Source organism: Carcharodon carcharias, chromosome 16 (genome assembly GCF_017639515.1).
Source record: "Carcharodon carcharias isolate sCarCar2 chromosome 16, sCarCar2.pri, whole genome shotgun sequence".
NCBI lineage: Eukaryota > Metazoa > Chordata > Chondrichthyes > Lamniformes > Lamnidae > Carcharodon > Carcharodon carcharias.
Window position 1 is genome coordinate 100,813,955 of NC_054482.1, and position 71,899 is coordinate 100,885,853.

The window sequence follows — 71,899 nt, forward strand, 5'->3', positions numbered from 1 at the left end:
TTACTTGAAAATGAGGAACATCCAGAGTCACAGACAAAAAAAGTGTGAGATTCAACAGGACTGCACTTTCAAAGAGCTGGCACAAGCATGACAAACTGAATCACCTCCCTCCATGCTGCAAGAGTCTTTGATTGTTCTATCCCTACAAATGTAAATTTAATGGACGGTCTCATATGAATTAAATCAATTTTTTAATGTGTTGAAATGCTTACCCTAAGCAGTAATCATTCCGGGTCATGATCAGTCTGAATAAACCACAGAAGTGGAATAATGGGGTGAATTTCACTCTGGCCATCCAGGATAAAGGGGCCTATGACTCCTCTCAATCCCTGAGTTGCATATTGCTTTCAGATTCCATGAGGTGGTAAAACTTGTATTTTTTATCCTGCTCTCCTCCTCCACAGTGTCAAGAAAAAGAGAAGTCATGGCACATTGAGTCAAATTATCAAATCTAATCTGCCAGGCACTGACAAGAAGAAAGTGAAAAGTACTGGTAGAGTGGCACAGTGCATTACTGTAAAATACACCACAAGAGTGTTAGGCTTCGACTATAGAATTGGAATTATTCATACATCGACCATGCAGCCAGTGGTCTGTGGCGGGGAAGGAAGCTGGCAACTATGGATGAATCACATTAACTTTTAACACCCGACTCAAAATGCAGCAGAGGCAGAGACTTAGATGCGTGGCTACCTGCTAGCTTGCCTGCAGAATGATACCTGCCGGATCCACAGAGTATAGACAAAGAACTTGGTGAACATTCAAAAAAAGTTACAAATTAAAATAATTATTATAGGACCACAGCACAGCACATTCTGTGGGCATCTCCAATTCCACATAAATCTTGTCATAAAGATGTGCTGGGAAAAGCCTATGTTTTCTTTTGTGCAATGTCCTTTTTAGACCTAAGTGGGCTGGGAAGTATTCTAAAAGAAAGTTAATTTGTTCCCTGATTATGATGTTGTTAGGTTTCAAGAAGTGCCCTTGTGACCTGAGATTGCCATGGGGATAAACAGCTAAGAAGCAAATGATAACTAGAAAGCTAACTGAAGTGGGGTTGGGTCAGCCTGTGATTCCTGTTTGGCAGTCTTTGAACTGACCCTGGTACTGAATTAGGTCTCTGAGAATAGAGCAGGGACTATGCTACTGTGTGTGTAGAATTGGAAAGAGCAGAGAGCTGAAGACAGGAAAGGCAACTGATTGTAGATTACACAAGACCCATTGCTGTTGATTAAGTGTTGCCAGAGCCCATCTGACCTTTTTAAAGGGATTGGAGAAGGATTCTGTGCCAACAGGACTGTTGTGACCTGAGTGAGAGAGGGTTTGTAAATGTGTGCCTTGTTGCTGATAACCATGTCTAGGGACTTTGGATGGAATATGACTGTTGATGAATGTGACTTAAGGGCCGAAACAATTGAGCAGTGAGAAAACAGAAAGCAAGTTGGAAAGATAAGTTGCACATTTTTGAGGGAAGTAATGTGAGCGCTTATAACCACTTGTGGTGTATCTTTGTTGTATCGACTATTTAAAGTAAAATTTTGATTTGAAATATCCTTCACTAATTAATGTTTGAATTATGTTGATCTTAGTTGGCTTGATACATAAAAGTTTTAAGAATTGAAATCTTGACCAACAGTTTTCTGTGCATTGACATAGTGGGGATTCCAGTCGTTTTAAAAAGTTACGATTGTAAACAGTCTGCAGTTAATTTCTGAAAGATAGTAGAGGCTCCTGAAAAGAAACTGATATTGTATTTGCCCAGCATTTGATGCAGAAACCTAAATGGAAATATTAAAGTACTAAAATATGATATTGTAAGCCCATATAAACAAATTGAAGCTTGCTGTAAGGTGTGAGAAATAAAGAGTTGAAATAGTTCTGTAAGTATCAAGGCTTTATTAAGACACCAACATAGGAAGAAACCATGAATACACTTAGGATAAGATTCCTTTTTTTTTTGTTTGAGCCAAGCAGTTTAGCAGAAGCCTTGCTACTTTTACATCTAAAGTTCATCTGCCTTCTGCAAAAACTAGAAATGCAGCAAAACCTGAAACACCAGTTGCACAATCATGACTGCAGTGAAGATCAGCAGCCTAGCCCTGTTGCTTAGAGAATTTAATATTGGCAAGCCAGCTCGCGCAGAAGCGTTACAGCCAGTATTTAGAATTCAGTTTAGACATATGTAAGGCCACAAAGGTTCAGCGAACCCCTTAAGATTTTGTGATGTAGTGCAAAGTGATACGTTTGCAAATGAAACTACTTATGGTGTGGAATATTTTCTAATGTTTCCCACCCACCTCCATCCAGCACTCTTCCCTCAAACTATGAAATTTAATATGCTACCAACCATCCTCAAACCCGCACCTGACCTTGATACCAAGTACTCATGGATACTTATGTCACTTTCAGAGTTACTATTGAACCTAAATGGTAAGTGAGCATGAACATTTTGTATCTTCGCTATTTAAGGTGTGAACATTTATTGCAATAGACTCTTCCAACCGCTGTGGTAACTGACCACAGGAGCGTCACACAAATTCCCTTCTGACAATGTCTCTCATTTGCCACTTAATTTAGTTCAAGTCCCGTTATCGCCACAATCAATAAAAGATGATCTAAACTCTTCAAATAACGTTATTGCATTTCACATTAACTTGGGAGTCTAAACTGAATGTAAAAATTTGAGCTCAGGTTTTCTGGCTGGCTCAATACAGACTCCATCCCATCAAACACAAAGCCAGAACTATAACACAGATTTGGAGGAAAAGATCACAAGTTAACTTTGGGTCAGTAGCTAGTTTTCAGCAGATGTCTGGCTCACAATTCCTAGTTTTCAGAGTCTGAACCAGAGGCAGAGGCAACACTGGATCCATTACTATTCCCAATATAATTCATGACATATCATGTGTCCTTGAGCATACGTATATTCACTCACTTTTCCTTAAACTGTGAAAAATGTTGCTGAATTTCTACTGGCACTATAAAATCCAACTCTTCAACGCTTTACGGCTAGGGCATGCAAGTAAAGAAAAAAATGGCCACGTGTAATCCTTGCTCTGCACTACACCCTGAGGCTGGCCAAATATTTTTCCAGAGGGCTCATATCCCACATTTTGGGGTCCCAAGCTAAGAACCACCCTGTAAATGTTGGAAGTTCCTTTCCTTGCTTCATAATGGTAATAGAAGTCCCGGGGTCTCTTCCAGATGGGTCAGATTCCAAGTATTTTTTTGCTAGAAGATAGAAAATAAATATATTAGTTTGAAAAGTTTGTACAAGAGGTGACACAAACTCAGTTTTCTCACATTCAGTTTTACATCTGTTCTGAGTGATTTTCTAGTCAAGGATTAAGACGTTTTTTAAATGTTCAGATTGGATTGAAATTTGATGACTGTCAGAAATGCTGTAAAATTATACTAGGGGAAGAATATTTCTTCATCTCCAATTTTTTTTGATTAAACTTCCTTTATGTTTCAATTTTTTTGCCCAGTCAGCAAGAGGTAACTGGTTCTGGTCATCAAACAAACGGCTGGTTTGGCAAGCATTCCAAAAAGAGCCATTATATTTAATACAGCAACAGATTGACCTTATGATCGAGCCATTTCCTGGACAGATGAGCTTCTTTTCAAAGGCTTTAACTAACACATCATTAGCAGCTTTATGTCGGAGACTCTTTCACATATGGACTATTCTATGACAAAAAAATACCTTTTTAGTCTTGCCTGAGGTTTGTTTACTTCATGCTAATATTGTTCATTCCGGTCCAAGTAAAATAACTTATCAACGTTATCCATTCCTCTCAGAATTTTAAGGCCTGAATCTGATTCTCAGTAATCTCCTTTTCTCCATAGTGGACAGAAGTTAAGTTTCATGAGCTTCTCCCTAATTCAAGTTCCAAGTCCTGGGATGTTCCCTGCCATTTTTCCCTTAATCAAATCTATTAACACTCTCCACTTGCTTGGATGATTGCAGCTCCAATAACACTCAAGAAGCTCGACACCAGACTCATACTCATGGTGTGGAATATTCAGATTCATGGGAACTATATGGAAGTTCCCCTCCAAGCCATTCACCATCTTGACTTGGAAATATATCAGCGCCTCTTCACTGTCACTGGGTGAAAATCCTGGAACTCCCTACCTAACAGCACTGTGGGTGTACCTACACCACATGGGCTGCAGTGGTTCAAGAAGGCAGCTCACCACCACCTTCTCAACAGCAATTAGGGATGGGCAATTAAGGCTGGCCTAGCCAACAATGCCCACATTCCATGAATGAATAAAAAAAAAACACCCAGGACAAAGCAACCTATTTGATTGGCACCCCATCCACCACCTTCAACATTCCCTCCCTCCACCACTGGCACACAGTGGTAGCAGATGCACTGCAGTAATTCACCAAGTTTCCTTTGATAGCACGTTCCACATCCACAACCTCTACCATGTAGAAGGACAAGAGCAGCATACTTATAGGAATACCATCACCTACAAGTTACGCTCCAAGTCACACATCAACCTCACTTGGAACTATATTCACTGTCACTGGGTCAAAATCCTGGAGATCCCTCCCTAACAGCACTGTGGGTGTATCTACACCACACAGACTGCAGCGGTTCAATAAGGCAGCTCACCACCACCTTTTCGAGATCATTTAGGAATGGGCAATAAATGCTGGCCTTGTCATTGATGCCTACATTCTATGAATGAATAATAAATAAGTTTACTTGAAGATGGGATGCCTGAAGCTACACAAAATACTCGAAGTGTAACTTCACCAGTAAGTCAAGATTGTTTAAATATCCACCCCAGTGCAGGATTAGTCCCGAAGATCATATTGACTGAATACCTTCAGTGAATGGTCAATAATTAATCCAATCTCTTTAATACCTTATAATTATAGGCGGTACAGTTAGTCAGCTGACCAATATGCATTTGGGTTTATTGTACAAGTGGATTCCTGATGTCAGGTAGAGAGAAGTACAACTGATGCAAAACTTTCCTTTATCCAGCCATCCCAGAAATGGAAAGGAAATCAACCAAGAAGGCATATTGGTGGATCTAATACACACTACATAACAACAGATGTGTGAATGGGTGAGGCCTGGGAACAGCTCACTACCTATCCTAATGACCAGAACAATGACTGTTATCAGAACCTTTACAAGGGAAGAGAATAATTCTCCAAATAGGAAGGGAGGAACCAAGCAGTTTAACACAATTGCAACAATTATACAAATGGATGAAGGCTTCAGGGCAATAAACCAGCGGGTGAGAGAGCGAGCAAGAGTTTGGAGGATGCTTCGGGGATATAAACCGGCGGGAGAGAATGAGCGAGAGCTCGGAGGAGACTTTGGGAATATAAACCAGCAGGAGCAACAGTTTGGGGCTATACAGAATACTGGGAGAGATAGTGAGCACTAGAATAGTAAATTAATAGGTGGGGTCAAAGTAAGGGAGAAAGTAACAAAGTCTAAATCAGGGTTTCTGTGCATGTTTGTAAACGCATGGAGAGTGGTAAATAAGATTGGTGAGTCACAGGCACAGATTGCTATGTGGAAATACAACGCTGTGGTTATAACAGAGACCTGGCTCAAAGAAGGGTAGGACTGAGTGTTAAATGTCCCTGGATACAAAGTGGTCAGGAAAGATAGGAAAGGAAGTGAAAGGAAAGGGGTGGCAGTATTGATTAAGGAGAGCATTGCAGTGCTGGAGAAAGAGGATGTCTCAGAGATGTCAAGGACAGAATCTATTTAGCTAGAGTCAAAGAACAAAAAATGTGCAATTACATTGCTCAGTTTACTCTATAGGCCACCAGTAGGAAGGATGTAGAGGAACGATCTTGCAAGGAAATTACAGAGAGATGGAACAATTATAGAGTAGTTATAATGGGGAACTTTATCTGAATATAGACAGGGATAGTAGTGGTGTAAAGCTCAGAGAGCAACAAGAGTTGTTAGATTGTGTTCAGGAAAAGTTTCTACAGCAGTTTGTTTCCAGTCCAATGAGAAAGGAGACAGTACTGCTAGGCCTGGTTCTTGGGAATGAGTGGATCAAGTGTCAGTAGGAGAACATTTAGTGGGCAGTGATCATTGCATCATAAGGTTTAAGCTGACTATGGAAAGGAACAAGAACAATTCAGAGTAAGAATAATTAACTGGGGGAAAGCCAACTTCAATGGGGTAAGGACCCTAAGCTGAATAAATTAGGGTCACAGGTTGGCAGGAAAAACTAGCTGAACAATGGGCTTCCTGCAAAGCAGAGATAGCTCGGGCACAGTTGAAGTACATTCCTTCGAAAGGGAAAGATAGGGCAAACCAAGCAAGTGCTCCTGGATGACAAAACGGATAGAAATTAAGATAATAATGAAAAACTGTGCTCATGACAGGTGTCAAATATAAAATACAATTGAGGACCAGGCTGAATATGGAAGGTTCAGAGGGGAGGTGAAAAAGCAAATAAGACATGTAAAGAGAGAGAATGAAAAGAGACTGGCAACTAACATAAAAGGGAATCCTAATATATTCTATAGGCACATAAATAGTAAAAGGGTGGTAAAGGAGTAGTAGGGTTGATTAGGGACTAGAAAGGGGATTTATACATGGAAGCAGAGGGCATAGCTGAGGTATTAAATGAATAGTTTGCATCCGTCTTTACCAAGGAAGAAGATGCTACACAGGCCATGTTGAAAGAGGAGACACCAGAAGGATTTAAAATTGATAAGAACAAGGTATTGGATAGGCAGGCTATCTGTGCTTAAAGTGATAAGGCACGATGATGAATGAGATACATCCAAGGATATTGAGGGAAGTGAGAGTGGAAATTGCAGAGGCACTGGCCATAATTTTTCAGTCTTCTTTAGACTCAGGGGTGATGTCAGATGACTGGAGACTTGCAAACATTACACCCTTGTTCAAAAAAGGGTGTAAAGAGAAGCCTAGCAATTACAGACCAGTCAGTCTAACTTTGGTGGTGGGAAACTTCTAGAAACAATAATTTGGGACAGCATTAATAGTCACATGGACAAATGGAGATTAATTAAAGAAAGCCTTCATGGATTTCTTAAGGGAAAATTGTGTTTAACTAACTTGCTGGAGTTTTTTGAAGAGCTAACAGAGAGGGTTGATAAGGGCAATGCTGTTGATGTGGTGTACCATGAACTTTCAAAAGGCATTTGATACTGTGCTGCACAACAGACTTGTGAGCAAAGTTATAGCTCATGGAATAAAGGAACAGTGGCAACATGGATATGAAATTGGCCGAATGACAGGAAACAGAGGGTAGTGGTTAGTGAATGTTTTTAGGGCTGGAGGAAGGTTTGTGGTGGAGTTCCCCAGGAGCCAGTGTTGATTTTCCTGATATATATTATTGACTTAGACCTTGGTGTGCAGCACACATTTTCAAAGTTTCTGGATGATTCAAAATTTGGAAGTGTTGTGAATTGTGAAGAAGACAATGTAGAACTTCAAAAGGACAAGCTGGTGGATTGAGCGGACAGGTAGCAGAAGATGTTCAATGTTGAGAAAAGTGAAGTGACACATTTTGGTACAAAGAGCATTCTATGCTTCTGTGGAGAAGCGATATAAAGGGTCCAATTCTAAAGGGGGTGCAAGAGCAGATGGACCTGGGTGCATATCTGCATAAGTCATTAAAGGTGGCAGGTAAGTTTGAGTGCACAGTTAATAAAGCATGCAGTATCCTAGACTTTATTAATAGGAGCATAGAGTACAAGAACAAGGAGTTTATGTTGAACTTGTATAAAACACCAATTCAGCTTCAGCTGGAGTATTGAGTCCAGTTCTGGGCACCACACTTTAGGAAGGATGTGAAGCCACTGGCAAGAGTGCAGAAAAGATTCATGAGAATGGTTCCAGTGATGAGGAATGTCAGTTATGAAGACAGATTGGAGAAGTTACGACTGTATTCCTTGGAGAAAAGAGGCTGAGAGGAGATTTGATAGAGATATTCAAAATCATGAGGGGTCTGGACAGTGTAGATAGGGAGAGCCTGTTCCACTCATGAAAGGATGGAGAATGAGAGGGCAAACATTTAAAGTAATTGACCAAAGAAGCAAAAGTGATATGAAAAAAAACTTTTTCATGCAGCGAGTGGTTGGGGTCTAGAGTCCACAATCTGAGAGTGTGGTGGAGGCAGGTTCAATCGAAGCATTCAAAAGGGAATTAAGACTGTTATCTGAAAACAAGAACGTGCAGGGTTACAGCAAGAAGGCAAGGGAATGACACTTAGTGAGTTGCTCATTCGGAGAGCCAGTGCAGACACGATGGGCTAAATGGGCTCCTTCTGCACTGTAACAATTCTGTGATTCTGGATAATTTTATAGAAAATTCTTGCACAGTATATGTTACTGATTCTTGCTCCTCCTACAAATGAATGCCTGTTCTAGTTGCTCACCGCATTTCAGTGACTCCGACTTCTCCACTTCATTTGCAGAACTGCCAAGCCAAAGGAAAATCTACAAAATCGCAAAGGAAAATAATGTCAATTCTTGACCTTATACTTTGTTACTTGTATAGCCAGTTTCGGCACATTTCTCATCTCCCACCACCCCAAGTTTCCCCTCCTGAAGCCATTAGAGCCTAAATTAATTAGTACCCCAAACCGGGAGTGATTCAGGCTGCCAGCCAGAATGTAGAGGGCCAAGGGCCACCCTGAATTTAACCTTGGGCCTAGCCATCACAATTCATGCCAGCTGTGGGGCCTTGAAACAACTCACCTGACGGGCTCGATTAACATTAGCTAGCACCGAGGACTGAGTGGGGGAGGGGTCCAAGAGTGAGTTGCTTTGTGAAGTCAGGAGGAGCACAGCCAAACTAGATCTGATCCTGTCCAAACACCAAAGATCATGCAGCTATTTTTTCAGCTATTGTCACTTGTTAACAACCGGGGGCAGGAAGGCAGGAAACCTGTTTGAGGTATCAGCAATGTGGCTGGCGTCAGACAAAGATCAGGATCCAAAGCTGGGACCTTCAAGTCTGCTTTTGGTGCTGCACCAATGCCACGAGGAAGGCTCCCTGTTATATACACAGCAAGGTAAGTGAGCCACAACTTACCTGATCCCAGGTATCTAACAGCATCACATCATCAACTGCCAAATCTGCTTGTGTGAAGTCGCCTGGAACTTCCTCAATCTATGCGGAAAGATAAACATTAATTTCATTCAACAATCAAAGCAGCGACACTTTAAAAATGAAATCAATCTCTATGCGAAACAATTTGAATTTTCCAGGATTCAACGTGCATCAACTCACAACAAATGTTCCAGTTTTGTTTGAACAACCAAACAAACGAATCGGGTGGGTAGCAACTTCCTCCTTCAGGCCTTTGGAACTCTGGTATTGCTTCTTACCACCAAGATCCTTCCAGAAGCTCTCTGTATTTGGGAGGAAGCAAGAGACTGAGTTGCAGCGGGTGGGGTAGGATTTCTGCAGCGATTTCCCACTAATATCCCACTTGGCAGAAATCCTGGTGGAAGGGCAGCAGCAGCTGTTCGTGCTGTTTCTTCGAGAACCTCCGCCAAAGACACGACAGGAGGTTGGAAGGCCCACTACAGAAATTGCACAAGAGGGCCTCTGATGCCCCACAATTATTTACAGGATATTCGTATTATCGTAAAATAGGGTGTGGCTTGATCGTTCAGAGGTGACGAATTACATTTCCGATTTTAATGGTGGCTATGGTTGCTAAGTTGGACACAACTACAAAACGGAAACAGGCCATTTGGCCAATCCAGTCCTTACTGGCGTTTGTTCTCACACAAACGGGCTGTAATCCTAATCCTGGCTTATTCCTGTATTGTTACTCCTCAAGATAATCTAGCTGGAGTATTTTCAGTACATTCCGGTAAAATATCTTTTTTTTATTCATTCACAGGATGTGAGCTTCACTGGCTGGGCCAGCATTTATTGCCCATCCCTAGTTGCCCTTGAGAAGGCAGTGGTGAGCTGCCTTCTTGAGCCGTTGCAGTCCAAGTACCTACACCACGTGGACTACAGCGGTTCAAGATGGCAGCTCACCACCACCTTCTCAAGGGCAACTAGGGATGGGCAATAAATGCTGGCCAAGCCAGCAAAGCCCACATCTTGTGTATGGATAAAAAAGATATTTTACCGGAATTTACAGCATAAAAAATTGGAAAAACAAATATACAGGATGATGGGGAATAAGCAAGGGAGTGGGATTAATTTGCTAGCTTTATCAAAGAGCCAGCATGGGCACGATGAGCCAAATGGCCTCCTTCTGTGCTGTATGATTCTATTATTCTACAAAACAGCCTTTCAGCCTGACAGCTTTACACTAGTGTTTCTGTTCCACACGAGCTATCTGCCACCCTACTCCAGCTAGCCCTATTAACATATCATTCTATTCCTTTCTCTCTCATGTGTTCATCGACTTTCCCCTTAAAGACATCAATGCTATTCTTCTCGGCTATTCCCCATGGTAATGATTTCCACATTCTGACCACTCTCTGATAAAAGAGGTTGCTCCTGGGTTCTTTATTGGATTTAAAAGAAGTAGTGAAAACTTTACCTGGTTCACTTCCTTCTTGGATTTCTGTTGCACTTCCTCCAATAACACTAACCACGTACTTTGCAGTCTTTAATTCACCAGCACTCGCACCTACGCCTTTCCAAATGTAGCTCTGTTGTGGTGTTTTCAGTACAAATGTGTCATTGCTGTTTAGTGACCCTGCTTCAACATTAACCTGGAAAGTGCAAAAACATACCATGAGTAACCACTGACCATGAAGTGCCTTAGAAAACTGGGAAGTTGTAATGATTCATTCATTTTTAATTTGAATATATCGGAGTTCTTTAAAAAAAAAAGGAATTGGTGCCTTGCAAGTGATAGGGGTGGAAACTGTGGTCCCAGTGAAGTAATTCCAGAAGTGCAACAATGGTTGGGAGTGGGGGTGGGGATGGGGGTGAGGATGGGATGGGGGGTGGGGTGGGGGGGGTGCAGAGTTAAGCCAGTCCATTTTGGTGTCACCAGAGCCCAAGCCCCAGCGACAGGACCATCTGAATACTGTCTTGAGCCAACAACAGCATCACCCCAGGGGCCCTGCAGGATTTCAGAGTGAGACCAGGCCACCACGTTGAAGGGGAGGCCAAAGCAGCTTCTCACCAAAGCTCTGAACCTGCCTGAAATCTTGCTCCCTCACTGAGCTGCCCATTTCCAGATGCCAACCAATCTCTCTTGTCATTTGGAAATGGCATCGTGGTCACCAACTTACAACCACAGCAAACAGCAAGCACTGCTGCTGGCGTCCTTACACTGGGACAGGTCGGCTGGATTTCAAGGGAAGCTCAACATTTCTGTTCCCAAAAAAAATTTCAGAAGGGGAAATGGGCAGTAGAAATACCAATCACCAGTCCCTTCACTCCTCTCATTAGGTTTTGTCAGACCAGCCAGAGACAGAGGCACAGGACAGGCCTTTCTTATACATCTCCAATTTCTACCTTTCTCCCCATCACTACCACACACCCCCCCAAAAACACTTTCACTTCTGAGCTTTTGTCTTTGTTGAGATTGTATTGTTTGTGTGAATCAAAGTGGAATGAGACAGGGCCCTCCAGGGAACAGCAGAATGAGACAGTGCCCTCCAGGGAACAGCAGAATGAGGCAGTGTCCTCCAGGGAACAGCGGAATGAGACAGGGCCATCCAGGGAACAGCAGAATGAGACAGTGCCCTCCAGGGAACAGCAGAATGAGGCAGTGTCCTCCAGGGAACAGCGGAATGAGACAGTGTCCTCCAGGGAACAGCGGAGTGAGACAGTATCCTCCAGGGAACAGCGGAATGAGACAGTGTCCTCCAGGGAACAGCGGAATGAGACAGTGTCCTCCAGGGAACAGCGGAATGAGACAGTGTCCTCCAGGGAACAGCGGAATGAGACAGTGTCCTCCAGGGAACAGCGGAAAGAGGCAGTGTCCTCCAGGGAACAGCGGAATGAGACAGGGCCCTCCAGAGAACAGCAGAATGAGACAGGGCCCTCCAGAGAACAGCAGAATGAGACAGTGTCCTCCAGGGAACAGCGGAATGAGACAGTGGCCTCCAGGGAACAGCGGAATGAGGCAGTGTCCTCCAGGGAACAGCGGAATGAGACAGGGCCCTCCAGGGAACAGCGGAATGAGACAGTGTCCTCCAGGGAACAGCAGAATGAGACAGTGTCCTCCAGGGAACAGCGGAATGAGACAGTGACTTCCAGAGAACAGCAGAATGAGACAGGGCCCTCCAGAGAACAGCAGAATGAGACAGTGTCCTCCAGGGAACAGCGGAATGAGACAGTGCCCTCCAGGGAACAACGGAATGAGGCAGTGCCCTCCAGGGAACAGCGGAATAAGGCAGTGTCCTCCAGGGAACAGCGGAATGATGCAGTGTCCTCCAGGGAACAGCGGAATGAGAAGTGCCCTCCAGAGAACAGCGGAATGAGACAGTGCCTTCCAGGGAACAGCGGAATGAGGCAGTGTCCTCCAGGGAACAGCGGAATGAGACAGTGACCTCCAGAGAACAGCAGAATGAGACAGTGTCCTCCAGGGAACAGCAGAATGAGGCAGTGTCCTCCAGGGAACAGCGGAATGAGACAGTGTCCTCCAGGGAACAGCGGAATGAGACAGTGTCCTCCAGGGAACAGCGGAATGAGAAGTGCCCTCCAGAGAACAGCGGAATGAGACAGTGCCTTCCAGGGAACAGCGGAATGAGGCAGTGTCCTCCAGGGAACAGCGGAATGAGACAGTGACCTCCAGAGAACAGCAGAATGAGACAGTGTCCTCCAGGGAACAGCAGAATGAGGCAGTGTCCTCCAGGGAACAGCGGAATGAGACAGTGTCCTCCAGGGAACAGCGGAATGAGACAGTGTCCTCCAGGGAACAGCGGAACGAGACAGTGCCCTCCAGGGAACAGCGGAATGAGGCAGTGTCCTCCAGGGAACAGCAGAATGAGACAGGGCCCTCCAGGGAACAGCGGAATGAGACAGTGTCCTCCAGGGAACAGCAGAATGAGACAGTGTCCTCCAGGGAACAGCGGAATGAGAAGTGCCCTCCAGAGAACAGCAGAATGAGACAGGGCCCTCCAGAGAACAGCAGAATGAGACAGTGTCCTCCAAGGAACAGCGGAATGAGACAGTGCCCTCTAGGGAACAGCGGAATGAGGCAGTGCCCTCCAGGGAACAGCGGAATGAGGCAGTGTCCTCCAGGGAACAGCAGAATGAGACAGTGTCCTCCAGGGAACAGCGGAATTATGCAGTGTCCTCCAGGGAACAGCGGAATGAGACAGTGTCCTCCAGAGAACAGCGGAATGAGACAGTGCCTTCCAGGGAACAGCGGAATGAGGCAGTGTCCTCCAGGGAACAGCGGAATGAGACAGTGACCTCCAGAGAACAGCGGAATGAGACAGTATCCTCCAGGGAACAGCGGAACGAGGCAGTGTCCTCCAGGGAACAGCAGAATGATGCAGTGTCCTCCAGGGAACAGCGGAATGAGAAGTGCCCTCCAGAGAACAGCGGAATGAGACAGTACCTTCCAGGGAACAGCGGAATGAGGCAGTGTCCTCCAGGGAACAGCGGAATGAGACAGTGACTTCCAGAGAACAGCAGAATGAGACAGTGTCCTCCAGGGAACAGCAGAATGAGGCAGTGTCCTCCAGGGAACAGCGGAATGAGACAGTGTCCTCCAGGGAACAGCGGAATGAGACAGTGTCCTCCAGGGAACAGCGGAATGAGACAGTGCCCTCCAGGGAACAGCGGAATGAGGCAGTGTCCTCCAGGGAACAGTGGAATGAGACAGTGTCCTCCAGAGAACAGCGGAATGAGACAGTGCCTTCCAGGGAACAGCGGAATGAGGCAGTGTCCTCCAGGGAACAGCGGAATGAGACAGTGACCTCCAGAGAACAGCGGAATGAGACAGTATCCTCCAGGGAACAGCGGAATGAGGCAGTGTCCTCCAGGGAACAGCAGAATGATGCAGTGTCCTCCAGGGAACAGCGGAATGAGAAGTGCCCTCCAGAGAACAGCGGAATGAGACAGTACCTTCCAGGGAACAGCGGAATGAGGCAGTGTCCTCCAGGGAACAGCGGAATGAGACAGTGACTTCCAGAGAACAGCAGAATGAGACAGTGTCCTCCAGGGAACAGCAGAATGAGGCAGTGTCCTCCAGGGAGCAGCGGAATGAGACAGTGTCCTCCAGGGAACAGCGGAATGAGACAGTGTCCTCCAGGGAACAGCGGAATGAGACAGTGCCCTCCAGGGAACAGCGGAATGAGGCAGTGTCCTCCAGGGAACAGTGGAATGAGACAGGGCCCTCCAGGGAACAGCGGAATGAGACAGTGTCCTCCAGGGAACAGCAGAATGAGACAGTGTCCTCCAGGGAACAGCGGAATGAGACAGGGCCCTCCAGAGAAGAGCAGAATGAGACAGGGCCCTCCAGAGAACAGGAGAATGTGACAGTGTCCTCCAGGGAACAGCGGAATGAGACAGTGCCCTCCAGGGAACAGCGGAATGAGGCAGTGTCCTCCAGGGAACAGCGGAATGAGGCAGTGTCCTCCAGGGAACAGCAGAATGAGACAGTGTCCTCCAGGGAACAGCGGAATGAGAAGTGCCCTCCAGAGAACAGCGGAATGAGACAGTGCCTTCCAGGGAACAGCGGAATGAGGCAGTGTCCTCCAGGGAACAGCGGAATGAGACAGTGACCTCCAGAGAACAGCAGAATGAGACAGTGTCCTCCAGGGAACAGCAGAATGAGGCAGTGTCCTCCAGGGAACAGCGGAATGAGACAGTGTCCTCCAGGGAACAGCGGAATGAGACAGTGTCCTCCAGGGAACAGCGGAACGAGACAGTGCCCTCCAGGGAACAGCGGAATGAGGCAGTGTCCTCCAGGGAACAGCAGAATGAGACAGGGCCCTCCAGGGAACAGCGGAATGAGACAGTGTCCTCCAGGGAACAGCAGAATGAGACAGTGTCCTCCAGGGAACAGCGGAAAGAGACAGTGTCCTCCAGAGAACAGCGGAATGAGACAGTGCCTTCCAGGGAACAGCGGAATGAGGCAGTGTCCTCCAGGGAACAGCGGAATGAGACAGTGCCCTCCAGGGAACAGCGGAATGAGGCAGTGTCCTCCAGGGAACAGTGGAATGAGACAGTGTCCTCCAGAGAACAGCGGAATGAGACAGTGCCTTCCAGGGAACAGCGGAATGAGGCAGTGTCCTCCAGGGAACAGCGGAATGAGACAGTGACCTCCAGAGAACAGCGGAATGAGACAGTATCCTCCAGGGAACAGCGGAATGAGGCAGTGTCCTCCAGGGAACAGCAGAATGATGCAGTGTCCTCCAGGGAACAGCGGAATGAGAAGTGCCCTCCAGAGAACAGCGGAATGAGACAGTACCTTCCAGGGAACAGCGGAATGAGGCAGTGTCCTCCAGGGAACAGCGGAATGAGACAGTGACTTCCAGAGAACAGCAGAATGAGACAGTGTCCTCCAGGGAACAGCAGAATGAGGCAGTGTCCTCCAGGGAACAGCGGAATGAGACAGTGTCCTCCAGGGAACAGCGGAATGAGACAGTGTCCTCCAGGGAACAGCGGAATGAGACAGTGCCCTCCAAGGAACAGCGGAATGAGGCAGTGTCCTCCAGGGAACAGTGGAATGAGACAGGGCCCTCCAGGGAACAGCGGAATGAGACAGTGTCCTCCAGGGAACAGCGGAATGAGACAGGGCCCTCCAGAGAAGAGCAGAATGAGACAGGGCCCTCCAGAGAACAGGAGAATGTGACAGTGTCCTCCAGGGAACAGCGGAATGAGACAGTGCCCTCCAGGGAACAGCGGAATGAGGCAGTGTCCTCCAGGGAACCGCGGAATGAGGCAGTGTCCTCCAGGGAACAGCAGAATGAGACAGTGTCCTCCAGGGAACAGCGGAATGATGCAGAGTCCTCCAGGGAACAGCGGAATGAGAAGTGCCCTCCAGAGAACAGCGGAATGAGACAGTGCCTTCCAGGGAACAGCGGAATGAGGCAGTGTCCTCCAGGGAACAGTGGAATGAGACAGTGACCTCCAGAGAACAGCGGAACGAGACAGTGTCCTCCAGGGAACAGCAGAATGAGGCAGTGTCCTCCAGGGAACAGCGGAATGAGACAGTGCCCTCCAGGGAACCGCGGAATGAGACAGTGTCCTCCAGGGAACAGTGGAATGAGACAGTGTCCTCCAGGGAACAGCGGATTGAGACAGTGTCCTCCAGGGAACAGCGGAATGAGGCAGTGTCCTCCAGGGAACAGCGGAATGAGACAGTGTCCTCCAGGGAACAGCAGAATGAGACAGTGTCCTCCAGAGAACAGCAGAATGAGACAGTGTCCTCCAGGGAACAGCGGAATGAGACAGTCTCCTCCAGAGAACAGCGGAATGAGAAAGTGCCCTCCATGGAACAGTGGAATGAGACAGTGCCCTCCAGGGAACAGCGGAATGAGACAGTGCCCTCCAGGGAACAGCGGAATGAGGCAGTGCCCTCCAGGGAACAGCGGAATGAGGCAGTGTCCTCCAGGGAACAGCGGAATGATGCAGTGTCCTCCAGGGAACAGCGGAATGAGAAGTGCCCTCCAGAGAACAGCGGAATGAGACAGTGCCTTCCAGGGAACAGGAGAATGAGGCAGTGTCCTCCAGGGAACAGCGGAATGAGACAGTGACCTCCAGAGAACAGCAGAATGAGACAGTGTCCTCCAGGGAACAGCAGAATGAGGCAGTGTCCTCCAGGGAACAGCGGAATGAGACAGTGCCCTCCAGGGAACAGCGGAATGAGGCAGTGTCCTCCAGAGAACAGCAGAATGAGACAGTGTCCTCCAGGGAACAGCGGAATGAGACAGGGCCCTCCAGAGAACAGCAGAATGAGACACGGCCCTTCAGAGAACAGCAGAATGAGACAGTGTCCTCCAGGGAACAGCGGAATGAGACAGTGCCCTCCAGGGAACAGCGGAATGAGGCAGTGCCCTCCAGGGAACAGCGGAACGAGGCAGTGTCCTCCAGGGAACAGCAGAATGAGACAGTGTCCTCCAGGGAACAGCGGAATGATGCAGTATCCTCCAGGGATCAGCGGAATGAGAAGTGCCCTCCAGAGAACAGCGGAATGAGACAGTGCCTTCCAGGGAACAGCGGAATGAGGCAGTGACCTCCAAGGAACAGCGGAATGAGACAGTGACCTCCAGAGAACAGCAGAATGAGACAGTGTCCTCCAGGGAACAGCAGAATGAGGCAGTGTCCTCCAGGGAACAGCGGAATGAGACAGTGTCCTCCAGGGAACAGTGGAATGAGACAGTGTCCTCCAGGGAACAGCGGATTGAGACAGTGTCCTCCAGGGAACAGCGGAATGAGGCAGTGTCCTCCAGGGAACAGCGGAATGAGACAGTGTCCTCCAGGGAACAGCAGAATGAGACAGTGTCCTCCAGAGAAGAGCAGAATGAGACAGTGTCCTCCAGGGAACAGCGGAATGAGACAGTGTCCTCCAGAGAACAGCGGAATGCGAAAGTGCCCTCCATGGAACAGTGGAATGAGACAGTGTCCTCCAGGGAACAGCGGAATGAGACAGTGTCCTCCAGGGAACAGCGGAATGAGACAGTGTCCTCCAGGGAACAGCGGAATGAGACAGTGTCCTCCAGGGAACAGCAGAATGAGACAGTGTCCTCCAGAGAACAGCAGAATGAGACGGTGTCCTCCAGGGAACAGCAGAATGAGACAGTGTCCTCTAGGGAACAGCGGAATGAGACAGTGTCCTCCAGGGAACAGCGGAATGAGACAGTGTCCCCCAGGGAACAGCGGAATGAGACAGCGCCCTCCAGAGAACAGCAGAATGAGACAGGGCCCTCCAGAGAACAGCAGAATGAGGCAGTGTCCTCCAGGGAACAGCGGAATGAGACAGTGCCCTCCAGGGAACAGCGGAATGAGGCAGTGCCCTCCAGGGAACAGCGGAATGAGACAGTGTCCTCCAGGGAACAGCGGAATGAGGCAGTGTCCTCCAGGGAACAGCGGAATGAGAAGTGCCCTCCAGAGAACAGCGGAATGAGACAGTGCCTTCCAGGGAACAGCGGAATGAGGCAGTGACCTCCAGGGAACAGCGGAATGAGACAGTGACCTCCATAGAACAGCGGAATGAGACAGTGTCCTCCAGGGAACAGCAGAATGAGACAGTGTCCTCCAGGGAACAGTGGAATGAGACAGTGTCCTCCAGGGAACAGCGGATTGAGACAGTGTCCTCCAGGGAACAGCGGAATGAGGCAGTGTCCTCCAGGGAACAGCGGAATGAGACAGTGTCCTCCAGGGAACAGCAAAATGAGACAGTGTCCTCCAGAGAACAGCAGAATGAGACAGTGTCCTCCAGGGAACAGCGGAATGAGACAGTGTCCTCCAGAGAACAGCGGAATGAGAAAGTGCCCTCCATGGAACAGTGGAATGAGACAGTGTCCTCCAGGGAACAGCGGAATGAGACAGTGTCCTCCAGGGAACAGCAGAATGAGACAGTGTCCTCCAGGGAACAGCGGAATGAGACAGTGTCCTCCAGGGAACAGCGGAATGAGACAGTGTCCTCCAGGGAACAGCAGAATGAGACAGTGTCCTCCAGAGAACAGCAGAATGAGACGGTGTCCTCCAGGGAACAGCAGAATGAGACAGTGTCCTCTAGGGAACAGCGGAATGAGACAGTGTCCTCCAGGGAACAGCGGAATGAGACAGTGTCCCCCAGGGAACAGCGGAATGAGACAGCGCCCTCCAGAGAACAGCTGAATGAGACAGGGCCCTCCAGAGAACAGCAGAATGAGGCAGTGTCCTCCAGGGAACAGCGGAATGAGACAGTGTCCTCCAGGGAACAGCGGAATGAGACAGTGTCCTCCAGGGAACAGCAGAATGAGGCAGTGTCCTCCAGGGAACAGCGGAATGAGAAGTGCCGTCCAGAGAACAGCGGAATGAGACAGTGCCTTCCAGGGAACAGCGGAATGAGGCAGTGTCCTCCAGGGAACAGCGGAATGAGAAACTGTCCTCTAGGGAACAGCAGAATGAGACAGTGTCCTCCAGGGAACAGCGGAATGATGCAGTGTCCTCCAGGGAACAGCGGAATGAGAAGTGCCCTCCAGAGAACAGCGGAATGAGGCAGTGCCTTCCAGGGAACAGCGGAATGAGGCAGTGTCCTCCAGGGAACAGCGGAATGAGACAGTGACCTCCAGAGAACAGCGGAATGAGACAGTGTCCTCCAGGGAACAGCAGAATGAGGCAGTGTCCTCCAGGGAACAGCGGAATGAGACAGTGTCCTCCAGGGAACAGTGGAATGAGACAGTGTCCTCCAGGGAACAGCGGATTGAGACAGTGTCCTCCAGGGAACAGCGGAATGAGGCAGTGTCCTCCAGGGAACAGCGGAATGAGACAGTGTCCTCCAGGGAACAGCAGAATGAGACAGTGTCCTCCAGAGAACAGCAGAATGAGACAGTGTCCTCCAGGGAACAGTGGAATGAGACAGTGTCCTCCAGAGAACAGCGGAATGAGAAAGTGCCCTCCATGGAACAGTGGAATGAGACAGTGTCCTCCAGGGAACAGCGGAATGAGACAGTGTCCTCCAGGGAACAGCGGAATGAGACAGTGTCCTCCAGGGAACAGCGGAATGAGACAGTGTCCTCCAGGGAACAGCAGAATGAGGCAGTGTCCTCCAGGGAACAGCGGAATGAGACAGTGCCCTCCAGGGAACAGCGGAATGAGGCAGTGTCCTCCAGAGAACAGCAGAATGAGACAGTGTCCTCCAGGGAACAGCGGAATGAGACAGGGCCCTCCAGCGAACAGCAGAATGAGACACGGCCCTCCAGAGAACAGCAGAATGAGACAGTGTCCTCCAGGGAACAGCGGAATGAGACAGTGCCCTCCAGGGAACAGCGGAATGAGGCAGTGCCCTCCAGGGAACAGCGGAACGAGGCAGTGTCCTCCAGGGAACAGCAGAATGAGACAGTGTCCTCCAGGGAACAGCGGAATGATGCAGTATCCTCCAGGGATCAGCGGAATGAGAAGTGCCCTCCAGAGAACAGCGGAATGAGACAGTGCCTTCCAGGGAACAGCGGAATGAGGCAGTGACCTCCAGGGAACAGCGGAATGAGACAGTGACTTCCAGAGAACAGCAGAATGAGACAGTGTCCTCCAGGGAACAGCAGAATGAGGCAGTGTCCTCCAGAGAACAGCAGAATGAGACAGTGTCCTCCAGGGAACAGCAGAATGAGACAGTGTCCTCTAGGGAACAGCGGAATGAGACAGTGTCCTCCAGGGAACAGCGGAATGAGACAGTGTCCCCCAGGGAACAGCGGAATGAGACAGGGCCCTCCAGAGAACAGCAGAATGAGACAGGGCCCTCCAGAGAACAGCAGAATGAGGCAGTGTCCTCCAGGGAACAGCGGAATGAGACAGTGCCCTCCAGGGAACAGCGGAATGAGGCAGTGCCCTCCAGGGAACAGCGGAATGAGGCAGTGTCCTCCAGGGAACAGCAGAATGAGACAGTGTCCTCCAGGGAACAGCAGAATGAGGCAGTGTCCTCCAGGGAACAGCAGAATGAGAAGTGCCCTCCAGAGAACAGCGGAATGAGACAGTGCCTTCCAGGGAACAGCGGAATGAGGCAGTGTCCTCCAGGGAACAGCAGAATGAGACAGTGTCCTCCAGGGAACAGCAGAATGAGGCAGTGTCCTCCAGGGAACAGCAGAATGAGGCAGTGTCCTCCAGGGAACAGCGGAATGAGAAGTGCCGTCCAGAGAACAGCGGAATGAGACAGTGCCTTCCAGGGAACAGCGGAATGAGGCAGTGTCCTCCAGGGAACAGCGGAATGAGAAACTGTCCTCTAGGGAACAGCAGAATGAGACAGTGTCCTCCAGGGAACAGCGGACTGATGCAGTGTCCTCCAGGGAACAGCGGAATGAGAAGTGCCCTCCAGAGAACAGCGGAATGAGGCAGTGCCTTCCAGGGAACAGCGGAATGAGGCAGTGTCCTCCAGGGAACAGCGGAATGAGACAGTGACCTCCAGAGAACAGCGGAATGAGACAGTGTCCTCCAGGGAACAGCAGAATGAGGCAGTGTCCTCCAGGGAACAGCGGAATGAGACAGTGTCCTCCAGGGAACAGTGGAATGAGACAGTGTCCTCCAGGGAACAGCGGATTGAGACAGTGTCCTCCAGGGAACAGCGGAATGAGGCAGTGTCCTCCAGGGAACAGCGGAATGAGACAGTGTCCTCCAGGGAACAGCAGAATGAGACAGTGTCCTCCAGAGAACAGCAGAATGAGACAGTGTCCTCCAGGGAACAGTGGAATGAGACAGTGTCCTCCAGAGAACAGCGGAATGAGAAAGTGCCCTCCATGGAACAGTGGAATGAGACAGTGTCCCCCAGGGAACAGCGGAATGAGACAGTGTCCTCCAGGGAACAGCGGAATGAGACAGTGTCCTCCAGGGAACAGCGGAATGAGACAGTGTCCTCCAGGGAACAGCAGAATGAGGCAGTGTCCTCCAGGGAACAGCGGAATGAGACAGTGCCCTCCAGGGAACAGCGGAATGAGGCAGTGTCCTCCAGAGAACAGCAGAATGAGACAGTGTCCTCCAGGGAACAGCGGAATGAGACAGGGCCCTCCAGAGAACAGCAGAATGAGACACGGCCCTTCAGAGAACAGCAGAATGAGACAGTGTCCTCCAGGGAACAGCGGAATGAGACAGTGCCCTCCAGGGAACAGCGGAATGAGGCAGTGCCCTCCAGGGAACAGCGGAACGAGGCAGTGTCCTCCAGGGAACAGCAGAATGAGACAGTGTCCTCCAGGGAACAGCGGAATGATGCAGTATCCTCCAGAGATCAGCGGAATGAGAAGTGCCCTCCAGAGAACAGCGGAATGAGACAGTGCCTTCCAGGGAACAGCGGAATGAGGCAGTGACCTCCAGGGAACAGCGGAATGAGACAGTGACTTCCAGAGAACAGCAGAATGAGACAGTGTCCTCCAGGGAACAGCAGAATGAGGCAGTGTCCTCCAGGGAACAGCGGAATGAGACAGTGTCCTCCAGGGAACAGTGGAATGAGACAGTGTCCTCCAGGGAACAGCGGATTGAGACAGTGTCCTCCAGGGAACAGCGGAATGAGGCAGTGTCCTCCAGGGAACAGCGGAATGAGACAGTGTCCTCCAGGGAACAGCAGAATGAGACAGTGTCCTCCAGAGAAGAGCAGAATGAGACAGTGTCCTCCAGGGAACAGCGGAATGAGACAGTGTCCTCCAGAGAAGAGCGGAATGCGAAAGTGCCCTCCATGGAACAGTGGAATGAGACAGTGTCCTCCAGGGAACAGCGGAATGAGACAGTGTCCTCCAGGGAACAGCGGAATGAGACAGTGTCCTCCAGGGAACAGCGGAATGAGACAGTGTCCTCCAGGGAACAGCAGAATGAGACAGTGTCCTCCAGAGAACAGCAGAATGAGACGGTGTCCTCCAGGGAACAGCAGAATGAGACAGTGTCCTCTAGGGAACAGCGGAATGAGACAGTGTCCTCCAGGGAACAGCGGAATGAGACAGTGTCACCCAGGGAACAGCGGAATGAGACAGCGCCCTCCAGAGAACAGCAGAATGAGACAGGGCCCTCCAGAGAACAGCAGAATGAGGCAGTGTCCTCCAGGGAACAGCGGAATGAGACAGTGCCCTCCAGGGAACAGCGGAATGAGGCAGTGCCCTCCAGGGAACAGCGGAATGAGACAGTGTCCTCCAGGGAACAGCGGAATGAGGCAGTGTCCTCCAGGGAACAGCGGAATGAGAAGTGCCCTCCAGAGAACAGCGGAATGAGACAGTGCCTTCCAGGGAACAGCGGAATGAGGCAGTGACCTCCAGGGAACAGCGGAATGAGACAGTGACCTCCATAGAACAGCGGAATGAGACAGTGTCCTCCAGGGAACAGCAGAATGAGGCAGTGTCCTCCAGGGAACAGCGGAATGAGACAGTGTCCTCCAGGGAACAGTGGAATGAGACAGTGTCCTCCAGGGAACAGCGGATTGAGACAGTGTCCTCCAGGGAACAGCGGAATGAGGCAGTGTCCTCCAGGGAACAGCGGAATGAGACAGTGTCCTCCAGGGAACAGCAAAATGAGACAGTGTCCTCCAGAGAACAGCAGAATGAGACAGTGTCCTCCAGGGAACAGCGGAATGAGACAGTGTCCTCCAGAGAACAGCGGAATGAGAAAGTGCCCTCCATGGAACAGTGGAATGAGACAGTGTCCTCCAGGGAACAGCGAAATGAGACAGTGTCCTCCAGGGAACAGCGGAATGAGACAGTGTCCTCCAGGGAACAGCGGAATGAGACAGTGTCCTCCAGGGAACAGCAGAATGAGACAGTGTCCTCCAGAGAACAGCAGAATGAGACGGTGTCCTCCAGGGAACAGCAGAATGAGACAGTGTCCTCTAGGGAACAGCGGAATGAGACAGTGTCCTCCAGGGAACAGCGGAATGAGACAGTGTCCCCCAGGGAACAGCGGAATGAGACAGCGCCCTCCAGAGAACAGCAGAATGAGACAGGGCCCTCCAGAGAACAGCAGAATGAGGCAGTGTCCTCCAGGGAACAGCGGAATGAGACAGTGCCCTCCAGGGAACAGCGGAATGAGGCAGTGCCCTCCAGGGAACAGCGGAATGAGGCAGTGTCCTCCAGGGAACAGCAGAATGAGACAGTGTCCTCCAGGGAACAGCGGAATGAGGCAGTGTCCTCCAGGGAACAGCGGAATGAGAAGTGCCCTCCAGAGAACAGCGGAATGAGACAGTGCCTTCCAGGGAACAGCGGAATGAGGCAGTGTCCTCCAGGGAACAGCGGAATGAGACAGTGTCCTCCAGGGAACAGCAGAATGAGGCAGTGTCCTCCAGGGAACAGCGGAATGAGACAGTGTCCTCCAGGGAACAGCGGAATGAGACAGTGTCCTCCAGGGAACAGCAGAATGAGGCAGTGTCCTCCAGGGAACAGCGGAATGAGAAGTGCCGTCCAGAGAACAGCGGAATGAGACAGTGCCTTCCAGGGAACAGCGGAATGAGGCAGTGTCCTCCAGGGAACAGCGGAATGAGAAACTGTCCTCTAGGGAACAGCAGAATGAGACAGTGTCCTCCAGGGAACAGCGGAATGATGCAGTGTCCTCCAGGGAACAGCGGAATGAGAAGTGCCCTCCAGAGAACAGCGGAATGAGGCAGTGCCTTCCAGGGAACAGCGGAATGAGGCAGTGTCCTCCAGGGAACAGCGGAATGAGACAGTGACCTCCAGAGAACAGCGGAATGAGACAGTGTCCTCCAGGGAACAGCAGAATGAGGCAGTGTCCTCCAGGGAACAGCGGAATGAGACAGTGTCCTCCAGGGAACAGTGGAATGAGACAGTGTCCTCCAGGGAACAGCGGATTGAGACAGTGTCCTCCAGGGAACAGCGGAATGAGGCAGTGTCCTCCAGGGAACAGCGGAATGAGACAGTGTCCTCCAGGGAACAGCAGAATGAGACAGTGTCCTCCAGAGAACAGCAGAATGAGACAGTGTCCTCCAGGGAACAGTGGAATGAGACAGTGTCCTCCAGAGAACAGCGGAATGAGAAAGTGCCCTCCATGGAACAGTGGAATGAGACAGTGTCCTCCAGGGAACAGCGGAATGAGACAGTGTCCTCCAGGGAACAGCGGAATGAGACAGTGTCCTCCAGGGAACAGCGGAATGAGACAGTGTCCTCCAGGGAACAGCAGAATGAGACAGTGTCCTCCAGAGAACAGCAGAATGAGACAGTGTCCTCCAGGGAACAGCAGAATGAGACAGTGTCCTCTAGGGAACAGCGGAATGAGACAGTGTCCTCCAGGGAACAGCGGAATGAGACAGTGTCCCCCAGGGAACAGCGGAATGAGACAGGGCCCTCCAGAGAACAGCAGAATGAGACAGGGCCCTCGAGAGAACAGCAGAATGAGGCAGTGTCCTCCAGGGAACAGCGGAATGAGACAGTGCCCTCCAGGGAACAGCGGAATGAGGCAGTGCCCTCCAGGGAACAGCGGAATGAGGCAGTGTCCTCCAGGGAACAGCAGAATGAGACAGTGTCCTCCAGGGAACAGCAGAATGAGGCAGTGTCCTCCAGGGAACAGCAGAATGAGAAGTGCCCTCCAGAGAACCGCGGAATGAGACAGTGCCTTCCAGGGAACAGCGGAATGAGGCAGTGTCCTCCAGGGAACAGCGGAATGAGACAGTGTCCTCCAGGGAACAGCAGAATGAGGCAGTGTCCTCCAGGGAACAGCGGAATGAGACAGTGTCCTCCAGGGAACAGCTGAATGAGACAGTGTCCTCCAGGGAACAGCAGAATGAGGCAGTGTCCTCCAGGGAACAGCGGAATGAGAAGTGCCGTCCAGAGAACAGCGGAATGAGACAGTGCCTTCCAGGGAACAGCGGAATGATGCAGTGTCCTCCAGGAAACAGCGGAATGAGAAACTGTCCTCTAGGGAACAGCAGAATGAGACAGTGTCCTCCAGGGAACAGCGGAATGAGACAGTGTCCTCCAGAGAACAGCAGAATGAGACAGTGTCCTCCAGGGAACAGCGGAATGAGACAGTGTCCTCCGGGAACAGCGGAATGAGGCAGTGTCCTCCAGGGAACAGCGGAATGAGGCAGTGTCCTCCAGGGAACAGTGGAATGAGACAGTGCCCTCCAGGGAACAGCAGAATGAGGCAGTGTCCTCCAGGGTACAGCAGAATGAGGCAGTGTCCTCCAGGGAACAGCAGAATGAGACAGTGTCCTCCAGGGAACAGCAGAATGAGGCAGTGTCCTCCAGGGAACAGTGGAATGAGACAGTGTCCTCCAGGGAACAGCAGAATGAGACAGTGTCCTCCAGGGAACAGTGGAATGAGACAGTGTCCTCCAGGGAACAGCGGAATGAGACAGTGTCCTCGAGGGAACAGCAGAATGAGACAGTGTCCTCCAGAGAACAGCAGAATGAGACAGTGTCCTCCAGGGAACAGCGGAATGAGACAGTGCCCTCCAGGGAACAGTGGAATGAGACAGGGCCCTCCAGGGAACAGCAGAATGAGGCAGTGTCCTCCAGGGAACAGTGGAATGAGACCGTGTCCTCCAGAGAACAGCGGAATGAGACAGTGCCCTCCAGGGAACAGCAGAATGAGGCAGTGTCCTCCAGGGAACAGCAGAATGAGGCAGTGTCCACCAGGGAACAGCAGAATGAGACAGTGTCCTCCAGGGAACAGCAGAATGAGGCAGTGTCCTCCAGGGAACAGTGGAATGAGACAGTGTCCTCCAGAGAACAGTGGAATGAGACAGTGTCCTCCAGGGAACAGCGGAATGAGACAGTGTCCTCCAGGGAACAGCGGAATGAGGCAGTGCCCTCCAGCGAACAGCGGAATGAGGCAGTGTCCTCCAGGGAACAGCAGAATGATGCAGTGTCCTCCAGGGAACAGCGGAATGAGAAGTGCCCTCCAGAGAACAGCGGAATGAGACAGTGCCTTCCAGGGAACAGCGGAATGAGGCAGTGTCCTCCAGGGAACAGCGGAATGAGACAGTGACCTCCAGAGAACAGCAGAATGAGACAGTGTCCTCCAGGGAACAGCAGAATGAGGCAGTGTCCTCCAGGGAACAGCGGAATGAGACAGTGTCCTCCAGGGAACAGCGGAATGAGACAGTGTCCTCCAGGGAACAGCGGAACGAGACAATGCCCTCCAGGGAACAGCGGAATGAGGCAGTGTCCTCCAGGGAACAGCGGAATGAGACAGGGCCCTCCAGGGAACAGCGGAATGAGACAGTGTCCTCCAGGGAACAGCAGAATGAGACAGTGTCCTCCAGGGAACAGCGGAATGAGACAGGGCCCTCCAGAGAACAGCAGAATGAGACAGGGCCCTCCAGAGAACAGCAGAATGAGACAGTGTCCTCCAGGGAACAGCGGAATGAGACAGTGCCCTCCAGGGAACAGCGGAATGAGGCAGTGCCTTCCAGGGAACAGCGGAATGAGGCAGTGTCCTCCAGGGAACAGCGGAATGAGACAGTGACCTCCAGAGAACAGCGGAATGAGACAGTGTCCTCCAGGGAACAGCGGAATGAGACAGTGTCCTCCAGGGAACAGCAGAATGAGACAGTGTCCTCCAGAGAACAGCAGAATGAGACAGTGTCCTCCAGGGAACAGCGGATTGAGACAGTGTCCTCCAGAGAACAGCGGAATGAGAAAGTGCCCTCCATGGAACAGTGGAATGAGACAGTGTCCTCCAGGGAACAGCGGAATGAGACAGTGTCCTCCAGGGAACAGCGGAATGAGACAGTGTCCTCCAGGGAACAGCGGAATGAGACAGTGTCCTCCAGGGAACAGCAGAATGAGACAGTGTCCTCCAGAGAACAGCAGAATGAGACAGTGTCCTCCAGGGAACAGCAGAATGAGACAGTGTCCTCTAGGGAACAGCGGAATGAGACAGTGTCCTCCAGGGAACAGCGGAATGAGACAGTGTCCCCCAGGGAACAGCGGAATGAGACAGGGCCCTCCAGAGAACAGCAGAATGAGACAGGGCCCTCCAGAGAACAGCAGAATGAGGCAGTGTCCTCCAGGGAACAGCGGAATGAGACAGTGCCCTCCAGGGAACAGCGGAATGAGGCAGTGCCCTCCAGGGAACAGCGGAATGAGGCAGTGTCCTCCAGGGAACAGCAGAATGAGACAGTGTCCTCCAGGGAACAGCAGAATGAGGCAGTGTCCTCCAGGGAACAGCAGAATGAGAAGTGCCCTCCAGAGAACAGCGGAATGAGACAGTGCCTTCCAGGGAACAGCGGAATGAGGCAGTGTCCTCCAGGGAACAGCAGAATGAGACAGTGTCCTCCAGGGAACAGCAGAATGAGGCAGTGTCCTCCAGGGAACAGCAGAATGAGGCAGTGTCCTCCAGGGAACAGCGGAATGAGAAGTGCCGTCCAGAGAACAGCGGAATGAGACAGTGCCTTCCAGGGAACAGCGGAATGAGGCAGTGTCCTCCAGGGAACAGCGGAATGAGAAACTGTCCTCTAGGGAACAGCAGAATGAGACAGTGTCCTCCAGGGAACAGCGGAATGAGACAGTGTCCTCCAGAGAACAGCAGAATGAGACAGTGTCCTCCAGGGAACAGCGGAATGAGACAGTGTCCTCCGGGAACAGCGGAATGAGGCAGTGTCCTCCAGGGAACAGCAGAATGAGGCAGTGTCCTCCAGGGAACAGTGGAATGAGACAGTGCCCTCCAGGGAACAGCAGAATGAGGCAGTGTCCTCCAGGGAACAGCAGAATGAGGCAGTGTCCTCCAGGGAACAGCAGAATGAGACAGTGTCCTCCAGGGAACAGCAGAATGAGGCAGTGTCCTCCAGGGAACAGTGGAATGAGACAGTGTCCTCCAGGGAACAGCAGAATGAGACAGTGTCCTCCAGGGAACAGTGGAATGAGACAGTGTCCTCCAGGGAACAGCGGAATGAGACAGTGTCCTCGAGGGAACAGCAGAATGAGACATTGTCCTCCAGAGAACAGCAGAATGAGACAGTGTCCTCCAGGGAACAGCGGAATGAGACAGTGCCCTCCAGGGAACAGTGGAATGAGACAGGGCCCTCCAGGGAACAGCAGAATGAGGCAGTGTCCTCCAGGGAACAGTGGAATGAGACCGTGTCCTCCAGAGAACAGCGGAATGAGACAGTGCCCTCCAGGGAACAGCAGAATGAGGCAGTGTCCTCCAGGGAACAGCAGAATGAGGCAGTGTCCTCCAGGGAACAGCAGAATGAGACAGTGTCCTCCAGGGAACAGCAGAATGAGGCAGTGTCCTCCAGGGAACAGTGGAATGAGACAGTGTCCTCCAGAGAACAGTGGAATGAGACAGTGTCCTCCAGGGAACAGCGGAATGAGACAGTGTCCTCCAGGGAACAGCGGAATGAGACAGTGTCCTCCAGAGAACAGCGGAATGAGAAAGTGCACTCCATGCAACAGCAGAATGAGACAGTGTCCTCCAGAGAACTTCACCCCCTGACCAAGGACCATCAGTGCAAAATGGAAACCAAATCACATCAACACTATAGCCATACTGTAAATTCAGGGAAATACAATGCCTTTTCAATTAAATAATAACATAGACAAGGACAAAGAAGTTATGCTAAACCTTCATAAAACACTGGTGAGGCCTCAGGGGGAATTCTGTGTCCAATTTTGGACACTACACTATAGGACAGATATCAAGGCCTTAAAGAGGGTGCAAAGGAGATTTACTAAAGCGGTACCAAGAATGGGGGATTTCATTTTCATGAAACAACTAGAGAAACTGTGCTTGTTCTCCTTAGAACAGAGATGGTTAAGATTTGATAAAGGTTTTCAAAACCATAAAGGATTCTGATAGACTAAATAAGGAGAAACTGTTCCAAGTAGCAGAAGGGTGGTTAACCAAAGGACACAGGTTTAAGATAACTGGAAAAAGAACCTGAGGAGTCATGAGGAGAATTTTTTTAATGCAGCAAGTCCAATCGCGAAATCACATCTAATGTTGGACACTGTTTTGAGTTTTGCAAGCATGGGCTGTTTGGGTACGGTCTGTACCTTGCCCGTTGTGAACAGTGGTTGGGACACATTGTTTGATACGATCCGCCAGTCTTTGGGACGTACAGCCTATGTACCTAGCTTCGCACTGACACTGAAATTCATATTACTCATTTGTGCGATAGGAAGAACATATTTTTGGCTTCACGGCAGCATCCTGTTTGTGGCGAAAACCACTTGTGCTGCTGCACTGTAGTAGCATGAAACAGCTAGCTTCACCTGTTACTTACTCTAATTTTTGAGATGCCTTACCCTTCCAGGGTAATCTGAGATAGAGTGGGCGCTTTTCAAGACTGAAAGTGACATTCATGAGTTTACCGCTGTTTACAACAGGCAGGGTACAGATCATAGCCAACCAGGTTGTCCTTGCAAAATTCAAATTCAATAAATGTGACTCCAGACCCACAGCAAAGTGGCTGACTCTTAATGCCTTCTGAACCAGGGCACTTAGGGATGGGGCAATAAATGCTGGCCTAGCCAGCAAAGCCCATGTACCGTAAATGGAAAAAAAAATCTCTTTAATCAAAGTAAACATTAATCAAGCATTTCCTTTGGTGGAATAAATATGGAGTTAAAATTTTGGCAAATTATTGGAACTTGAATGGCATCACTTTAGTTTGTCTCACCTCAACGGCTCTCGTCGATCCTGTTGAGCTTTTCCTAACATGGAAAAGTCGAACTGGTGCAGCAGCACTCTGGCCACCCTTCCTGGAGGTCCCTCCAAGATGTACAATGAGTGGCTTATCTTTGAACAGGCTCAGCAGGTGAGGAGGCTCCTGACCCTGTGTCACCCGCACCTAGAGAGCAAACAACAATAAAGTGAAAAGAAATTTTTCATTCAGAGCCGCAGTGATCAGAAAGGTAAAGGAGTGAAGAGAAGTTGAGGTTGGTGGGGAAGTAATGATGCTGGGCTTGGGTCATAAAAGCTTAATGATTACCAGGTGAAAGAAAGGCCAATGGAAGCCCGGGGTTTTGTGGCCCTGAGAGAGAGGAATTAACAGAAGGAAGTTGGGCAATGAGCCTTTGGCCAAGATTTTCCAGCCCCAATGCGGCAGGTTCCCCCATGGCGGACGGGGCTAGCCATTCAAATGCCTGTTGACTTTGGCGAGGCTGGAAGGCCCCGCCAGCAGGAAGGGTTCAGGAAATTCCAGCCTTAGACTGGGAATGTTGTCGGAGCAGATCCCACTCCGCTTCATCGGAAGTGCAGTGGAGCAGAAGCAGCTGAGGAAATTCCTGTCTTCATTTCACTGCAGTGGGAACACATGGAAGGGGGAGTGTACATGATGTTGGCTTTGGAGCTTAGAAGGAACGAGAGATGACATTCGGGGAACAGCGACCCGTAGCAGTATTAGATGAGTAAGAAAGAGGAGCAAATGATGACATTCCTTACTCCATTCTCCCTGTTGTACTCACTTGCACTTTCCTCCCAGATGGACAGGTCAAGACACAGTCCACAAAGAAATATGGACGAACGCCCCAAAATGCTTATTTTCAAACATCTTGGGCTGAGTTTTACCATGGGCTTTGGAACTCCAATGTTTGACTAAATGATGGCCGGCAATGAGACCAGCTCAGCATTATTCCCTGAGGCAGTCACCTAATTGGCAGGATCTGGATGCTGGCAGGCCAATCACAGAGCTGGCAGCTTTGGCGGCTTCATCGAGTGAAGCAGATGCTGCTAAGGCAGATTGAAGAGCAAAAGGGTGCCTCCACTGGAGCAATTTTAACTTAATGTCCCGGATGGTCCAGGGGAAGGCCCTCCAAATGTGGCATTGGGAATGCAGGGGAATGCCTTTACCTCCCTGCAGCCCAGGTCCTGGTGCAGGGCGGCTGCCTCTACGAAGTGGGCAGGCTCCGCCCAAGTGGGGATAGTTGGGGGTGGCGGGGGCGGGAAAATTCTGCACCTAATATCACTTTAAGCTGGTCATTATAAAGAGGCCCATCAATCATTCCACATAGTTAGAAGTCAATTGTAACTCTTTTGAGTACAAACACGTTTCCATCTGTTCCTATTCAGATGAAGTTACATTGTTTCATAGTTTGCCATTGGGAGATTTGAACTCTTGATCTTGGGGTTACAAGCCCAGTACCATAACCACTTGGCTATTTAGGCCAAGCTAACTAATGGGCTGTGCCGGGATCCTGGTGGTTAATTGCTAGTTGAAGGGCAGGAATGAACAGCTGAGGAAAGGGATTGTTGAGAATGACAAATATTAAACTGTTTGATGAAAGATGTCAAAGTCACTTAGAAAAATGAAGTGGAGAGATGCCAAGATATAATGATGCAATGTTGACAGGCATATTTGATGTGTCATTTTATTTATAACAATTCCACTGCTTGTGACAAAATTATACTGTAAGGGAAATGCTTCCAGCAAATACGCACAGAAACCAAAGCTTGCCCACCAGTGGAGGGTGAAATCAGATAATGTATGCTACATGTGTCTGATTAAAATGAAAATAAACAGAGCTCAGCATACAAGTCGCAGTGTGATGAAGAGCTCACTCTATCCCAGGAAGTATCTTCAGCTCCCTCAGCTTGGGTGGAGGCTGCCAGCTTCATGGAGGGGGTGAGGTGGGTGGGGGAGGGGGGTTGGGGTGAGGAGGGTTGGAGTTGGGTGGGGGGGGAGGTGGGGGTGGTGAGCGGGTACAGGTTGACCATTTCAGAATCAGCTATTGCAGTCTGGTGATTGAGTGGCTATGCTGCTGCCAAGGAGAGAAGTACAGCACTCCGCAATATCTGTAATAATTCAGAACTGGTAAAGCAGCCACATGACTCCGTGCCTGTAGGTGACCCTGTGAAGCAGACATCATGTGATTCATTGAGGTTAATTCTATCTCCCAGGAGACTCGGGCCTCTCTTGCAGAAACCCCTCTAGTGACAGTTAACATGTACCTGGACAGGCAAACCTTTCATCTGATCATCAAGTTCAATTGTGAGTGCAGCTGATGCTCCCAACTCATCTTTTGTTGTTTTGTTGCCTTGCCTTAAAAGGTAAACAAAAATAAAAAGTCCTTACTTTCTTTTCAGTCCATCATTTTAGCTTTCTTAGTCCATCCAATTTTTACATTTCATGCACAGGTGAAGAGACTTACCAAGTATAAATAAGGTGCTTCTCCCCATCCCTCGATTTGTAAGAGTACAAAATAATGTAACAGTCTCCGCCATAGAACTGACCATACGCTGAAGGGTCAATGGGCTGTTTCTTGAAATCTTCAATCCGCCAAATCTGTAGAGGAACATTGAATACATTTTCATGCACATTACTGACCCCAGGTCCCTGTGCTTCAGCAGGATGAAATCCTACAGTGATAGTTGTGGACTTGTTACCTGGACTTTGCCTGATCCATCATCCACCATGTTGTGTTGTGCAGCCATGGCGTTTGAGTTGTGAAGCTTTGTGACATCAAAGGGAACAGATTTGATTTTGGCAATGCTGCCAATAGTATACACTTTTCCAAGCCCTTCACTTTGGTCTTTAACCTTCCAGTCCGAAAAGAATTGGGTGAACAGTGGCGTCTCACCATTTTCTGGAAGCATCTCTACCTACAAAATAAAGCAAGAATCAGGTTTCTGTCCTTCACCCCACTCCCATGCCATCCAAGTCTCCATCCACCAGCACAAAAATGTGATAACTGAGAAAAAGAGTTCAGTAAATGTGTAACTGCTATTAAGACATGTAAAATACAACTGTAAATTGGTCTCCTCATAATCTACAGAATTGTACATGATATCTTTTGGCCCCTGCCATAATGGGGAGAGGAATGCTTGGACAGTATCATTGGCATTTTCTTATTAAACAAGAACTGAGCCACGGTCTGGGTTGTACTTGTGGCATTTGGATATATGCCCTGTGCCATTATGTTCGAGGCTCCCACAGACATGGCATCAGGCCTTGTTATAATCGAGTCAGTCAGCCAAGACTAGTGAAAAGTCAGGCTTCTGCTAGCATCACGATGGCATTGGCTGCCTCAGGGAAAACTAGGGGCAACAGAACAATCATGGGGCCCCTTATTTGCATGTAGGAATGATCTAACGGTCTGCTTCAATTTGGGGTAAAGGTCACCTCCCGTTTGTCCTAACGCAAAATAGTCAGCGTTGCACTTTGGAAGACTTTAGTAACCTGCCCAGCACCTGAAAAACAATTTCAAACCCTTTTTTTTGCAGGCCTGCCCGTGCAGTCACTGAACATTAAAGATCTGAATCAGCAATAATGGAGGAAACTATCAAAGGTTACTGTAATAAAAAACAAAAACAGAAACCGAAATACCTGGAAAAACTCAGCAGGTCTCACAGCATCGGTGGAGAAGAGCACAGTTGACGTTTCGAGTCCTCATGACCCTCAACAGAAGGGTCAACAGAAGCCGTGCCTTCGAAACATCAACTGTGCTCTTCTCTGCCGATGCTGCCAGACCTGCTGAGTTTTTCCAGGTATTTCGGTTTCTGTTTTTGTTTTGGATTTCCAGCATCCGCAGTTTTTTGTTTTTATCTAAACGTTTATGTAGCCATTTGATATCATGCATTCTGCCCAAACTAGTCTTATCTCACAGAAATGCATATTCCAATAGATAAGCACAGAAATACAATTACAGCTATCAGGAAATCTACAGCACAGGCTGCATTGCACTGTCCTATGAACGAGGAAGTGTGTTCTTCACAGAGTTCAAAGAAGAGGAAATGGAAAACTAGATAGAGACATGCACTTCCTCAATAAACTGAACAAAAAAGAACTCAGGCCGCACGATTTGCTATAGACAATATCTTTCTCACAAAATTACTTGATTTTGGAACTAAACAGTGTGATCACGATATGGATAAGGATATGATACCATGCAAAGTGGACATCAAAACTCCTCTTAAACCTGAATATTGCACGCGGTATTTCATCTTAATTAGAAGCCAAGGAACGAGCACAGGCCTCCTGTTATCTATCTACTCTGAATCATCTAAAGGTTTCAGAGGTGATTTTAGAACCCTTCAAGGCCTTGCCCCTCCATCTCTCTCTGTAACCTCCAGCCCCACAACCCCACAAGGTATCTGCACTCATCTAATTCCAACCATTTGAGCATCCCCGATTTTAATCACTCAACAAGTAGTAGCCGTGCCTTCAGCTGCCTTGGCCCCAAGCTCTGGAATTCCTTCCCTACATCTCTCCTTCTCTTGACCTCATTTTCCTCCTTTAAGGGGCTTCTTAAAACCTACCCCTTTGACCAAGCTTTTGGTTCTTCTGTCGTAATATCGCCCTATGTGGTCCTATTTGTTTTATAATGTCCCTATGAAGTGCCTTGGGATGTTTTATTACTTTAAAGGAATAATGTAAATAGAAGTTGTTGCTGTTGAGTTTTCTCAGTTATCCTGATCAGCGACTATACCTTCAGTGGAAATCTCAGCAAAATGGCATTCACATTATCTTCCCGGGAAGTCTGCCGCACTTCTCTGAATTATGGTCAAGTGAAGAAACCCCTGGGGAAGTTCACCCTATAGCATTTCCTGCTGATACGTCCTATTAGACTCATACATTTTATATTTAAAAAGGTATGGTAAGCTACTCTTAAAATGGACGCCGTGCATTCCATTAAAATTTGAAGTAGTTGTTAATGGCCAGTCGTCTGCCTTGTAATCTAATCAAGAACTACTCAAGGTTAGGCTGCTCATTTTATGCTTAAAATGAGAACTTGCAGGACGTCAACTGTAGGTCTGTAAATTGTAAATGGTTACTTGATACGCACTGGGTTACAATTCAAGTGACGCCCAGGCACCCTCTGGTTTCCCCGTCCAAATGACTGTAGTGAGCTTAGACACTGAATGTTAGGAAGTTGTTAATTACCTGAGTATTTTTGGAATATCCTTTTGAGTTTATGAAGAATTCGCATGTATCAAATCCAACCTTCCGCTCAGTCTTGCTGGACTCCTTCCCTGAAGAAAGAAGAGTGGTTTATATCTGCACCTTGGGGTTTTTGTTCCTAACGTAGAAGCTCACGTACTAGTACTGGCCTCTTATCACCCATACGCTTCCAATTATCTAAATGGAGAAGTCGAATTTTCCCAGTGTTCCCGGATCTCCTATTGTAACTTGAGTGGAACTATCAGCAGGGACACCAGAGAGGCTTTGCAGCACACATCAGGAATTGGACATGGAACATTGGGCTCCAAAGGAACCTTCCATCAGTTTGGCTAAGACACATCATTGGTGCATTTTCAATTTTTATATTTCATAGAAAATGCAGAATGTAGTCCAAACCTGTGTTCCAATACATGTTAAAAACAAGCTGAGCTGAATACACCATTTCCACCTCTCAATGGTTACAGCCAGAGACCAGGAGATACCCTGTGGAAATTAATGGAGTTCATATTCCCCATAAGGTGCCATTATGCACCTTATAATTAGACTTGTGTCAAATCCTTTCTACAACAGATTGCAGTCACCTTACTGAAAATACCAAATGGTCATCCATAGATAATCTGCCTGTCAAGTAGACATGGAAATCAGATTTTAAAATCATTCAAGGTAAGGGCTACTTTATGTTTACAATGGGAATTTCCAAGGTGCCAACGGCACCTCTACAAATCATAAGCTGAGTATTGTAAAATGGTCTTGCAACTACTGCAGTTAGCCTCTGTAACATTGCATTACTGTCATGTGATAAACAGATGCGCTGTGACGCCAGAAAGCTGAAGGTAGCAGGAATTACATCATTCCACTGTGTGCTGAGATGTTAACAGGGTCACAGGGGCATTTACAGCACAGGAGGAGGTCGCTCGGACAATCGAGTCGATGCTGACTTTCTGCTGGGCAATCCAGTCAGTCCCTTTCCCCAAACTCTCCAAGGTGTCTGTGCTTATCTAATTCCAACCACTTGAGCACCCCCAATTTTAATCCCTCTCCATAGTCCTGCAAGTCTATGTCCTTCTAGTGTCCATGCAATTTCCTTTTGACATAATTGATCATCTCTTCTTTCACCAGCCTCGTGGGCAGCGAGTTCCAGGTCATTACCGCTCAAAAATGACCAACAAGGCTTTTGAATCACTGGAAACAAGTGCCAGCTAATATAATCAAAGCAAAAAGTGGTTGGTTTCTTTAGGAGATTTAACACCATCTTGTTGTAAACAAAGTCCCTAAAATTCTCAATACTCAGAGATGGCAGCAAAGAGGCAGGGTTTGTGCATGCTGGAATACAAGGAGTCTGATCCCGATAGAAACCACAGGTCATTTCCATGACTCTGTCAGAATAAGGGCACAAGTCCTACCACTAGAAAGTCAATTCTGCCTTTGGGAAAGAGGCGTGGAAAATGTAGGGCAGTGGTGGAGAAATGGCACATAAGAGTCATTTAAAGGGCTGCATGCAGTTATGGGTGGAGAGCACGTCATGAATACATCATTCAGGCTGACCCCGCGTAAAGCTTTGAAATTAACATTGCTAGAAAGTGACAAGTGTTGTGTTTGCCACATGATTGGTCTACTGGTTTCTCTGAGCCTGTCAGTCAAGGGTTATGGGGGACAGGCAGGAAAGCGGAGTAAAGGCCACAATCAGATCAGCCATGATCTAATTGAATGGCGGAGCAGGCTTGAATGGCCAACTCCTACTCCTATTTCTTATGATCTGCACAGAGAATCTGTCCTTTAGTGTAAATGCACAAGTACATGCACAGGAGAAAACGAAGATGCCTGATGGATCAGAGACAAAGTGATTGTGGAGGGTGCACAATGAAAACAAAACAAAAATAACAGATGCCAAATGCTAGTCATTCTCAGGGGGAAAGAAACCTGATCAATGTAGGGGAGACTTTCCTCTGGACTTGATTTGCCAATAGTTGCAGAATATGGAAGTTATATGTCATAACTATAATGTCATAAACTACAATACGGATCATTGCTGTTGGTTATACTTAGTTGTACAAGTACAGAAGACTACATGGTGACAATGAATTGGTACTGAGACCCTGTCCATGAATATCAGAAAATCACAGATGTGTTGTCCACAATTTCCTATCAAGCTCTGAGTGGCAACAACCTACACCACAAAACTGCCTCCAATCCTCAAGAGATTCCCTGCAATATTAACTTCCACTTGTACTTCAAAGGAAAACAAAAGGCTTTGTATCTTATCACATTCATCGAAGCAAACAAAAAACTTTTCTCATTCACTGTATCTGTAGAAGGACTTCATCACAAAGAGCTTTCACCTTTCTGAGTGCATTACATATAAACAAGTTATGTGAGGATAAAGGCTGCTTTTTGTGAGGTCTACAACATTAAAAAGGAGATTAAAAGTTTTCTCTGCAACAGTCTCAAGAGTCACACTGAACGGCTGTTTAAACCATTGAAATACCCATGCACAAGACTTGGAGAGTGGTATAATATAATGCATGCAGTTACTAAAGCCTTGGTGAAGCAGATATTGGCATCCTGAAGAAAAAGATCATATGCTTGGACTAATCCAAGGAGCACCAAGTGGCAGAATTATTGTGTCTGCTGCTTCTTATCCAACCTCGCCCAATTAATGAATCTTACTTATCATCAAACTGGAGAAGAGGCAGCAGAAACCAAATGAACAAGACAAGCCTGACCAAGAGTCCATATGGTTCTTCTTCAGAGTCATATGGACTTGAAACATTAACTCTGTCTTTCTCTCCACAGCTGCTGTCAGACCTGCTGAGTTTTTGTTTTTGTTTCAGATTTCCAGCATCTGCAGTATTTTGCCTTTATCTGACCAAGAATATGTCTATCCCAGGAACTGGGGAATTAGCAACAGTGTTGAGACAGAATTGTACATTGGACAGGCAAAGTGCTTCATCAGTGAGCATCTATTTGAACATACGGGGCATTAGACCCAAAACTACTCCTGTCTTTAGAGAGATAAACGTGGGCACATTCCTGTACAGAACACTGATGAACAACACACCTTGGTCAATGCCAATTGCGATATCCTGACTGTAGTCCCAGGTGAAATCAGGTATTATGAGGCTGAATATTTTTATCTGAGAAAGTTGAAATATTTATGATTACCACAAGGGTATTTAAAGAGAATTCGTATTAAGTGAGGTGTCGTTAAGTTGCAATTTGTTTTCATTATTTTAGACACGTTGAGTTTGTTTTAACCATAGATGTTGATAAGTGATCGGTTTCTGAATGGGAGCTTCAGCTTCATGGAAGGAAGTGACCACCGATGTTGGAAACATTGGTTGTTATTGTAAACATTGTCACCAATCATTTCCCCCAGGAGTTCTTCCGAAGATCAAAGATTAGGGGTACTCTAGAAGATTGGGAAAATATAAGAAACCAGCAAAGGATGACTTTAAAAAAAAAAGAGGGAGTAATTGGAGTATGACAGGAAATTAGCAAGAAATATAACGACAGACAGTAAAAGCTTCTACAAGTATATAAAAAGGATGATTGTAGCTAAAGTGAGCATTGGTTCCATGGAGGGTGAGACTGAGGAATTAACAATGGAAATTAACAAGGAAATGACAGAGACTTTGAATTAGTATTCTGTATCTGTCTTCACAAAGAAAATGCAGAAAGCATCCCAGGAATAACAGGAAATCAAGAAGCAAAAGGGAAGGAGGAACTCAAAACATTCATGATCATTAGACAAAAAGTACTAGGAAAACTAATGGGATTAAAGGTTGACAAGTCCCCTGGACCCGACGGCCTACATCCTAGGGTCTTAAAGGTAGTGGCAGCTGAAATAGTGGATGCATTAGTTGTAATCTACTAAGATCCCCTAGATTCTGGAAAGGTCCCAATGGATTGGAAAACTACAAATGTAAACCTCTATTCAAGAAGGGAGGGAGGCAGAAAGTAGAAAACTATAGTCCAGTTAGTCTAACATCTGTCATTGGGAAAATGCTAGAATCCATTATTAATGGGGCACAGACAGGACATATAGGAAATCATAATACAATACAATTCGAAAAGGTGCCACATGAAAGGTTGCTGCACAAGATAAGAGCACATGGTGTTCTGGGTGACATAGTAGCATGGACAGAGGATTTGCTAACCAACAGCGAACAGAGAGTCAGGATAAATGGGTCATTTTCTGGTTGGCAAACTGTAACTAGTGGAGAGCTGCAAGAATCAGTGCTTGAGCCTCAACTATTTACAATCTATATTAATAACTTTGATGCATGGACAGACTATATTGTAGTTAAATTTGCTGATGATACAAAGGTAGGTAGGAAAGCAAGTTGTGAGGAGGAGTCTGCAAAGGGATATAGGTAGGTTAAGTGAGTGGACAAAAAAATGGTAGATGGAGTATAATGTAGAAAAATATCAGGCCGTCCACTTTAGTAGGGAGAACAGAAAAGCAGGAGATTATTTGAATGGAGAGAGACTGTAGAATGCTGCAGTACAGTGCGACCTGGGTGTTCTTGTACATGAATCACAAGAAATTAGCACACAGGTACAGAAAGTGATTAGGAAGGCAAATGGAATGTTGACCTTTATTGCAAGGGAGATTGTGCATAATAGTAGGGAAATCTTGCTATAATTGTACAGGGCATTAGTGAGACACCACCTGGAGTACTGTGTACAGTTTTGGTTTCCTTATTTAAGGAGGGATATACTTGCCTTGGAAACAGTTCAGGGAAGGTTCACTAAGCAGATTCCTGGGATGAAGGGGTTGCCTTATGAGGAAAGGTTGAGCAGGTTGGCTCTATATTCATTGGAGTTTAGGAGAATGAGAGGTGATCTTATTGAAACATATAAGATTCTGAGGGCACTCGACAGGATAGATGCTGGGAGGATGTTTCCCATTGTGAGGCAATCTAGAACTAGAGGGCACAGTTTAAAAAAAGGGGTCTCTCATTTAAGATGGAAATAAGGATGCATTTCTTCTCTGAGGGTCATTAGTCTTTCGAATTCTACAGACAGCAGTGGAGGCCGGGTCATTGAATATATTCAAGGCTGAGTTAGACAGATGATTTTTGATTAATAAGGGAGTTGAGGGTCATGGGGAACAGGCAGGAGAGTGAAGTAAAGGCCAGAATCAGATGAGCCACGATCAAATTGAATGGCTGAGTAGGTTCGACGGGCCAAATGGCCTACTCCTGCTCCTAACGATGTTATGGTCAGTGAGAAATTCTGGAAATTGCCGCGTCCTCCAACCTGCTGATCAATTTACAGCAGGAAATCGGGGAACCAACGTGGAATTCCTACCTCTGTGTACAGACGGCAGTGCAGCCCTTGAAGCACAAGCAGCTGAAACAAGACTGAGAAGGTGGTGCTTTTGGAAAAGAAGGCACAACCTGTCTGTCAGGTTGGGAAAGTCTGGGAAAAGTTACAGCCTCCTCCAGGGAGCACGTGAAACACGTGTTACTGATGCTCTTGGTTTGAATGTTGTGGGCCTGGAGTTCCCCAATCCAGTGGGAATCCTGCCTGTTCAGTGGCTGTGCAGGTTTTATACACACAGGCCACAATAGGTATCCTGCAGTCAGGCACACTTGCATTTATGTGGGAGGATCCTCGCAGTATTTCCATGTATACCTGGGTCACAATTCTTCAGGGGTGCTGGGAGGGAAGGACTGTTGCAAAGTGGCATGGTTAACAATGCCAGCAGCAGAAAAATAAATGTCACCACTTTTCCCCCTTCCCCAAAAGTTTCCCATCTTGTCTAGTGCGAGCAAAACGCTCGGAGGTTCAATGCACTGGCTCAGCGGCTCCCTGAGCCTCCACCAATTTACCAACGCTGGCTTCCAGAAGCACGATGGTGTGTATGACAACCAGTGTTGCTGATACGTTAATGATGGGAAACGTATCAGACGTTGCATTCCTGCCATCTGCACAAGCCTGCCCCTGGGCATCCTGATCATTCCACTTCACTTTCGATGGAACATCCCATAAACAGTGGCAGAAACATGGGAGCCAGCTGAACAGATTCTCGCTACACTTCCCATTCCAGACACCCTGAAACTGCTCCAAAACGGTCATATTTATTTTGGGCGTTCTGACCCCTAAAAATTGTTAAAACAAAACTACAATCATTCGAGGGTCCATTTGCAAATGCCAAAGATCTTACGCTGGGAATCATTAAACCACAGTAATTTTTAATAAAGTGTAATCATTATAATCATACAAATAAATTGACTTTTTCTAAATAAAAAAAATTGAGCAGTAAATATAGTAACATTCACAATGTATTAAGAGGCACAAGTATCTAGACTTCTTACCTTTCCACAGAAATATATGGCCATTTGGTCCATTGTCAAGAATATAACATTCCTTGGTTGAAAGTGTAGCCATCTGAAATGGGCTTGCAGCGGCCACCTCTGTTAAAGACAACTGTCCACTGGCATCAGAAATCTGAAAGAAATGACAGTGCTTTTGGTATCCAGTGTATTCTGTTTTTGTGTAATATTTTATGAAAGCATTTCTGTTGATCGAGAAAACTGCAGCACTAAGAGTTGGGGATGAAACCATACAATTATCAAAGATTCCCTTTTAAAAGCAAACGGTTAGTTACCATGTAGAGTTTGGCTTTTTGCTTGCTGGCTTTATCTGCTGCAGAATCTTCAACAGTCGCATCGGGAATGGCTGTTTTGGATCCCAGTAACTATCAATTTTGTAAAAGAAAGAGGAAAATTCAATTCTGCGCAATCCCTCCAGCCTTTTAGAAACTTTGCAATAAACTTCCACATGTTCTCCATATACTCACTTCAATAACTCCTGCAGGCTCATCTCCTTCATCCACCACCTCTACCTTGGCACGGCCCACTCTCTCTCCATCACGGATACCGTTAGCAAGCTGAGAGCATTTCAGCCTCTCGTAAAGGTTGCTCTTTGATCCATTCCACTGATATATCATCTGCAATTGCAAAGTTTAACTGTGACTTCATATTCTGTAAGACCATATTTGAGTCTAAACATTACGCTAATCAAGTGCTTGCCAGTTTAATTATAACACAGCATCTGTGAATACCATTAATGGTTGCAAACTGTCTTTTGATCAATAGCTGAAACTTTACAATGAACCGTAACCCAGAGTTGCTTCCCCAACCGCCGCTCACGGTCAGTTCCTTTCCCGTCTCCTCATTCTCTGTCCATTTCTTTTCTCACTTTCCCCCATTCTCACTACTTTAGACCAAATAGTTCATGGTGCACAATGTTGTCTACACTGCTGGAGCTGGGAGATGGAGGGATAGGGAGCGGATGTTGTCTATGGTGGTTCCTGCCTTCAGTTGTGCACACCAGGATGAAGAATGGGTTATGGGGGAAGCATAAATAATCTGGAGTTTTGCTCGATTATTAAAGATCAAAAAGATATTCATCCAGAACTTTCCTTCCTTAAAAACACAGTGAAATAGAGTCAATGATAGGGTAGATTGTATATGGTCTGTGGAGAAAAAAATCTTGTTGAGCTCAATGGACATTCTTATTCTATACTTTCTCCTTAACAGTCAGAAATAAATGTGCTATAAGTTAATTGACCATTAGAACAGTTTGTAATATTTTCTATTCCCTTTTTAAAAACATGGTGGACAGCAGGAAATTCTAGTAAGGACGTTACCAGTTCAATGTCTTCAGCTTCGGTTTTTCACATTTATGACTAACAGAAGATCCTCATAGAGCCCAAGGCTTGTATGTACCTAGATGATTACAGTATAGAAGGAGGCCATTTGACCCATTATGCCCATTCCAGCTTTCTGTAAGAGCAACTCAGCTAGTCCATCCCCTCTGCCTTTTCCTCATAGCCATGTATACTTCTCATTTTCATACACTTACCCAGTTTCTCTTCAAAAATTTCCATTGAATTTACCTCCCCCACATTGTCCAGCAGTGCATTCTTGATCCTAGCCCCTTGTTGTGTAAAACGGCTTTTCCTCTGGTCTGAATTTGTTCTTTTGCCAATCACTTTAAATCAGTGTCCTCTGATTTTCCTCTCTTCCCTCTAAGGGAACAGTTTCTCCCTATCTACCCGGCCTAGACCCTCATGATTTTGAACACCTCTATCAACCTTGTCTTCTCTAAGGGGAACAACCCTAGCTTGTCCAATCTATCTACGTGGCTGAAGTCTTCTCAACCAGGAACCATTCTCGTAAATCTTTTTTGTACTCTCTACAATGCTTTCGCACCTTTTCTAAAGTGTGCTTCCCAGAATTGGACACAATACTCCAATTGAGACCAGTATTCACCTTCCTTTTTTTGAGTTCTATGCCTCTATTTATGAAACCCAGGATCCCGTAAATCTTTTTAGGCACTTTCTCAACCTGCCCTGTCACACTCAATGATTTGTATACCCCTGCTTCTGCACACCCCCCTACTTTAGAAATATTTTATTTGCCTCTCCTCGTTCTTCCTAACACTTCACAGTTCTCTGTGAAGTCTCCACCCATTTCATCAACTTGTCCATGTCTCCTTAAAGTCTATCACTATCCTCCTCACTGTTCACAAAACTTCTGAGTTTTGTGTCATCTGCAAATTTTGAAATTGTCCCCTGCACATTCAAGTCTAGGTCATTAATATTGCTCAAGAAAAGTAGTGCTCCTAGTACAGACCTCTGGAGAACCCCACTGTACACTTTCCTCCAGCACAAAAATTAATCATTCTTGACTTTTGTTTCTCATCACTCAGCCAATTTCATATCCATGCCGACACTGTCCCTTTCATTCCACAGGCTTTAACTTTTCTGGCGAGCCTATTATGCGGCACTATATCAAGCATCTTTTTGGAAGTCCCTGTAAAGCAGATCAACTGCATTAGCCTCATCAACCCTCTCTCCTGCCTCATCAAAAACTCAAAACACAATTTATCTTTTAGCAAATCTGTGCTGGCTTTCCTTAATTAATCCATGCTTATCCAAGTGACTATTTTGTCCTGGATTATCATTTCTAAAAGCGTTCCCCCCCCCCAACCCGAGGTTAAACTGACTGGCCCATAGTTGCTAAATTTGTCCTCATACCCTTTTTTTGAGCAAGGGTGTAACATTTGCAATTCTCCAGTTCTCTGGCACTACCCCTGTATCTAAGGAGGATTGGAAGAATTTGGCCAATGCGTCTGCAATTTCCATCCTTAATTGCCACAATATCCTTGGATGCATCCCTTTTTGTCCTGGTGACTAATCAACTTAAAGTACGGGCAGCCTTTCTAGTATCTCATCTTTATCAATTTTTAGCCCATCCTGTATATTGACTATCTCTTCTCTACTATGACTTCAGAGACATCTTCCTCCTTGGTAAATACAGATGTAAAGAACTAATTTACTATCTCAGCCATGCTCCCTGCTTCCACGATTAGATCCCCTTTTTCGTCTGTAATTGGCTCACCCCTCCTCTTACCACTTAATTATTATTTATGTGCCTATAGAAGGCTTTTGGATTGATTTTTAATTTCCCTTCCAGGCTTTTCCCATAGTCCCTCTCATTTCCTTTTTCACTTCCCCTTTGAACTTTCTATAGTCAACCTGGTTCTCAACCTGATATTATCAACCTGGTATTATCTGTCATTTGTACCCTTTTCTGCTTCACCTCACTCTCTATCTCTTTCATCACCCAGGGAGCTCTAGCTTTGGTTGTCCTATTTTTCCCAATAGTTGGAATGTATCTCAACTATACCCGAACCATCTCCTCTTTAAAGACAGCCCATTGTTCTGTCATAGTTCTGCCTGTCAATCTTTGTTTCTGATTTACCTGAGCTAAATCTGTTCACACCCTTTAAAATTGGCGTTCCTCCAATTCAGTATTTTTACTCTGGGTTGCTTCTTGTCCTTTTTCATAGCTAATCTAAACCTTTATGATACTATGATCGCTGTTCCCAAATGTTCCCCTATCAACACATGACCCACTGTGATCACAATCACATCCAGCAATGCCTCATTAGGCCAGAAACAAACTGATCAAGAAAATTCTCCTGAACTCTTCCTCCTCTCTGCCTTTTATGCTATTACTATCCCAGACAATGCCTGCCTCTTTCAGTCCCTCTCATTGGTTCTGAATATCCAGACAGGAGACAGCACTGATGTTGGGTTATAGGGCTGCTCACTCAACAAGATAGAGCGATGAATTATATTAGCAAGAAGGTTTTCCTACACCCACAGCACTAGATTCTCAGAGCAAAGGACCCTGGTATTATCACAGAATCAGAACACAGCAGGAGGCCATTCAACCCATCATTTCTGTGCTGGCTCATTCTTAGAACGTAATGTGAAGTCCTCCAATGTTCCTCGGATGCTTTGCATGAAAGAAAAACAAATTTGACCACCTTCCCCAGTTTATGCTTGGTTTGCTGAACTCAGCCAAGACTCCACAATGAACGTCAATACTCTTGTGCTGGGAGGAGGAATCAGCATGAGTTTCCAATCATGATCATTACGCCTGCCCCTGCGGGGAGGACAGAGTCATGTACAACAGTGATTGCCTCCCCATTGTCGATTATTCTGCCAAAATCTCCCTGCTGCATTGCCAATTTTAATCACTCTATCATTGGCAACTGTGCCTTCAGCTGGCAAGGACCTAAACTCTAGAATTACTTCACTGAACCCTGCCAGCTCTCTACTTCTCTCCTCCTTTAAGATGCAGTTCAAAAGCTATGTCTTTGATCAAACCTGAGGCTGCCTATTTTCACTTTTGTAATATGGGCCAGATTCTGATCCTGTCTCGGCTCACCTTGTCTTAGCTCAGCTCATCTGCTGCTGAAATCCTCAGCCATGCCTTCGATACCTCTAGACTGACTATTCCAACCCACTCCTGGCTGGCTGCCCACATTCTACCGCTGTAAACTTAAGATCATCCAAAACTCTGCAGCCTGTGTCTTAGCTCACAGCAAGTCCCATCACCCTATCACCTCTGTGCTCACTGACCTACATTGGCTCTTGGTCTAGCAACATCTCAGTTATAAAATTCTCCTGCTTGTTTCCAAATCCCTCCATGGTCACAACACTCCCTATCATCCTACAACCCTACAACTCTCTGAGATTTGAACTCTCCTCAAATTCTGGCCTCTTGAGTAATCCTGATTTTAGTCGCTCCACCACTGGTGGCCGTGTTTTCAGCTGCTAACACCCTAAGCTCTGGAATTCCCACGCTAAACCTCTCCCTCACTCTTTCCTCCTTTAAGACGCACCTTAAAATCTACGCCTTTGACCGTGTTTTTGGTGTCTGTTCCACCATATCTTGGCTTGGTGCCAAACGTTATATGATACCGCTCATGTGAAGTATCTTGGAATATATTATGTTAAAGATGCTATATAAATACAAGTTGTTGTTGTTGTTCTGGGCTCACTTGTAGAGAAGCCACTTGAGCAAGCTACCAAAGACTAACAGGCACTTGTAGAAGTGTCCAACTTAAGTCAGGATCCTCGACAGAGGAAAACTTCAGGTAAAAGGAAGAAAGAACTCAAGAAAATCAGGGGGCACGTTGACTCATGTTGGCACTACTCAGTGATGTCAATGAGTTGGATCGTCCCTCTCCTCGTAACCAGGGGTGATAGCATGATAACCATAGGTAAGATGGTAAGAGGAGTACTGAACAGAATAAGGATCAAAGCGCAACTGAACTTGCTGCCATTTCTGTGAAATGTTAACATGTTGCACTCACAGCTCCTGCATCAATGAGGAAGCAATCTCCATTGTTAAAGCTGGACCACGTAAAAGGCACTTCACTGGCTCTCACATTCCGTCTGCCTTTAACATGCAGCAGCCTCTTTACACTGATGTCATTGGTGACGACATGTGCAAAACCAGATGCCACACCTCCTTCCTACAAAGGAAACACAAAATCAAACGCTGAGGAATGTTATGAAGGTAACAATTAAGCCAGCTGTTTTAAAAACAACAGACCAAAACATCTCATCAAATCCCACAAGTCTTTTTTAACCTAGTTTATGATAAAATTCACTATAACCTCTCCAGTTGCAAAGCCTATTGATCAGAAACACCAATTGTCCAGAAATCTATTGAGCAGATCCAAGGACTCGCCACTTGACTGTTCGGGCAGTACTTTGGAAGTGGAAACATAGAAGATACAGTATTTGGATAAGTAAAACAATTTCAATTCAATTACAATTACTACTTTATAATGTTTTATCACTGTTTTATGTTTCTGGTAAATATTTATATCCACGGTGTTTTCCGGTTCACATGCTTGTGGTTGTGCATTCTACTGTCATTCTATAATCCAGAAAATTCGAAAATCCAGAAATGACTTGGTCACAAGCATTCCAGGTTAGAGAGGTTACAGTGTATTACAGATGGAAATGTCAAATAATGCTCCAGAATTAGTCCAGGATTTACCCTGGGGCCTGGGTTATATTCTAATCCAGATTGATGACTAGAAGGATCCTGAGTGAAAGGAGCCTGGTTAGTCTTAAACCAATTTCAAGGAGTCATAAAGTTACAGCAAAAAAAACTTCAGTCATAATGTTGAGCAAACTGGTAATCTCACACAAATTAACCATAAGGATGACTGGTGTGGAATACAGAGATATTACGCTGGTGCAATAAAGAATCTTTATCCTCAAAGTAACTCATGCTTTCCACACCCTGAGTGGTTGATATTAACACTTGGTACAAAAAGTAAAAATGATTTGTTCTCTGCTACAGTCATCCTTCATTGTATGAGAACAAAAAAAAAATCACCAAAAAAAACATGCATTAGGTTTTACAACTTATAGCTGCTAGAGAAATGCAGAGATGCACAGAATATTAGGCATGGATAACTCTTGTAGCTCATGGCCTTCCGAATCTAATCAGGGGCATGACATTCCAATTGAATATTTTTAAAAATTCATTCACGGAATGTGGGCATCGCTGGCTAGGCCAGCATTTATTACGCATCCCTAATTGCCCTTGAGAAGGTGGGAAAAGCTCCTCACCTGGAAGCTTTAATTTAGAGAAGTTACCCAACATTGAAATAGAAACAGCTTGCGTATCCTGCCTCTTTACTCTCCTGTGAGCTCCCCTTTCTTTAGTTTCAGGGCAGGCAGCCAGTGTGCAATGCTTTACAAACGACAGCACTGGTATCTTTATCAGATTTAATTGTCACCAGTAAAAGATTGTTTCAAAAAGCATGATGTAATTTGGTTGTGGATTTTCCAGTTCCTGTGAGTAACTAGAAAGAAAGCCAATTATACCATGCATTCTGTAGGCTCCATTAGGAAATGGCTTGGGATTCAAAAGAGTTTTCTTTCTCTGAATCCATTAAGCCCAAGCTATAATTAATTATTTAAACATTCACTAGAAAAAAATCAATACTTCTATTAAAACTTCTGGTCACGAGCCCTACATTGAAAGCGCTAAGACAGATGACACAATATTTACTGACACGAACAGCAGAGAAGGTATTTTAGGATTTCAGGTGTTAAGGTGGCTCTTGGGCCATATACACATCGTTGCTTTTTCAGTTCTTAATTAGGCCACTAAGTGGACAGAATTTGCCTATCCTCTGAGAGCATCAGCTATGAAGAAAACTCTGCAGACCCATATTATGATATCATCACGCTTGTCCCACCTGTTTGCCCCCTGAAACTTTCTTTGGTGACACGTTTCTGTTTAATCATGGTAGCGCCGCTCTCACTGCTCATTTCACTTTATCTTAGGACAAGGAGAAAGCAAAAGAAAATCAGTAAGGCTGACTACATCAGTGGATCTGGGCAAGGGCCAAGCGTGGCACTGTTCAGGGAGTACAGCCCATTCCCAGCTGAGGAAGGATGCATAGTCACAAACTAGAAGTGGAAGGCCATTCAGCTCACCAAGTCATTCAGCCAGAAAACCTTACAATCTCCCAATCACAGAATCAAATCATTTCTTAAATGATTCAAGTTTTCACCTCTCCTACCCAACCCAGAAGTTTCAAAATCAGTCCTACGTTCCTCCATTAGTAGCTTGAATATTATCATCTTATCTACCCTCTATTCAGTTAAATGTACTTTTCCAGATCTGCCTGTTCTTTACTGCTTATTAACTTCTGTAGCTTTGGTAGAACTTCTCCATCGTTTTTCCCTCATATCTCAATTTTCTAATGCTTATAGGGCAGCTACCCTGCTCTTCTCTGAATTACCTCCAAGGCTTGAGTGTTGGTGGTCAGAACCAGATGTAGCACTCAAGGTGTGATCTGACCAGAGCAGCATATGGTTTAAGTATCCCTGAGTTTTTATTTGTTTTGGTTATATAGTTCAGCATCTGACTTGCTCCCCTTTGCTTGGGCTTGTTGACTGCCAAGTCTATTAAAATGCCAAGATTACTTTCAACCTTATCCTTAGTTACTTCAACACCATTCACTTACTAGCCATTTTCTTCCTATGTGCAGTACTTTATACTTGTGTGTATTAAATTTAATCTGTCATTGTTGTGCCCACTTGCATATTTTATCCTCATTTAGTAGATCCCGTGCTGCGTCCTCTATTTCAATTGTCGAAGTTGGAAGGAATTAAGCAGCGATGAGGTAAAAGATCAGAAAGAGGGGAAGTGTTAAAGTAGGGAGAACTCAAACCAAATATATTTAAATAACCACTTGAGAAATGTGACTTTTCACATGATACTTTTTTTTGCTCATTCATGAGATGTGGGCATCACTGGCTGGGCCAGCATTTATTGCCCATCCCTAGTTGCCCTTGAGAAGGTGGTGGTGAGCTGCCTTCTTGAACCGCTGCAGTCCATGTGGTGTAGGTACACCCACAGTGCTGTTAGAGAGGGAGTTCCAGGATTTTGACCCAACAACAGTGAAGGAACAGCGATATATTTCCAAGTCAGGATGGTGAGTGGCTTGGAGGGGAACTTCCAGGTGATGGTGTTCCCATGTGTCAACTACCCTTGTCCTTCTAAATGGTAGCGACGGTGGGTTTGGAAGTGTTTCTAAGGAGCCTTGGTGAGTTCCTGCAGTGCATCACCTGGTGATGATAACAACTAGTGACATTCAAAATTGTTTCCTAGGCATTTAAATAGAACTTCCTAGTAAATCAGCTAGCCATTTTAACAATTCTTATTCAGTGCAAGCCAGTTAGGCAGATTTCCAAGCTCATAAACTGGCCAAAATTAGAAACTGACTGATTGAGTTTTGTATGGTCCAGAAATAAAAAAAATCCACACAAAAGAAGCTACTATAGTCACTGATAAATATGCAACCCTTTTTATACATAAAAGGCCATTTTTTAAAGCAGTTAATCAATAAACAGAGAAAAGGTGCCTCCAGCATTTGGTGACATTTCATACTTAAGTGTAGCAGGAGCACACAAACATTAGGTACCTCAGAGTCTTGATATTTATGATTTGAAAGATTCCAAGCTCCTTAAAAGGTGCTGTTTATTGTCCACCTTACCTTGTACAGAAGTCCATTTTTAAAGTAGCCCACGAACTTGTTTGACTCATTGCCTTGCGTTTCCCTATACTGCACTGGTTTTCCATTGAGACTATCATCCAGCTGAATGCAGAAAATGGCACCCGACCCAGATTCATCTTGACTGCACTGATTGCCTGGAAGAAAATATTTTATCAAAGATCAACCTAAAATAGTTCTTTAAAAAAGTGTTAATCGTTATTGCATTATCAGCAGTCTGAAAATTCACACGAGCATAGCCATACCGAGCCACAGGTGGGCACTGTACGCAAAGTCTGGAGTTGTATGTAGCACAATGTAGGCATCACCCATGTAAAAATTCCCATGCAGATTTTCAGGCACTAGGACAGGGTTCATTTTCTCAATCCTCCACACGGTCATCCCAGGCTTTTTGCCGACATTTTCAAATGCCTGGTGAAAACCCATTATCTGTGGAGAGAAATCAAGAATGGATTATTGATAAGTGGAGACTGACACCAGTGATGAGTAGGGCCAACAAATAGAATACTGAGGTGTGGAGATTTTTAGCCTGTGGGCAATGCCAGTTTCAATGGGAAGTCAATAATTTAACAAGGTCCAAGAGGGACTGGCAACTCACCAAATATCTGTGTAGCACAGTAACTTTCCATATCCTCCAGGTTACCATGGAGAGACAATCTGGTGCAGTACAGGCACTCAGTAAAACCTAGTATTTTTCACAGCTTACCCACAGTAAGGAACTAACAAAGAACAGACAAAGTCTTTGGCAGTCAATCTGAAATGTCTAACAGAAATTAGAAACTATTACAGAAAAAAACACTATACGGATTTTAAAATGAGTAAACATACCTAATGATTACAAAACAGTATTAAAATATAAATACTGCTCTGGCAAACAACAATTATACCCGTAATATCATTTAAATAGAGCACATAATTTGCATTTGCATCCTACATAACTGCCCCACCCAATATCTTGGGTCTTGGATGCCTTGATTCAGTTCACTAATGCTTGAAAGTAAGGGACTGAGCACAAATTGTCCAATAAATAGTTTAATGCAGTACCACATTGGTACCAATTTGATTCAAAGCTGATCATGTAAATGGTTTCTTGCCAGGGCACAGAAAAGGTTAATTCCCATGGAGTCACTGCAAAGCTTATCCATTGCAAGACATGTTAGCACATAAATGGTGGGTTCTGAATGTCTTCAGAAACTTGCTTAAAAGCTAACTCTCTGAAGATCTCAACTTGTGCTTAATTCTTATGGTGGCGGGTTTCTCAGGTGCACTGAATGCAGGATATAAAATCAATGAAATAAAACTCTAGAGCTCTTTAGCATGTTTAAGAAAGTAAGCAATTCCAATATCCAAGGCTTCTTACACATTATTTTTCTTGCAATTATTTTAAATTGATTTTTAAATTAACTTTGGAAATGTCAAATACAAAATGTTAAGAATTTATTCCTCCCAATCAGCTTATCAGCATTTTACAAAAACATCTGGGGAAAATATCTGTTTTGCTGTAGGACATATGATCTCTATGCACAGGAAAATAAATTGTTTAATTCAGCTAATGGTTGAGGGCGCAGATACTAAGTAGACCCAACAGTACGACATAGCAGTTCACCAGACAGAACCTTGTGTGAGCACAACTTAATCCAATCTGCATGTCTCTGCCTGTCTAGAAACTTCTATCATATAACTTAGCATGTTGAACTGTCATTTGCAGTGAGAGCAAATGCTGTCTTCAGTTACACAAACAATGTTCCTCTCAGTAAAGACCCATTTTCAAGAGGGAGCAATTGAATTCTTGTAGCTGCGGATTGGTAACCAATATGTTGAATCATTTACCTAATGTTCATACACTTTAGATCAAATAAAAAGTGAATAAATATTTATTCAAACAGCTGAAAGCCTTTCAGCAGATCCATCGATAAACTAGTAAGTTTTGAAAGTGATATCACTTGCACAGTAGTATCCTAGGGAAACTGTGATCTGCCCTAGCTTTAGGCTGGTATACTTAATGCTTATGTTCACTCTCCTGGAACAACTTTCAAATACTTTCTGGGCTTCGTTTTAAACAAAAAGGCCTTTCCTTCCTAAACCGAAGCCCAAATTCAGAATCCCTAATGGGCAGAGTTCCTGTTGAGTAAATAAGTCAAATTATGTTTTTATTAAGAGATTTTTATTGATGTTTCAGAGATTGCAATCTACAATGCTTTCCGTTTTTCCTTGAAAAAGGAGTTCCTGTGGCTTAAATGAAAAATCAACTGCCTTGCCTATAACGGACTGCTAAGGGACTGTTTTTCTCTATTGTCAGGGTCACTATTTTACAGTGAGCATCTCAGTCTAATTAATTTAGGAGTTGGGATTCCAAGGTTTTCAACCAACATTTTGATGAATTACATTCCATCCAGTTTGTCATTGTAAGCATGAACCAATTCTCTTGCTAATGTGGATTCCCACTGTCTCCTCTCCAAGGCCTACAATGTTTTCGATATAGCATGATGCACTTATTAGGGGTAATTATTCTAAACTTATTTTCACTTGGGTACTCCAAAGAACTGCTACGTGTTATTATTAAGAATTATTAGAATTCTTTGAGGAGGTAACTTACAGGACAGGTAAAGGGGAACCAGTGGAAGTAGTACATTTGGATTTCCAAAAGGCGTTCAATAAGGTACCGTACATAAGGTTACTTAATAAGATAGGAACCCATGGTGTTGGGGGCAGTATATTAGTATGGATAGAGGATTGGCTAACTAATAGAAACCAGAGAGTTGGGATAAGGGGGGCATATTCAGGATGGCAAACTGTAACTAGTGGAATGCCACAGGGATCAGTGCTGGGCCCTTAATTATTACAATATATATTAATGACTTAGATGAGGGAAATGAATGTGCTATGGCTAAATTTGCAGATGATACAAAAATAAGTGGGAAGGCAAGTGGTGAGGATGGCACAAGGAGCCTACAGAGGGATATAGACAGGTTAAGTGAATGGGCAAAAAAGCGGCAGATGGAATATAATGTGGGAAAATGTGAGGTTATGGCCTTTGGCAGGGAGAATCGAGGAGCTGAACATTATTTAAATGGAGAAAGACTGCAGAAGGCTGCAGCACAGAGGGATTCAGGAGTCATTGGGCATGAATCCCAAAAAGCTAACAAACAAATTCAACAAGTAATAGGAAAGACAAATGGAATGTTGGCTTTTATTTCAAAGGGAATGTGGTATAAAAATAGGGAAGTCTTGCTAAAACTATTCAAGGCACGAGTTAGACTACACCAAGAGTAATGTGAACAGTTTTGGTCCCGTTATCTGAGGAAACATATACTGGCAATGGAGGCAGTCCAGAGAAGGTTCACAAGGTTGATTCTGGGTATGGAGGGATTTTCTTAAGAGGAGAGGTTGAGTAGGTTGGGCCTGTTCTCATTGGAGTTTAGAAGAATGGGAGGTGACCTTATTGAAGCATCTAAGATTCTTAGGGAGCTTGACAGGGTAGATGCTGAGAGGTTGTTTCCCCTTGTGGGAGAGTCTAGGACCAGAGGGCATAATCTCAGAGTAAGGGGGCACCCATTTAAAACAGAGATGAGGAGGAATGTCTTCTCGCAGAGGGTAGTTAATCTGTGGAATTCTTTACTGCACAGGGCTGTAGAAGCTGGGTTAAGTATATTCAAGGCTGAGATAGACAGATTTTTAATCAGTAAGGGAGTCAAGGGTTATGGGGAAAAGGCAGGAAAGTAGTGTTGAGGATTATCAGATCAGCCATGATCTCATTGAATGGCAGAGCAAACTCGATGGGCCAAATGGCCTACTTCTGCTCCTATGTCTTATGTTCTTATGGTTTGTGTGCTTCAGCATGCCTACTGTGCAACTGGTTCACATAGTTTATGACATTGCTTGTGGATGGATTGCTGTTCTTACAAGGACAGATTGTGATATGGATTTTGAAAAGCTTCAGAACACTGATAGGTGAGCAGGGTGGACTGATAAGGTGGCAAATGCTGTTTAATGTGCAGCTATGTACTCTAGAGGAATAGGGAAGAAAATACATGATAAATGGTAAAGTTTAAAGGACTGCAGGAACAGAAGGATCTGAATGTCCAGAAATAAAAGGTTGCAAGGCAAGTAGAATGCAATGAGATAATGTTGGATTTAAACAAGCCCTTAGTTAGGCTACATATAGAATACTGCTTGGGCGCTCAATAACAGTAAACAAGTAACAAACAAACAGGCAGCATAGATTCTCCAGGAAGTTGCTAGGGATTAGCATTACTTTTTAAAAGAGAGACTTGTGAAAATAAGTTTTGTAGGTCTTCACCTTGTGGAAGTTTACAAAATTATAAAGGTTTATGAGGTAAATAGTGATAAAATACTGACACTGATTAGTGAGGTATCAGAGTACAAAAAAAAACTGAAGTTAGGGATTAGAAAGCAATCTTTACATACAGGATAGTTAAAATGTGGAATTCTTTGTCACAGCCCATTGTTAAATCGCTTCTTTGTTAAAGAAATCCTTCTTTGAAAAGGAAATTAGATAGTTGCTGGAAAAAGAGGAATATTAAACAGTATGGGAGCAGGACAGTGAGATTCGACTAGTTAAATTGAATGGTCTATTCCTGTGTGCTGAATGATTCTGAAAATTACAGCCAACGTTACCACCCAGGTTTAGGTTTATATTGGTTTCAGATCAGTGACCGCAGGGTTGTATATAAAATTGGGGTCCTGTTGTTCAAAACAAGCTAAAGGGGATAAGAGAGTGAAGGGACACAGTGAGCATCCTTTGAACTGCTGGGGTCGCAGGCTTTAAACGTAAAAAACCTCAATCTCAGGAGTCTTTCCAATGTTTAAACATGCAGGGAGCCAGAAGCAGGAGTTGGCCCCCATCACAGAAGCAGATTGTTTTGAGATGCTCGAGAGCGCCCTGAACAACAGCGCTGTGACAGCAAGAGGCGACGACTGCAGCGCTCCTTAAACCAGGGATGCAAGCGAATGGGCAGATAGAGAGGAGAGCGCAAGGAGCGGAAGAGGTTTGCAACTGGAATGGACCCAGCCCACATGTTGCTCATGCCAACCAGTGGAGGATTTACCCCGAATACTCAGCACTTCGGCTGCAATACAAAGCTCCAACTAACCTCTCCTATCCAACTAACCTAGCCAGTCTCTCTCTAATCGCTCACACTCAAATCTTTGGGACATTATTAGTTATGTAAGCAAAAAAAAAGTAAACGTCTTTTTTTGTAAGGAAAACAAGTTGGATTTTTTTTTCATTTTAGCCTTCAATCAACACTGGGACGGCAACTAAAGCACGACAAACTCTCAACCCCTTCGTCGCATCCTAAAGATTGAGAAATGAACAGGGCACGAAGTGATCGAGCTTTAAATATCAGGAAAATCCAGGCTGTACCTTGTTACATCCTACATTGCTTTTTTTTCTGTTACAGTCTGCTATTAGTCTATTAGAATTTGCACCGAGTTAGTTTGTTACAGTCTGCACCGGGGTACAGGCTGGTACAGTCTGCTCCGAGTTGCAGTTTGTTACAGTCTGCGCCGTTTTAGTGCCCGACGTGCAGTCTGCTGCCTTTCCTGATAACTTCAGAAAGATTCCAAGATCTCTCTTAAAGCACGCAACCAAACCCTTCAAAATGGAGATGACCGAAGTCCGTTTCCTATTGTATTACAGTCAATCACATCTTTTCCCCCAATGTTTGAAGTACAAGGGGGAGCGAGGCATTGGACCTTTCTGACTCTTAAACTTTACAAACACAACTAACAGAGCTCGGGAGCCATTTTTTTTCAATCGATGCTGATGTTAAAGACAGGGTGGAGTTTGCATTAACTGCAACGCTCCACAAAACAATGAGAAGCGGTGCAAACTCCTTTTCCAAACTGAAATCGCTATTATATTAAGTGCAGTTTCAGATCTTTTCCCGACCTTTGCAGATTAAACCAATGCACTTCTACATTTACTGGATCCCGCTTGGGAAATTAAGAGCTGTCAGCAAATGAGTGAAACTGACAAAGATCTGTTTGAACGGGATAAAAAGCAAAACATGGCAATGCAAAAAGACAGCACAAGTGAAAGTGCGGAAAGTGCACCTACCAAGAGAGAAGCGAGGCACCGATCTGATTCTTGAATATCAAAAGCAGATGCTGAATTCTGAACTCCTCTGGTTCGTTTTAACTCAAGGCTTTTGTCAAAAGGAAACACAACTGCAATCCTATTGGTCAATGTCTACCCAATAACTGTTTAATTTGAATATGCTAATTTCCAACTCTGATCCAGTTCTTCTTCCAAATGGCATTTTCCATCTATCAGATAAAGAGATAAAATATAAAAGTGCCACAAGTGATATTTTAATACCCTCACTGACCTCCCAGAAGAGGAAAAAAAAGCTTGGATCAGTTCAAGCCTGAACTGACATGAATTGATTTAGAACAGGTCTTAGCTGGATTTTACTGGAAGTGAACTAGTAATTCTGCTGGACTGATCTGAAATCCAGCAAAAAAAAAGATCTGAAATCCAGCAGGAGCTCCCAGTTTCTGAGTAGTTACCAGTACTTGGCTGACTTGAGCTGGAACCATGTAGCACCTGCTGTCATTGGAGTGCATTGGATACTTACCTGGCAGGGGAGAGACCTTCATCGCGTTTCTGCCAGGGAAAGAGCAATGGCTATAACCAGTCAAACTCCTTACCATGGGGTACCTAACACCACCCGAGTCATGGTGAAGGGCAGCGAGCAAGGAACAGGAATGGATAGGACCTTCTTCACCAAGAGGATCCTATTCAAGCTGTGTGGTTTTGAGGCTACGGAGATTTACTGTCTACAGGACTTCCCCAGTGCTGGTTTCTTTGATGTGACCTTCAAGCAAGTGGCAGTTTGCGTCAAACTCCTGAAGGTGTTTGAGGAAAAGAAAGACCTGCCAGAAATGAAGATCCTGACGGCGGAGCCGCTCTTTGCTCTGCCGTTGCAACGAGACCGGGTTGCGACGGTGCATCTTTACAACCCCTTCGTCCCTGTCGCTGATGTGCTCACCTTCCTTACCAGGTACTTCGATAAGGTTGGGAGCTGCACTGAGGTTAAAGATAATTTGGGGATCTGGACATGTAAACGCCAGGTTAAGGTCACGCTCAAGACCGACGTTAAGGGAGCCGTCTTCCACCCTCCTTCCAGATTCCCTATCGGGCGAAACCGTGGCTACCTCGTCTACGCTGGGCAACCCAAACTTTGTCGCTCATGCGGCAAGTCTGGTCATGTGGCGGCCAACTGCAATGCTGTCCTCTGCAAGAACTGCAAACAGGAAGGGCACCAGACAAAAGACTGTAAACAGGCTAAGTGCTGCAATCTGTGTGGTGGGGCAAGTCACCTCTACAAGACCTGCCCCAAACGTTGCCGTACTTATGCACAGGCAGCCAAAGCCAACGAGGGGGAAGCAGAAGAAATGCCTCGTGTCACTCCAACTACCAAGGCCCCCAGGGAGAACAACGGGACAAAGGAGGACACAGAGAGAGACAAGGTGGAGGAAAAGATTGGGGCAACAGACGGCCAACCAACAGCACGGCCCCCTGAATCTCCCACTCCTCAGGAGAGCGAATCAACGGAGGAGGAGGAGGCAGCAGTGGGAAAGCAGCAGGGGGAGTGGCAGCTGGTGAAGAGAGCCAAAAGGAAGAAGGGGCTAAAAAGAAACCAAGCCACTTCCCAGACAAGAGTCAAGAGGCGTCTCCTATCCGACACGGATGACAAGAGCAGCAGCTATTCGGACGAAGAAGGGAAAGGGCGGCGCCAACAGAAGAAGCGGCAGAACACTAGGGAGTTGGAGGATGAGACACCCGAGCTCCAGAACATTGGAGACAATGAGGAGACCAGCGTACCCCAACTTTGCCCACAACCCGAAGAGGCCAGCGTACCCCAGCCCCAGGAATCTGGGAACAGTGAGGCACTCAGCGCACCCCAGCTCCAGGAAGCCGGGAGCAGCAACGCCCCAGAGGGGGAGAGGATTGGAGAAGCTTCTCCAACAGAGGACATTTCAAAACCCGCTCTCTGCACGGACCCCCAGATGCCACCCAAGCAGAACACCACCAATGGGGAGGTTCAGGACGCTCTCTTCAGCCCATCCAAAGTGAAGCAATTTGAGCACACCACGGGCATGAAGGAGCAGACCAAAGGTCTGGAACTCTCAGAGACAACAGGTTTGGTAAGCGACTAACTGCTTTAAAATGGGTGTAAAGATTGTATCCATAAATGTGCGTAGCATTAAATCTACTACGCGATGTGTTGTGACCTTGGACTACCTTGCCAAGGTCAAAGCTGACCTGTTGTTTCTGCAGGAGTGTGCGATACCGCACCTCAGCTCCTACAAGCAATGGTCACGATGGTGGTCCCATGGGCCATCGATCTGGTCGGGAAGAAACGACTCTCGTTCCTCCGGCCTGGGGATTCTGCTGTGGGGAGGCAGCTTCACTGTCTCCCAGGTTAAGGAGGTGGTGGGCGGGCACCTCCTCGTAGCAGACGTAATGTACAAGAATGCTCCACTCCGGTTAATTAACGTCTACGCCCCGTCACAAGGGGCTGAGCGGCTGGAGGTTTTTCAGCAGCTCCCACTGCTGCTGGCGACCTCCAGGCCGGTCATTCTGGGCGGTGACTTCAACTGCATCATCAATGCGGCTGGACGATCCGGCAGGGCCGATAGCAGATTGGACGCTATGTGCAGATCCCTGATGGAAACAGTAAAGGATGCCAAGCTGCACGACGTCTTCAGCAACCCTGCAGATGGTGCGCAGCGTAGATACACCTGGTCGTGGCTGACGGGTCCGTCTGTTCCAGGATAGATTTCCTGTTTGTGTCCCGTGCATTCACAGTCAGATCCACCGACGTCAAACCGGTGTTTTTCTCTGACCACTGCCTCCTACTGGCTGACTGTCACTTAGAGAAGGACCAGAGGGTTGGCAGGAGGGCATGGAAGCTAAACGTGCAACTGCTGACCCCAGAGAACATTGAGGAGCTCAAGAGGGATTACAAAGGTTGGAGAACCGTGAAACCCATCTTTGAGTCACTGACACACTGGTGGGAAGCGATCAAGGGAAACATCAAGAGGTTTTTCATCCTCAAAGGCACCCAGAAAGCTAGAAAGGAACAGAGGGAAATGTCCCGACTCCAGAAAAACATGCAGAATCTGCTCCGGCTGCAGTCGATGGGGGTCAATGTCAAGGAGGAACTCCAAGAGGTGAAGAGCCAGCAAGCCTCGCTCTTTGCCTCGGAGGCCTCCAAGATCATCTTCCGTTCCAGATTCCGCTCTGTGGAGCAGGACGAGACACGCTCACGTTTCTTCTTCCAAAAGGTACACAGAGAGAGCTCTGTGATTAGCAGCCTGAAGGAAGAAGATGGCTCAGTAAAGTCATCACAGTCCGACATTTTGCGGATCAGCAAATCCTTCTATTCCGGATTATATGCCGTGAAGCCCACAGACAGCATGGCCTCCCAGTCTTTCCTGTCCTCTATCACGGAGGTCTTAGACGACAGTACATGGGAGAGTCTGGACAAAGCGCTAACTCCTGACGAACTGACTGAGGCCCTTGAGTCCTTCGAGAAGAGTAAAACTCCCGGAAGCGATGGTTTGCCGGCGGAGTTGTATTCGGCTCTGTGGGACTGGATCAGCCCGGACCTGCTAGAAGTGTACGAGAGTATGCTCCTGGCCGGCAGTATGTCAGAATCTATGAGGAAAGGCATTATCACCCTCATCTACAAGCACAAGGGGGAAAGGGAGGAAATTAGAAATTGGCGACCCATTTCACTGTTGAATGTGGACTATAAGATTCTGTCCAAGGTCATCGCCAATCGGGTCAAATCCGCTCTGGAATTGGTGATTCGCCCTGACCAGACCTGCACTGTGCCGGGCAGGAAGATCTCTGACAGCCTCGTGCTGCTCAGGGATACGATTGCCTATGTACAGGACAGGGGTGTGGATACCTGCCTCATCAGCCTGGATCAGGAGAAGGCCTTTGACAGAATATCACACACCTACATGGTGGATGTGCTCTCCAAAATGGGGTTTGGGGAGGGAATTCGCAATTGGATCCAACTGCTCTACACTAACATCAGTAGTGCAGTCTCAATCAATGGGTGGGAATCAGATAGCTTTCCTATTAAATCTGGAGTCAGGCAGGGCTGCCCTCTCTCGCCAGTTCTTTTCGTGTGTTGCATAGAACCTTTGCGGAGTCCATCAGGAAGGATCCGGGCATAAGAGGAGTGACGATCCCAGGTAGTGGAGGCACTCAGATCAAAGTCTCCCTGTACATGGATGATGTCGCCGTTTTCTGCTCGGATCCGCTGTCAAAGCACAGACTTATCCACATCTGTGACCAGTTCGAACTGGCCTCGGGAGCCAAGGTAAATCGTGGGAAGAGCGAGGCCATGTTCTTTGGGAAATGGGCTGACCGATCCTTTGTCCCCTTCACTGTCAGGGCTGACGGCCTGAAGGTGCTGGGGATATGGTTCGGAGGGACCAGGGCATGCGTTAGAAACTGGAAGGAGCGAGTGTCCATGGTGAAAAGGAAACTGGGCTTGTGGGAGCGACACTCCCTCTCCATTGCGGGTAAGAACCTGGTCATCAGGTATGAGGCACTCTCGCTGTTGCTGTACGTGGCGCAGGTCTGGCCCATTCCAGACTCCTGTGTAGTGGCGATCACCCGAGCCATCTTCCGCTTTATCTGGAGGTCGAAAATGGATCGTGTCCGCAGGGACACAATGTACAAGCCTCTAGATAAAGGGGGAAAAAATGTGCCCAACATCGCCCTCATACTGATGGCCACCTTTGTGTGCGGCTGCATCAAGCGGTGTGTAGACCCTCAGTATGCAAACACCAAGTGTCACTACGTACTGAGGTTCTACCTGTCCCCGGTGTTGCGAAGGATGGGTCTGGCCACACTGCCGCGGAATGCTCCAAGTAGTTGGACCGTGCCGTACCACCTGTCCCTTGTGGGAAAATTTATGCAGAGAAACACCTTTGATCACAAGTCCATCAGGCAGTGGTCGACACAACGTCTTAAAGGCCCTGAGGGAAAAGGAGAGGGTGGATCCTGTGGGATGGTTCCCTGAGCAGACTGACAAAGTCATTTGGCAGAATGCCTCATCACCAGAACTTTCCAACAAACACCAAGATGTAGCTTGGCTGGTGGTGAGAAAGGCCCTCCCTGTAAGATCCTTCCTACACACCAGGAGTCTCACCCTCTCTGCATGTAGCCCTCGAGGTGGCTGTGGTGGGGAAGAGACCGTTGTTCACCTCCTTGTAGATTGTGCCTTTGCAAAGAAGGTCTGGAGAGAGATGCAGTGGTTGCTGTCGAGGTTCGCCCCGAGCAGTTCTGTGACACAGGACTCTGTGCTCTACGGGCTGTTCCCAGGGACACACACCGAGACAAACATCAACTGCAGCTGGAGGATCATCAACTCGGTGAAAGACGTTCTTTGGTCTGCCCAAAACTTGTTGGTTTTCCAGCGCAAAGAGTTGTCCCCGACCGAGTGTTGCAGACTGGCACATTCCAAAGTCCAGGACTACGTGCTGAGGGACACAGTTAAGCTTGGGGCAGCCGCCACAAAGGCGCAATGGGGAAGGGTCACTGCCTAAGACCTTTCTGCCACAGTGCACCGAGGGGCTGGGAACTGTTTAGAGCCCCTCAGGCTGTACAGCTCAAAATGAATGTCTGCCAATGATTGTAATATTCTTTGTTTGTATTGATACACCTTGTGATTCATGTTGTAAAAGTTGAACCTGATTGTGTTTTTGTAATGGTGATTTTGAAATGGTTCAAAATGTTTTTGAAGATTTATGAATAAAGTATATTTTTGCAAAAAAAAAATCTGAAATCCAGCAAAAAAAAAATCTGAAATCCAGCAGGAGCTCCCAGTTTCTGAGTAGTTACCAGTACTTGGCTGACTTGAGCTGGAACCATGTAGCACCTGCTGTCATTGGAGTGCAGCATAATTTCAGGACCAGCAGTGGCCCTGTTTCTCTCCCTCTAAGATAATGTCTTATCCTCTGGGACACCCTGGTCCACTCCTCCGTCACTCCCTACACCTCACTCAACCCCCTCCCACGGCACCTTCCCATGCAACCGCAGAAGGTGCAACACCTGCCCCTTTACTTCCCCCCTCCTCACTGTCCAAGGGCCCAAACACTCCTTTCAAGTGAAGCAGCGCTTCTCTTGCACTTCCCACAATTTAGTCTACTGCATTCGCTGCTCCCAATGCGGTTTCCTCTACATTGGAGAGACCAAACGCAGACTGGGTGACCGCTTTGCAGAACACCTTCAGTCTGTCCACAAGCATGACCCAGACCTCCCTGTCGCTTGCCATTTCAACACTCCACCCTGCTCTCATGCCCACATGTCCATCCTTGGCCTGCTGCAATGTTCCAGTGAAGCTCAATGCAAACTGGAGGAACAGCATCTCATCTTCCAACTAGGCACTTTACAGCCTTCCGGACTTAATATTGAGTTCAACAATTTCAGATCATGAACTCTATCCTCCATCCCCACCCCCTTTCCGAATCCCCTTTTTCCAATAATTTATAATTTTTTTTTTTACAATTATATATTTTTTCTTTTCCCTCCTATTTTTAAATTTATTTCGATCTATTGTTTCATCTCCACCTTTTAGCCCATTTCGATCCTTTCCCCCCACCTCACCAACACTAGGGCCATCTGCCACTAGCTTGTCCTGCTTGTTACCCTTAATGTCCCCATTAGCACATCCTTTAGATAATATCACCACCATCAACACCCCTTTGTCCTTTTGTCTATGACATCTTTGGTAGTCTCTTCTTGGCCTCCACCTATCACTGGCCCCCTATTGAGCTCTCCTGTCCCATCCCCTTCTACCAGCTTATATTTCATGTCATTTCTATATGTCTTAGTTCTGATGAAGGGTCATACGGACTCGAAACATCAACTGTATCCCTCTCTGCAGATGCTGTCAGACCTGCTGAGTTTTTCCAGGTATTTTCGTTTTTGTTCTCCGTCTCTCTTCTCTGGCCCTTAGGTCCTGCTGTCTCTCCCCAAACTGCACCCCTCCCCACCTGCTTTGTCTCTGTCCCTAAGTTCACCCCCTCCACAGTCTTTACCCTCACTGCTCCTGCAACATAGCGTATATCACCGAACTCCATTTTAACACAGGTAGCCACAGCTTCTTCAGCTGGCACTGCTTTGATGTCAGGAGAAATGCCTGTGTCAATCCTCAGATATGCAATGCGTCCTGTTTCCAATGCTGGAATGAGGCAGTGCATTGGATTAATAGTTCATTGATAATCGTAAGCCAATGAATGACCTTGAAATTTGATGATTTGTAGCTGTCCAATTTGTTGCTTGCCAAATAAAACAAGAGTTATTTCTTTACCTAGTTTCAGCTCTGTAGCACGGTGTACAAACAAGCACACCATTCTTCCACATTCTATGATATCCATGAGTCATTTCATCCCCATCATCATTGTAGCCCCTTCTAGCTAAAGCTGATAATTCTTGAAGGTTGAAGGCCTGCATGTCACCTTTGCTAAAAAGGTCTCGTCCTCTGAGGATTTCATGGACTCTGTCCTCTTCCTCTTTTTGGCTCAAGATTGACAACAGAATTTTCTAATTAATGGTGAGCTTGCAAACTCACTCATCATGAGGGGCAACTTTAAAAAAGGAGAAACTTATGTACTACTTGTGTGATAATTGCTCTATAACCTTTGTGTTGTTGCTTCATGTGCCAATTGCCTGCCTTGAAGGGGAAGCATGAATGAGTAACAAGAGGCCCCACAGTTCTATACTTTTTGGAAGATGTGTCAGCAAGTGCACATTGAATGTTATGGCAGCATCACTGTACAGAATTTCCACCCTGGCGACAAGTGAATAATTCAATCCATCGCATTTGTTTACCTCACAGGAAGAAATTGATTTTTATAACAGGAGGAAAGAGAGCTGCATGAACACAATCCAGTGATTTCAATAAATATCTGAAAGTGGCCCACTTAAATATGGCAAGCTGTAGAACAACAATCACATGGTTTCCCAGTATTTCCTTTCAGCTAATGGTCTCGGGGACCTTGCTACAAAACTTGATGGTCTAATGGAATGCAGAGGCCCTTCCAGCACCTCTATACTTCAGGGAGACTCAATGTAAAGTTCCTCGTTTGCTCGTGAGGAGAGCCACAATTCAGTTAACTGCCTGAGAACTCCCTGTAGAAGGCAGTGCATGAAGTCTGGGGGAAATCCCCAAGGTTCTGCAAAATGTGACAAGCTCACAAAGGCACTAGGTCCCTTAACACCTCAAACTGTCCTTCCCTCTTTCAGTGCCCTTGACACATCATAAAATATTTCATTACCTGTCCTTTCATCATACTCACAAACATCTATTGGGTATTTCACAACAATTGGACTGTTTCCTACACTGCAGAAAGTGCAGGAGAATACACACAACAGCGAAGTGGATACAATCTGCTGGTTACCACCTTCGCCCTAGACTCTATTCAACCATTTCTTCCAGCTGTCCCCACTTCATTGACAATTTTATCGAGGAATAATTCTAGTTTTGTTCACGTTTTCCCAACCATAATCCAGCTAGAATAAGATTACTAATTCTGAGTTTTGTGGGGAGCTCGCTAATCATTAAATACACAGACCGTAATGAGTTAAATACTGGAACTCCATCTAAATATGTATGAGACATTACTTCTATCACTAAGTAGTTGGCCTTCCTCAGACATGTTTCTGTAATATGCTCCATCATAAATGTCCTCAATATTTCCCTCTAACAAATTTCTAAAGTTTTCTCTGTACTTCAAATTCTCTCCTATTTCATCTCTCTGGAAGAGAGTCTGAACTTGAGATCTGAAGTGATGAAAAAGTTACCGCTGATTAGATGTTTAACGACACATGGCTGCTCACAATTGGTGCATGGGGCCTCTTCTTCTTCAAAAGCTCTGAAAGAGCTGAGTAATGATAGCAACACAGGCAATAGAAGTGGAATTGTAGGCTGGCTGCGTTGCTGGAAAATATTTTTTTGAGAATTGACTTTGTGGACTTGAATATCACATAACGTATTTACAAGTTCCAGGAGATGCATCACCGAGCACATGATAAACAGTGTCTCATGGTGCACATCAAAACCAGCAATGTTGCTTCTGCCTTCATGCATTGGCATCCAGGAAACAGTAGCTCATTGAATGATTCATGGAATGAATGCACTGCCAGGCCCTCACAGTCCTCATCTTGTTGACTCTCTGCAGCTCCACAACCATCAGTATCTGCAAAGGAAAAGAGTGAAGTCATGTGAAGCAGCATTTATGGGGATGGTTTCATGAGATCATGAAAACGGTGTTGCCTTAATTTCAGTTAAAGGCTAATTTCCATCACATATTACATTAGCAGTCCTTTTTAAAACTTCGCTGGAAGCTGGGTCCAAAGGGAGACATTTACCATTCAGGGCAGCGAGAAGCTTCTGCCTGCTCAATTCAGGATGAATTCAAGAACTCAGGAGCCTAAATGGAGCTTTTGTTGCAGAAAGTTAAAAGAAACTCTTGCACACCATCCTGGTATATTTTGGCTCCAATGCCACGAATGGTAAGGTCAGGCAGTTTTGTCAACAGCATGCCTCATTGCTAATGGTGGGGCTGTGTTTAGACTTTAATTGCTTCCAATTGCTTGAGATTGAATCACATTAGAATTCGTATATGTTGTAAAGGTTGTTTGGTGTTTCACATGCACTTAAACATAAACCATTTATTGTTAATTCATAACTATGTGCATACCCAGGTACTGTCATGCATGGGTGCTGTCTCCATGCCAGCTCCTTCCAGACTCTACTCCATAGACAGTCCACTATCATGGGACTCTCTACAACACCATGTGGGCGGTACTGTTCTCCAGTCCCACATTAACCCTTACTCTGCCGAGCATCCTTAAACTACAGTATACCTATGTCTGGATCCTCTGTGGCTGATCCTTCACAAGCCCCATGATCGTCAACAGTGTCTTAGTGATGCAGCACACTTCCTTCTCCAGATTTCTGTTCAAGAGAACAATTAGCGTGGGAATTAGCGAAGGCTAACTTAGCTTCCAAAGCTAATATGTTGGCCCTTCTTGGTGTCAGAGGTTCAAGTCTTACCAGATCTATAGATGATAGATCTGAAGCTCCATGCACCCAGTCTGATGTGTCATCATTCTGAACCTCATCCTGCTGTCACTCTGATTGTATCTCCATCGCTTCAAGAGAGGGTATCACTGAGGCACCGTGCACCCTATCTGGAGCATCATCGTACAGAGCCTTGTCCCTCTGCTGCTGCCAAAGGATGTTCATCTCTTCAGCTCCCTGCTGTGTTGTCTCATGTTGCTGTTCTGGCTGATCATGACCATCATTCACATTTGCAAGTGGGTGTTCTTTGGTTAGGCGTTCCACCTTCCACCTGTAAACAGTCAATTCTGATACTGTGTGCTCGCCACCTGGGTTGAGATAAAGTTTGTAGTTAAGTACTTGTAGTTACGTCTTCCCACTGGCTGCATGGCTGGTCAAATTCAATCTCACTGGAACTGGGGGTGAGTTGTGGTCTGAGGAAGAGAGAGTGCAAGGCTACTGATTTGGGAAACTTCTCTGGGTTCAGGCAACAGAGTTTCTTCTGAGAGCATTTAGCGCCAGGCAGCATTTTCCCATTTAATGGTGGTGGCCTCCTTCTGGCAGTCTTGGGGGTGGGGTGTGGTCTTTAGAGCTGTGAGCTCCAGCCCCTTAAGAAGGGTCCGCCAGCCCCAGATGCTGCTGCCAGTTGAGTAGGGCCTTCCTCCTTTGTCCCTCTAAACAATTTAATTTTTATATTGCCTCATATTGCTGTAAGCAGCACCTTCCTCACTTGATGGGGCTGCTGATGATGAGGATCAGCAGTCATTGGCCCTGTGACTGGGCAGCTGCATTGGCAGCTTAATTTAAGATTGGCAGTCAGGGTCTCAGTGTGGTGCATTTGACTGTACTGGAAACTACATAAATTAATACGTAGGTCCCTGTTCTTTGCAGACAGAAAGAATATGTACACACATTGCACCTGTTTCAGCTAAAGAAAATAAGTGACAGCCATTCACTGGTCCATTCCCCAGGACAATACCCTGACCAGTCAGAGTCAAGGTGCCTGGTTTAAATTTCAAACAATGCTTGGCAATTAATTGTCAGTCAGTTTCCACTGGTGTATTCTCAAAGGCAATGCCTCTACCAATCAGAGTCTACTTGCCGACAAATCAGCACTCTCTTCTCATACAGTATAAATATGCTGTTTCCCCTGACATTGGTATTTTCTTGCAAATTGGCCTGATAAGTGCTAGGTGAAAAGCTTCAACAAAAAATGAATCTTTTTTCAGCAATACTTAAATTTAAATAGTTTACATTTAATGAATATCCTCAGGATTGACAGCAGTACTAAATTTAATTGCAGCAATATGTAAGTTTTGCTAATATTGAGCTCCTGTACTTACAAAGACGAGTTCCAAGGTGGCTTCAGCTGCTGAGTTGCTTTTCTTTTTTGGTGCCAATTTGAAGATCTCCCATCATCACCTCCTGTGTAAAAGAGAAGTTCCACCCTACTCAGATGCCGATTGGCCGGTAGTTGCCCCAGTGTTGGTCGCTGATTTGTTACGCTGAATTTTGGGCACCAAGGTTTAAAAATGAGGCTGCAAGCAAGGGAACATGTTCCTAGTTATTCCCTTGTGCAGCAAAGGCACAGGACAACGCAGGTGAGTGCATTTTGTCACCAGGTGAAAAGGAGATGTTTTGAAAGATTCATAAGGAAGGAAGGAATCTGGAGCGGGGTGGGGGTGGTGTGTGGGGGTGGTGTGTGGGGGGGGAGGGAGGTGTGGGGTGTTGTGCAAGGGAAGAGAAAATTTAGCAATGATCATCTGGTCTTTGAATTTTCACAAGTGCATGGGATGAGATTTTCAGAGGGACAGTAATAGATTTTAAAAGCTGGGAGTTGGCCTGAGCGGGGGTGGGGTTGGGGGTGGGGCCATGGTTGGCTGAGGGTAGATATAGAGTGGGGATTATGGAGACATACTTTTCGCAACTTGGGAGAAGAGAGCTGGTTTTTAACATTGTTTTCTTAAATCAATCCAATCAGTTTCTCAAGGATCCAATAATGCAAAGTTCGCTTATGTGTGATTTCTTGATGACAAAACCGCCTGCAGAATTGCGTCCATCACAAGAGACATTAAAATATTTGATGCCGTGACCCACCATGAGCCCAGTGTGTGCAAGATGAGGTGGGTCCAGGCAAGTGTGGCCAGCTCGGTCAACTACGATTCAGGGAAGGAGAACTGGAAACAGGACAATGTCTTTTATAAGGTGAAGATCCTTTTGTCTGCAGGTAAATCTCAGTGACAGAGCTGAAAATTTGTACTCTTGACCATTGCAAATTGAATGTGTCTTAGAAGCATGCTGAGGTTTTCCTTCATTATCTGCAGAGAATCGCAAAGGCATCAGGGAGCAGATGGAATCAACGTGCCTCCGAATCCCAAAGGTTTGGGACACTGCTGTTGAGACTGATGGAAATGCTGAGGTTTCTCCCTCACAACCATTCACGCAAACAGAAGATGCTAGTGTGGCTGGGGTACATGTTCTCCAGTAGCCATCTACTCGTTGTTTTTCATTGTGTTGGTTAATGTTGTATTCTCACAGAGCTGCATGGATAATTATATGTCTGAAAGGAAATAGTGCATGGAAATTTCTTGCCTGTTCACATCAAAAATGCCAACAACCTTGTTTTCCTGATATAAGGATAAAATTTCCCAAATGGATGGGGCCCGACATAAGCATCTGAGGAGCTGATGTGCCAATGCCTAGCGGTGGAGACTAATGAAGCTAACATTCCTGGGACCCAATGCAGCTGCAGGGTATCACAGAACCCACCCAGAACCAGGAAGACCAGTGAGAGGCTGGAGGTAGAGAAGGCAGCCCTCCAGCAGGAGGTGGAGGAGGTTTACCCCGATAATCGAGGCCTCCAGGAGAGGTTGGAGGAGCTTTCGAGGCTCAATTGCAGACTCCAGGCCCAATTGCTCACCACTTTCACGCAGAGTAATATATTTGTTTACATAAACAATTCATGGCACAGCTACCTTAGTGCTGGAATCATATAAGCTTGAACTATTTCCCTTGCTTTCTGTCACAGCACAGGGACCATAGCAATCTTGTGTGGGGACATTGCAGTCCAGAACCATACCTCTCAGAGTGACACCTCCTCCCAGGCCTGCGCAGATTAAAGTCCCACCCGTACTTATTCTCACAGTCGGGGAGGCAAGTACATGTACGGAGACACTTCACACTCCAATGGATGGGAAGTTATGACTTTCTCAATGTTCCAAGTAAAATCAGTGTCAGTTCACACAGAAAACACCTTTAAAAGTGTTAGATATCACAGGCAGTGATATATATCATCTGCATTCATGTAGAGTCTGTATATGTACAGTAATTTAGTCTGCACTTACAGATCTTGCATGCAGGCTACTGATATAAGGATAAGATTTCCCAAATGGATGGGGCCTGACATAAGCAGCTGAGGAGCGTGATGTGCCAATGGCTAGTGGTGAAGACTAATGAAGCTAACATTCCTGGGCCCCAGTGCAGCTGGAGGGTATCCCAGAACCCGCCCAGAATCAGGAAGACCAGTGAGAGGCTGGAGGTAGAGAAGGCAGCCCTGCAGCAGGAGGCAGGTTCCTTTTGCTCCCTACAGGTTCAATTGCACGGCAGCTTGGCGATCACTGAGCGGCACTGGGACAACATGGCAGGCCAGAGGACAAATTCATTATCTGTTAATCCCCTGGCTACTGTTGTATGGAGCTCCAACACACTTAGAGGCAGCTCCATGTATGGTCGTGTGCATCCATGCTTCATAAACAATGGCACACATCACACACAAACACCTCACTGCTCTCACCCAGGAAGGTGTGTGCTGTCAAAGGTAGCCTTCCGCAAGCACTATTTTGTCTTAGATTGTATTCACTGTAGATGTCCATGTTCCTGATCTATTTCTGTTGCAAAGTCTCAACTCTCCCTGCAATGGATGTCGCTGATATCTCAGTTGTGACTTCAGCTGTGACTTAAATGGTTTCAGTGATTCGATGTTTGTATATGTTTCCCCTCTTCCCACCCCCCCACCAGCTGCAGCATGTTTCACCCATCACTTGAAGATGGAGGGGTTGAGCGAGGAGGGGGTCTCGAACGAGCTTGGCAGGCTGCAGAGTTATATCACGGAGAAGATCATGGATCTGAACCGAAAAGCAAAATCGGCCTGAAATCAATCAGTATAGTGATAATGTGCAGGTATTTGTGCTTTTTCCATTTTTTTTCCAGCAATAAGGATGGTGCAACTTTTACTGAAACCTCCATTTTGAGGTTTTTTTGTCTGTGTTCAATTCTGAATTTTAATTTTATATGGTTGACATTTTTCACAATACAATTTGCACAGTTTTTATGCAAACTTTTATTCTGAACACTGTGTCTGACCTACACATCTATAAAATCACACTTATTGATCTTGAGCATTTCCATCCACAAAAATACACATTGGAAGGGGACTGCGTACTTCCAGTTATTGACACCAGTTGATTCTCACTTGAGCCCATGGCAGCAATAAATATGATAAATATATGTGTAAGCATATGAGTACACCAGCAATAAAGACCACTGGATAAACTGGGAAAATAACCATTTTGGACAGTACTAGTTATATCACCAGTATTATTGGCAGCTCCTCCTGATCTACCAGTAGTAACAGCACCATTACCAGTTTTACTGGCACCATTGCCAGTGTTACTGTCACTTTCTACTGGAACACTGGCTCCAAACTGTTTACATTTCCCCATTCAGAACCAGCTCTAGCTGGTACCAATATTACTGGAACTTCCTTCTGTTTTCCCCCCGGCAAAACTGCATCTGAAGTGGTCAATGGGGCTTCATTCTGTAGGCTGTGGCTGTTCATGTTAGTCATGATTCAAGTAACTTTCAAACTCCAGCAACAAGTTGCCTTGATTTGGGAGTTTTCGAGGTAGAAAAAAAAATCCCAAGGTGCTTTGTAGAGCCAGAAGTCAAGAAATAGGCTCCCAGACATAGAAAGAGAG

General features: G+C 46.4%; 1 protein-coding gene across 2 annotated transcripts; it reads right to left on the bottom strand.

The window, feature by feature from the left end:
- Nucleotides 1-1,881: 1,881 nt before the first annotated feature.
- Nucleotides 1,882-57,013, bottom strand: scinlb (scinderin like b). Of its 2 annotated transcripts, none has more exons than XM_041208064.1 (17): nucleotides 56,885-57,013; nucleotides 51,048-51,231; nucleotides 50,785-50,939; nucleotides 47,068-47,229; nucleotides 42,191-42,340; nucleotides 41,999-42,088; nucleotides 41,706-41,838; nucleotides 35,365-35,453; nucleotides 32,868-33,083; nucleotides 32,633-32,766; nucleotides 32,433-32,523; nucleotides 30,163-30,333; nucleotides 10,543-10,717; nucleotides 9,264-9,385; nucleotides 9,066-9,143; nucleotides 8,407-8,467; nucleotides 1,882-3,231 (listed from the first exon to the last, which is right to left on the bottom strand). In XM_041208064.1, exons 2-17 carry the CDS (start codon nucleotides 51,226-51,228, stop codon nucleotides 3,062-3,064), a joined length of 2,178 nt encoding a protein of 725 aa, XP_041063998.1. In that variant the 5' UTR covers nucleotides 51,229-51,231; nucleotides 56,885-57,013; the 3' UTR covers nucleotides 1,882-3,061. The 2 variants fall into 2 exon arrangements, with proteins under 2 accessions (XP_041063998.1, XP_041063997.1); XM_041208063.1 differs by lacking the exon at nucleotides 56,885-57,013 and adding an exon at nucleotides 51,401-51,559.
- Between the last annotated feature and the right edge of the window lie 14,886 nt (nucleotides 57,014-71,899).

What these genes read in the sequence shown, in the direction of transcription:
- scinlb (XM_041208063.1), bottom strand. Translation starts at nt 51,448, where the DNA reads ATGGTAACCTGGAGGATATGGAAAGTTACTGTGCTACACAGATATTTG. An exon ending in CCATATATTTCTGTGGAAAG is followed by an intron (nt 35,454 to 41,705) that starts GTAAGAAGTCTA and finishes TTCTTTCTTCAG; the next exon opens with GGAAGGAGTCCAGCAAGACT. An exon ending in GATATTCCAAAAATACTCAG is followed by an intron (nt 33,084 to 35,364) that starts GTAATTAACAAC and finishes TTTATTTTGTAG; the next exon opens with GTAGAGATGCTTCCAGAAAA.